The sequence below is a fragment of the Gymnoscopelus braueri genome, assembly GCF_963280865.1.
Source record: "Gymnoscopelus braueri genome assembly, chromosome: 1".
Taxonomy (NCBI): Eukaryota; Metazoa; Chordata; class Actinopteri; order Myctophiformes; family Myctophidae; genus Gymnoscopelus; species Gymnoscopelus braueri.
This window is the reverse complement of record NC_137603.1, coordinates 23,863,058-23,935,146: the sequence shown is the minus strand read 5'-3', so window position 1 is coordinate 23,935,146 and position 72,089 is coordinate 23,863,058. Positions and strand designations below refer to the sequence as shown.

General features: G+C 41.4%; 3 protein-coding genes across 4 annotated transcripts; 2 read left to right on the top strand and 1 right to left on the bottom strand.

Annotated features, from left to right (window-relative positions):
- Positions 1-334: 334 nt before the first annotated feature.
- Positions 335-9,270, top strand: tmed3 (transmembrane p24 trafficking protein 3). 2 transcript variants are annotated; one of them, XR_013933648.1, is made up of 4 exons: positions 335-601; positions 2,409-2,654; positions 7,025-7,764; positions 7,870-9,270. XR_013933648.1 is itself a non-coding variant. In XM_080436299.1 (3 exons), the coding sequence occupies exons 1-3, from the start codon at positions 464-466 to the stop codon at positions 7,256-7,258; spliced, it is 618 nt and encodes a 205-aa protein (XP_080292425.1). In that variant the 5' UTR covers positions 335-463; the 3' UTR covers positions 7,259-9,270. The 2 variants fall into 2 exon arrangements, 1 of the variants encoding a protein (XP_080292425.1); XM_080436299.1 differs by having other exon boundaries at positions 7,025-9,270.
- Positions 9,271-11,810: 2,540 nt separating this feature from the next.
- On the top strand, positions 11,811-21,626 carry LOC308086501 (isocitrate dehydrogenase [NADP], mitochondrial). The gene is made up of 11 exons (XM_080430055.1): positions 11,811-11,978; positions 14,423-14,514; positions 14,812-14,977; positions 15,342-15,502; positions 15,606-15,749; positions 17,033-17,169; positions 17,991-18,142; positions 19,369-19,481; positions 19,610-19,707; positions 19,807-19,899; positions 21,345-21,626. The coding sequence occupies exons 1-11, from the start codon at positions 11,819-11,821 to the stop codon at positions 21,427-21,429; spliced, it is 1,401 nt and encodes a 466-aa protein (XP_080286181.1). The 5' UTR covers positions 11,811-11,818; the 3' UTR covers positions 21,430-21,626.
- Positions 21,627-27,510: 5,884 nt separating this feature from the next.
- On the bottom strand, positions 27,511-54,999 carry LOC308088042 (uncharacterized protein). The gene is made up of 6 exons (XM_080432380.1): positions 54,932-54,999; positions 50,989-51,901; positions 50,159-50,880; positions 42,290-42,481; positions 33,261-33,432; positions 27,511-31,151 (listed from the first exon to the last, which is right to left on the bottom strand). The coding sequence occupies exons 1-6, from the start codon at positions 54,977-54,979 to the stop codon at positions 30,970-30,972; spliced, it is 2,229 nt and encodes a 742-aa protein (XP_080288506.1). The 5' UTR covers positions 54,980-54,999; the 3' UTR covers positions 27,511-30,969.
- Positions 55,000-72,089: the final 17,090 nt, after the last annotated feature.

Below are 72,089 nucleotides of genomic sequence, written 5' to 3'. Positions count from 1 at the left end.
GTTTATTCTAAACTGGTGCCAATTCACTTTCACGTTTCGCACATCCAGTCTAGAACGGATACGGAAACAACCCCACTTCTATGCATGTAAATGTGAGTCAACATGGCCGGATACAGTAGGGCGGGCTTTAGACCGGATGTGGGTACTGAACAGTAAATAGTTACTTTCCCACAGGGGTAGTAACTAACACCGGATTTATACTTCGTCGTATGACGGAGGCCGCGCGCTGAAAATAGCTTGATCTACAAGCTCACAAGGCGTCGCGGACTTGACGCCTTGTGAGCTTGTAGATCAGCTATCTTTCAGCGCGCGGCCTCCAGTCGTACGACGTAGTATAAACAATGACACATATAATAACGGTGACGTGTATCCAGATGTCATCCTAGAAACATCACGCAGGAGATAAAGTTGAAGTTGTTTGTTTTTTATTTATTTATTTGTTTGTTTGTTTATTTGCATCATCATGCGTGTCACGGTCGTGCTGTGTTGTTTGATCGCGTGCGCGTGGTGCACGGAGCTGACGTTTGAGTTGAACGACAACGACAAGCAGTGTTTCTACGAGGAGATGGACAGCCAAGTCAAGTTTGACATCGACTTTCAAGTAAACTTCTAAAACATCTAGGCTGCTTCATAAAAAAAAGTAGCAACACTGAAATGTAGAAATACTCTGTTACGAGTAGAAGTCCAGAATTCAAAAATGTAGTATTGGTATCAAAATGTACTTAAAGTACCAAAAGTAGAAAGTGCTCCATTATGCAGAATGTCCCATTTCACATGTTTTCAAATGTTTAAAATGTATATAAATCTTTTGAAAATAGCGTTTTATTTTCAGATGGCCAAAATGTGGTGAAGTGGGTATAATGTATCTTTTGTAATAATAATCAAAATCTACAAAGTAACTACTAAAGTTTTCAAATTGTATTGGAGTAAAAGTACAACATTTTCCTCTGAGATGTAGTGGAGTAGATCAAAGTAAAAGTACTGAAAATTGGAAATACTTCAGTAAAGTAAAATATACCATACCTCATAATTGTACGTATTAAGTACAGTACTTGAGTATGTACTTAGTTACTTTACACCGCTGGAATACAAAAGACAAAATATATTTACAATACTACCAAAATATATTTACAATACTACCAAGGTAAAAGTAGACTAGCCTAACTCATTATGCAGAATGACCCATTTCACAATCACACACTGGTTTATAATTATTAAATGCATTAAGTGTTCATCGCTTTAATCATTCAATTAAAATCTTTACCAGTTACAATTAAGTTTAATGTTTTGCTGGTGACTATTTTAATTATGTGCTGCTTCAGCTTAACCTAGTTATATAAATAATAGATAAAAGTAGGCTACCTCAGAACTGTACAAACAGTGCTTGAGTAAAATGTACTTTATATTACTTTCCCTCCACTGTTAAGTTATATTAATAACATACTGTAAAATGTGTTAATTTAATCCTCTCCTGAGTGTATAGGCTACATCAGGGGTCTTCAACGTTTTCAGGCCAAGGACCCCTTAGCTGAGAGAGAGATGAAGCAGGGACCCCCACTGCATATTGTATAACATTATGTTGCAAATTAAAAAAATCATAGATTTCTTAGACGGCTTCATAGACTTGTTTGACAGCAGTGTATTGGATTAATGTGTATTTTCAGACATTTAACCACTTGAACCGTCAATACTTAGTCTGCTCCTTTTTCCCCCTCTACACCAAACCTCTTTCCCAAAAATAGCTGATCTACAAGCTCACAACGCCTCGCAGTGCAAGGCGTTGTGAGCTTGTAGATCTGCTATGCTTGGCTAATGTTCCACACAGAATAGGTATGCTAGGGTTGAAGTGGTTAATGTAAAAAACATGATCCTATCACACAAGCATTTGGCGGCCCCCCCTGTAGTAACTCTGAGGACCCCCTAGGGGTCCCGGACCCCCTGTTGAAGGCCCCTGGGCTACATGATAAAATGTAAGGCTTGTTAAATAGCAGATCTACAAGCTCACAACGCGTAGCAAAGCGACGCGTTGTGAGCTTGTAGATCGGCTATTTTCAAACATTGTAGTACTTTTACTTTTGGTACTTTAAGTACATTTTTATACCAATACTTTTGTACTTTTTCTCAAGTACATTTAGAATTCCGGACCTTTACTTGTAACAGAGTACTTCTACATTGCAGTATTGATACTTTTACTCAAGTAAAACATTTGAGTACTTTTTCCACCACTGCTCTTATAGAGTATCATTGCTATGGACTCTATATAGCAATGATAGTCTATGAGTATGCTCTTATAGAGTGTAGTTTTCAGGAAAGGGAAGAAGAATATAGAGAAGAAATAACAGGGAAAACGGGTCAGATATTCAAATATCAGTAGAGTGAAATGTCCGTCTCTGACTTTGTGTTGTCAGGTCATTGCCGGGGGCAACTACGACGTGGACTGTTTTGTGACGGACCCTCTGAACAACGCTCTCTACCAGGAGAGAAAGAAACAGTACGACAGCTTCAGCCACACCACCACCATGAAGGGAGTCTACAAGGTCTGCTTCAGCAACGAGTTCTCCACCTTTTCACATAAAACCGTCTACCTGGACTTCAGAGCCGGGGACGAGAGACCCCTCCTCCCCGACCTGAACCGAGCAACGGCACTCACCCAGGTAATAATGATATGGCCCATTTTTACCAGAGCTGGACCTCGTGTCACCAGGCTTTAAGTTTCCACACGGCGAAAAGCCTGGTTTTTATTCCGAAATGACTAGTGTGATCCAGTCACAAATTCTCCAGCTAATATCCGTATGGATTTGTGTGATGCAATGTTATTGTTCCTCCTGCTGATCTCAATCAAGAGTCATAGTTGTGGTCTATACTGGCCAGTTGATTGGCCAGTTGATTGGTCAACTTGTTAAAAAGGCCTTTTTTTTTAACACATAAGGGTCCATTTGTACACTCTCAGAGTTACAGACCCGTAAGAGTCCATTTGGACCCCTGGTGGTCTGTGGACCCGTCGTTGAGAACCATGAACTATATAATGCTGTCATTTTCCATATATATATTGAAGACACTTTATAAATATAGTATAGTATAGTATAAGTGTCTCTGCTATAGTATATACTTGTGTTTTTCTACAGCTACATGGCTATTCCTGATTGCACATTTATATGCCTCACGCGCATATATATATATATATATATGTATATATATATATATATATAGGCATATGTATATAGGCATATACATATATATACCATTTTCTACCTGCCCTTATCATGCTATGTGGATACTGCTGTAGACTTCTTCTTTTTATTATTCTTATCTCAGTTTTTCTTTTTTATTATTGCTATTGTAGTTGTTATTGTAGCACAGTACTACTTTGTTGACCGCACACAATTGCGTTTGGCTTCTTGTACTTGTATGAGTAGTAGTGACAAATAAAGCTTTCTTGATTCTTATTGATTCTTGATGAACATGAAATTGTGGTGATACCCACCCCTACCACTGGAGGTCACCATACCACCACAAGCTGGTGGTAGCAAGGATTACTTCCATTTAGGGTTAAGAGTTTCCTCTCAACAAAAACGTTATTAATAACTTAAGTCCTATGTGGTCAGACAACGTGTCACACTATTATCACTGGCTTCCCTGTTTTGTACATATTATTATGATTATTATTGGTTATTAACGAGTCTGAATGAAGCTTCTAGGTGAAAGTATGTTGTAGCTAGAGCAGGGGTTCTCAAACTTTTTGGGCCCAGGTACCCCTTGGAGGGGAGACATTTTTCCACGTACCCCCTCATCCTCGCAGCACTGATAAGCATATACTTACAACCACATGTGTACATTTAGATGCCATTGGAACTATTTGTATTAAAAAAACGTTTCAATCAAAATCATTCAGACCCATGACCCATAGTTATAAACAGAAACCACTACTACTATATGAATCATGTGCCAATAGTCATTTTATTCAAATTACTTTTGTGAAAAAAAAAAACAGCACACTGTTCAAGTAACTGATAAATAAATATCTAATACATCTAATATGTATACAGTGATGTTGTTAGGTTTTCAATTAAATTAGTCCCGGGACTCACTGGTGGTCACTTGAATGAGTCCCACTAATCTTAGATTAGATGTTGGCCTATTTGACAGTGCAAAAGCATGATTGCCTCTGATGCCTATAACATTAACGAGTGTCAACGAGCGTCAGCTGGAAACAGACACACCTGCCCTCTGCAGTGCTCTAATTTGAAATTTATTTTCAGTCATTTCTCTGCAAAAGCCCTTGAATATGATTAAGGATTACTGTGATTATGGTAAACTCGCATTTCATATCGCACACACCATACAGTTAGAACTTGTGCAACTTTCACTAGCCCCCCCCCATAAAAATAATCCAAAAAAAATTTTAATCAACAAATAATTTTAATCAAAAAATATTATATATATTTTTTTAATCTGTGAATTATTTTGCGGACCCCCTGGCTATGCGGGGGTCCGCGGACCCCACTTTGAGAACCATGGAGCTAGAGCATGCCAACGTTTTGAGGAGAGAAACATGAAGAATAATTATTACATAACATAATTACATAACTGGGTCGACTGAAGAGATCGAGCCCAATTCAACATGAGTGTGCTCAACAGCAAGTCCACAGATTAAATCAAATCAAATTTATTTGTAAAGCACTATTAAAACAAATGTCATTGACCCAAGTGCTGCACAGATTTCAACAATGAAACATACAATTCAGAGGCTCAAATAATGCGACAGCAAAGGTGTGTTCACTGTTCACCCCTGAGCCTCATTTAGGGTTTTGTGGACTATATAAGAAATAAAGAAATGTATCATACAAAAAAACCCGCTTCTTGAATGTTCGATTGACCTACATGAGCCAGACTAAGTCAGTTAATTTTCTAAATATTGGTTTTGATAACCCAGAGTTGCCCAGTCCTACTTGAGCCTTGATAGAAGATTCTATGGAGGGAGCAGACCATAGACATATAAAGGTAGACGCCTCATTCGGCTCTGAAGCGTCTGTATCTCGGGCGCGCTTCCTGCTTCTGCAGGGCTGCCGTGTGCGTCACACACGCGGAAGTTCGGTAGGCCAATCAGAGGCAGGTGGGGGCGGGTCATTTTGTAACCCAGCTTTTAACCCTTTAAGAGGCAGCAGCTGTGCGCAGCATCTAGTTAGTTGGAACTTGGCAAACTCCACACTCTATTTGTGAAATTCAAATAAGACATGGTCGCTTCGTGTGGAAAATGATTAGCCCGTATACAAGCGTCACGTGAACCATGGCTAGAAAATGATATGCTTCTGGTATTATTTTATCTTTATTGCCATTATGATATTCTGCTCTGTGACTTTGGAATGATATTCTTTTGGCTGTCTTGGAGTATTTGTGTTATATGTTATACTTTCAGTGCCATTAAAATATGGAACACAGACTTTTCATTTATAGTTGCTGTTTTTGGAAGAGAAAATTCTCAAATGAACAATTATTTCAGTCTTTCAAAGTTGATAGCTCTGTTCTGACCTGAATAGCTAACATGAAGGATGTTAGATAAAGGCAATTCTGCAATGTGGCCAGCATATTTCATGTAGTCTGTCAGTGAATGGAGACAAAAATATTTTGTGACTATTACTGTTACTTGAAAGTATTTTGGTATGAAAATATGCAATTTAGATGTAACCAAATATAGGCCTACGCCTACTGGATCCATAACTCCATGTCTCGCATTTGTGACAAACTTTACCGCTTGAAAATAGGTTGAAAATTCAGGGAGTTGTGATGATTTTAATTGTGGAGAGACCGTCTGCTTCAATGGACGTAAATGCATTAGAACAGTGGTTTTCAACCTTTTTCATATCAAGGTGACAAGGTCCATTATTTATTCAGCATTTGAGTCACGGACCACCGTTTGATAAGCTTTAGCCTCTCACACCCAAAACTTAGAATGTTATCATTCGATTAGATGTTGTCAAAATAACAATTATTTACGTTCTCTAATTGTGTACTTGTTTAGTAAGTAATGTAGATGTTTAACAATTTGACTCTTCTTGACAGTGTGAAATGTTATACTCAAGATTTAAAGATCTATATAAGGGTCCATTTGGTTATCAACTCTCCATCATTTAGCTGGGTACCACCTGGAACCCCCTCAAGGACCACTGGTGGTTCCCGGACCACTGGTTGAGAACCATTGCATGACAAGTCCCGGAAAAGACGCACTGTGATTGGCCAGTAGTCAACGCGCTGTGAGCGCTGTGATTGGCCAGTAGTCACTTTGAGTGGCAGGTGCAGCCGTGCAGGGCGGAAGAGCCGTGTGTATTGCGATACAAGTCGCCCCAATGAACTGCAGAGGCCAATGAGGTATCTAGGTTTCTAATATCTATGGAGCAGACAGCCTGGGAGGGGAATAATGTGACAGCAGAGGTGTGGTCACCCCTGAGCCTGAGTGTAGCTTTGGGGACAGTTGGTAGCTCCAAGTCACCTGACCTGAGGTACCTGGATGTAGTGGGCAAGTAGGGCTGGGCAATTAATAAAAAATATATCAAAACTGACATTTAGAAGAGATAACCGACCTACTCTTGTTCATGCATTGTAGGTTAATTGAATTATCGAGAAGTAGTTTTTTAAATATAATTATATTTATTTTTATTTATTTTAACTATCAAATAGTAATCTTTTAACTATCAATTAGATTCTTTTTCTTATTTTTGACTAAATTAATTAGTCTGGGTCATGACCACTTAAGTCCACTTAAACCTGAATTATACTTTGTTGTACAATGGCTTGATCGTGATATTTATTTGACGTCATATCGCCCAGCCCTGTATGAAAGGTCAAAAGGTCAGCAATATAGGAGGGGGCCAGCCCATTTAGGGCTTTTTGTATGAACAGGAGAATGTTCAAATTGATTCTAAATCATTCTGGCAGCCAGTGGCGAGACACCAGGATAGGGGTAATTTGGATGCTTTTTTTTTTTACAAACCTCAAAACTTTAAACCCATGCTTCTCCCTCTTTCAGATGGAGTCGTCGTGCCTCTCCATCCACGAGATCCTGAAGGTGGTGGCAGACTCCCAGACGTGGTACCGGCTGAGGGAAGCCCACGACCGCATCCGGGCGGAGGACCTCCATGACCACGTGGCGTACTGGTCCATCGGCGAGACCATCCTGCTGTTCGTCGTCAGTATCGGACAGGTCCTGATGCTGCGGAGCTTCTTCACCGACCAGAAAGGCACCGTTCCGGTCAGCACATAGTCAGAGTGGGCCCATGTTATTTTCAACACACTGGCGAGTGTAAATGGAGACGGCACACATCCTGTGTTTACACAATCACATCCAGATTAATACTTGGTTGTGTACCGTGAATAGCCGATGTACGAGCTCAAAACGCGTCATGCTGCGACATGTTTTGAGGTTTTAGATCAGCTATTTTTGACGCACTTACTACAACAGCGTGCAACAAAGTATAAATCAAGCCTTACTTTTCAGCACCAATTGTCCCAAATAGGTTTAAAGGGGAATTTAAACTCTGATTTAATTTCCAGTTCAGGTTCAAAACTACAACATATTAAAACACAGCAGGCTAGAAAGCAACACAGCTACCGCTAATCAAATTGATAATGATGCGTGTGTTACATTTAGGTGTGTCCATGCCATTAGTATTCCAATGTGCAAGCATAGACAGTATTGATCAGTGTTGTCAATGCACATTGACACACCTAAATCAAACACACCCATTATTCATTTGATTAGCTACAGCTGTGTTGCTTCCATCACTGTGTACTATAAGGACAGTTTTATCCAGCCCACCATGTTTTACCCTGCTTTGTTTTCAACCTGAACTGGAAAACTAAATGCAAAATCAGCCTAAGGTTTCATCCACCTCTAACGGCCAAATTATGCTTTACAACAAGTTTATTAAGGTGTCTATATCCATACATTTTTCCAGAGTTATACGACACATTTTTGTCATTTTGACAAAATATACTAAAATGAATGTTACACACTACACAGTATGACTTTAGCATACTCTGCCATACACTTTGATTAAAACAACCTTTTATTCTTTACAATAAGTCCCGGATTGTATCTTTAAACACGTGCTGTAATTGTAAAGTCACGCCAAATGTTTTCCCACTCTGCTACACTCATGGATGTGCTGTAGATTAGACGGTTGTCTCCCTACCCCACAGAGATAGAATATATATTTATGACAAATACTTGAGAAAAGCCTTTTCAATCGACACATCTGTCTGGTCACAAACCAGGCTTTTCCTTTTGTAATTGTTTTCTTGCTGATTTCTCGTCTCGGAGGTCAAGTTGCTGAAGTCCGTTCCGCAGTGGTTCTCAACCTGTGGGCCGAGGACCGGGAGGGTAAAGCAAGTGGGCCCCCAAATAATTGGCAAAACATAACGGCATTAAAAAGTGATAAGAGCTTAAAGTATACTATGTTGGTTCCATTGATCCAAGGTGGAACCCAATCAATTGATTGATCATTAAAAACATGCTCTGAAAGTGCTCTGAAAGTGCTTTCAATAGTGGGCCTTGATCCAGAAAAGGTTGGGAACCACTGAAGAAGTAGTGGCATTAGAATCATTACAGTGAAAGTGGCACATGAGTAGCAACCAAAAGGCCAAGTTTTATTCATCTTTTTTATATTGTATTTAAAGTTTGTTACTGCTATTCTGTGTGAAATATACTCAAGTCTATGGAGCATTGTGCTACGTGTGCAACGGTTAATCGGTATGATTGGTTGAATCGGAAAAATTATTATTGATTTGAATAAAAATGATCGATTTGCTAAAATAGCGGATCTACAAGCTCACGACGATGCAACGCGTTGTGAGCTTGTAGTTCAGCTAATTTCACTATTTTGCATGACACCATTGTACGACAAAGTATAATCAGACTAATAGATGAAGTTGATAATAAAAAATCTATTCCGATTATTTCATGTTGAGATAAAAAAAAAATAATGGATTGAAACATTCATGGATAAAAGAAGATATTTGCAGGCCTACTCCCACGCATGCTCTAGCCCTCGCTCACACATGAATTGATAGGATTATTTCTTACTTTTTCTGCATTCCAAAATGTAAGTTGAATGTTTACTGCTCTTGCTGTCCTGTTACATGTCAACACGGTCTGGTTGTTGATCAGTTTGTTTACCTGTACATGTAATGATAATGTAATGTAATGTAATGATAATGTCCATGTAATGTAATAGTATGTCCATGATGTTTCATAAAGGGAAGTGTTGGATGGCGTCTCTGTCTTGAATAGTTTGTCATTACATTGACCAGTGTGTGGGTCTCATCTCATGCTTCATAGTTAGTTTTCCTTTTTGTTTTTGCCTTCTGAATTTACACGACTGCTGACCAGTGGTGGAAAGTAACTTGGTACATATATCCAAGTATTCTGCTTGAGTACAAATGTATGACTTTACTTGAGTATTACATTTTTTTGATACAATTATTTGACAGCTTTAATTACTTTGCAGATATAGCTTATTAATACAAAACATTAGATGATGAATTATGTATTATTATAGGTTAATCTGCCCAGCAGCACAAGCTGCAAAATGTAAGTGATGAACACATTAATGCATTACTAATTACATTCCAATAATATGACTGTGAAATGAATCATTCTGCATAATAATGAATACTTTCACATTTCATTTGATGCCAATATATTATTAGATTACACAAGTAACATTTTGAATACTATTATTACTTGTGTGACAGTGTATTTTGTATTACTGGTACTTTTACATACAGGTGCTGTAAAAAAGGGTTAAGAGTTTAAGTGTTAAATAGCTTTATATTCCGATGATAATCATTGCTATAGATTGTTCAGGAACAGGTGTCCCTCCAGAAAATACATTTTCAGGTTGTTGAAATGAAATTGGTTAATATTTCATCCAACCAGAGAAAACTCATACAGGATACATGCAGGATAAACAAGTTCAATTACTTTCTGCTACTTTTTGCCACATGTCTAACCTCATGTATAGCCTACAGCAGTGTATATCAACCCTGGCAAACGTCCCAATTTTGGGCCGGGGCTACTGCTGAGGTGTGCCGCGCCGTTTGAAGGAGGTTTGAAAAAGAATCTTTTTTTTTTTTTACAATAATAATAATGAGGCACGCAAACAGCCCCGAGGTGAAAAGGGTGACAACATGCTGTTTTTTTTCGGGTCAGGTGTCACACTATTGCCCTATTTGGATTCAAAACGGCTAGTGGAAGCTGAAAAGCTACAAGTTTGCATGTCTGAATAATGCAAAAACAGAAATATTTGTTTGCATTTGCTTTTTTTCTCCCCCATATATTTTCATTTTAAAAAAGTGCGTATCGTATCGAAATCGTATCGAAGTTGTGTGCCCAATATCGTATCGTATCGTTTCGTGAAATGTGAAAATCGGCACACCATAGTGTGTATAGATATACCGTATATATATATATAATTATATATACCGTATATCTAGGTGTGCCCTGGGATTTTTTGGCTATGCCAGGTGTGCCTTGGCACAAAAAAGGTTGATAGACACTGGCCTACAGTAGGCCTACATAGCCTACCTGCTGCTATGTGGACCTATCATGCATTGCCGCGTTTTGCACCTTATGTAACCCCCATACATATACATATCTGCTGTTTTTTATACTTTGTCCTGCAGGTCTATATATATGTAAATATCTTTGTTGTTTCTTTTTCTGGTTTTTTTCTCCTTGCTCTCACTCTCTCTGCACCCCCCCCCCCCTTTCTTTCTTTCCCGAAACTGATTAGATCGAGCTTCCACAAAAATGAATTTCACTCACTACTTTACACCTGTAAACTGTGATGTGACAATAAAACTGATTGTGATTCTGAAGTGATGAAACACAAAAATTGAACAGACAAAATTGGAACTGGAACACTTCAAATCAAACTGACTCTGAGGCTAATAAGTTGCTTCTCTCTCCTGATTGGATTAAATTAACCCAACTGAAAATACATTTTCTAGAGCTGGAGAGACAGGTTACTGAACAAACACTATAGCATAGGTACAGTAATAGCAACGATTCTACTCACCGAAAAGGCTATAGGTTTAACTTAAAGGAGTAGTTCACCCAAAAAATTACTTATTTTCTAGCAATTACACACCCCATGAAGCCTTGAATTCATGGAGATTTTCAATGTTTTTGTCCCATTCCTGAGCCAATAATTTGATGACAGTGTCATCATCGGTCAATAGGAGACTCAGTAGCCTATCAAAGAGTATGGTCATCGAATTAGGATATTGGTTTAGGAATGTGACAGAAACAAAAACAAAATCAAAAACAAAATTCAAGGCTTCATGGGGTGTGTAATTGATAGAAAATATTTTTTTTTTGGGTGAACTAGCCTACTCCTTTAAACATTTCCCCCCCCTCCTTTAAAAAAACAACAACCTCTTAATTAGCTTAAGTAAATGATTTTGATTAGCAGATATTCTCCCACCACCATATATTGCCTTGCTGTGGACCTGGTTTTGTCACTGACCTACATTAGCCCACGTCTCTGAGATGCAAAAGAGAGACATGTGGATCGTGGGAAACACGGACCAGATCATAACCGTGTCCTCAAATAACTCCTGCACTCGGCTACACGCAAGCTCGCGTGCACGCTATCGTCTACGCTCATTCTATTGGCTAGAACCGCAGCGCTTGTTTCCCCGTTCACTTTCCAAGCTGACGTGGGTTGAATTCCGAGCGCCGCTCTCTCTCTCCTCTCCTCATTGATCTCACTGATCAGCCGTCCATTCATAAATCTGACTGATTGATCAGCCGTTCATCATGGCGGGTTACATCAGAGCTCTCACGTCCGTCTCCAGGACGGCTGTTACCGTTGCTGCGCTGTCTGAGAAGACCCCCGCTGCTGCTGTCGTCGGGGTGGTCTTCAGCCATCATCAGCATCTTCATCATCAAAGTCTCCTACTGCAGCAGAATAGACACTGTAAGTCTATCCAAACTCATCATCATCATCTCCACCTGACGTTATTACCGTCGCATATAAATTTGCTCCTTTCTCATTGTGCGTTATTAATGGTGATCTGACAATGCAACCGTAGCGGTGGCAGAATGAGCGCTCCATTATGTAATCTATCATAACAACAAGATATAATAACAATGTAATAACTGGTATATGCGATCATCATGGCTGTAAGAGAGACACTCTCGATCCACGACGTATGTGTGTGGAATCTGTGGTTGATGATGCACTGTCCTCTAAAGAGACCGCCCCCCCCCCACACACACCGTGGATCACCTCACACGACCCCGGGTTGCTTGTGGAAGATCACCGTTGCTATATCCTCGGATCAAGACTATTATAGACGTATTTTTTTCAATACATTTATTACCATATCTGTACAAATGTCAGGTTGAAGGGTATAGGCTTATTATAATCCCTAGACAAAATAGTAAGAGTGAGAGTAGCCTAATTCGCAGAGCTATTATTGGCATGTGACAGGCTGTAGCCCCCCAGCCAAGTATGGAGCAAGGGGCAGGTAATATAATGCCTGTTATCCAAATAATATTGCTATATAGCCTATACCCAAGGTCAGAATGCCTGCACATTAATGCTGCCTGCATGGTGCCACGTGATAACAACAATAATGTTAAAACAGTTGCAGACAATAAGATTACAACGTTTTTTTTTAAAGTTGCCTCCAGTGACACAAATGAGTTCAAATTCCGACCCTTGGTTGTAATTACCCTTTGGCCTATGGGAAGCAGGTTTATGGTGTTTTATTATACACATAACAAGCAAGCACACCATGGATGCATGGTCTTCACTCTCCCTAAATATGGCTGGCTGGGCTGCACCCTCAGCTTACCTCCTTATACTTCCCTAAACAGTGGTTCTCAACCTTTTCAGGCCACAAACCCCAAAATAAACATAATTATTTGAACTGTGGACCCCCCTCCCTGATAAGCACTTGGAATTGTAGGAGTTGAGGCATTACATCGGTTCCACAGATACATTTTGTGTCTACAAGCTCACAACGCAAGTACTGTAGATCGTCTATTTCCATATCTTTTGCCTTTTCCCTCCTCCTAGCTGGCTCCCAAACTGTGAAATGACCTCCCTCTCTGTCAGAACTGCAGACTCACTCTGCATCCTCCACCACAGTCTGAAACATAATCTCTTCAGTCTCTATCACACCCCCTAGCATTCATTTATTGTTATCCGTTTTCGATAGATAGTTATGGTATGTATTTTGTTATTTAGATACGGTAGACATGTACAATTTGCCTTTTCACAAAGGTTAAGAATGTTATTTAGATAGTTTAGAGTCTATCTAAATATCTAAATAAAGAAAATCTGTCTAAACTTTAGACAGATGCTAGATTTAATAGTAACTGGTGGAAAGTAACTAAATACTTTTACTCAAATACTGCTGGTAACTGGTGGAAAGTAACTAAACACTTTTACTCAAATACTGCACTTAAATACAATGTTAGGTACTTTTTTGTTTTTATTATCGCTAGGAAAATAATTGATAGTTGCATTGATGATCTTTTCCCAGTGATTGGCAGAGCAGATCTGTCACCATCATGACATTGTAGTTGACAATTAATTGTCGTACAAATAATTGCTTTTAGGCTTTGTAAACAGAAATTGATATGTCAAATATCTTAAATATACAAAGAAATGACTGACAATGACCTCTAATAATCAAAATAAATGGCCAATGTACTATGGCCTAAATAGGACATATTTAATCAATTCATATTTTAATAGTGGAAATAGCCAATCTACCAGCTCACAAATTGAACTTTAGATTTGCTATTACCGCTGTTTGAAAATGTATGAAAATGTTTGAACAGATTGATTAGATGAATGGAACCGATACACACGATTGGGCAAATAAACGTGATTATCTCAAATATTTGCGATTAAGCGATTATGTAATAATTGTGACAAGCCTATTGGCAGCCCACTTCCATGGCCCACAAAGAGGCCTTGTTGGTTCTCAATGCACTTGTCACCAAGTCCCTGCTTGATCCCCTCCAAGAGTTCAAAACTTTTACTCCCTAGCCGAGTGGATCAGATATAAATTTTGGGTGTTAGATATATTATTTGATAAATCAAACTTGATACAATGTTTGGTGAGATAATTCTATTATCTCATGTTGGATTTCAAAGTGATCCCAATCCAGTGTTTTGGGTTTGAACTACCCCTAAAAAAGAAAATAATAATAATAAAAATGATCCAATCTTGGGCCCTGGGTCACGGCCAGTTTAGTCTCCAAAGGGGGTCTTGTGGGGTGTCATGGGACTCAGCTCGGGGCCACTCATCGACCCATTTCCATTCTTTAAAATGATAAAAGTGTCTCACCTGGTAAGAGCACATACCACATACATAAGGCTATAAATTGTTAAATCTTTTGCAGATGCCACAAAGCGCATCAAGGTGGCTCAGCCAGTGGTGGAGATGGACGGAGATGAGATGACCCGCATCATATGGGAGTTCATCAAAGAGAAGGTAGTTCATTACTCTAATTAATTAATTAATTATTGTCACTGGTATGTGTCACGTGTAGGGGGAAAACATCCCACACAAAAATATGGAGATACAAGCTTTCTGCCAGGACAGCGATGATATATAACTATGAACCACTTAAGCAATTCAGAGCTTGTAGGACTACTATTTTGTAGATCTGCTATTTACAGAAATCTTTGAAAATGTTTGACAATTTTTGAAAATGTACATGAAGTAGGCCTACATACACACAAGATACCACCAAACACACACATATGTACTGGTTTTGTATTTGAACAGCTCATCCTGTCCAACGTTGATGTGGAGTTGAAGTATTTTGACCTGGGTCTGCCGTACAGAGACCAGACAGATGACCAGGTCACCATCGACTCTGCACTGGCCACCAAGAAATACAACGTGGCTGTGAAGTGTGCCACCATCACACCTGACGAGGACAGAGTGGAGGGTATCACCTTTAAATGACTAAATCTTCATAAAGCTTAATAAATTAACAAAGCTTCATTTATGGTCCACTGCATTACGGTGCTGCGTACTAAAAATCTGTTCTTTTTGGCAAGTGACACCACTGTACTACGGACATTGAATTGTATGAATTAGGCTTGAGGTGCCTTTCACAGCTACTCTGCATCCCTTGTAATATCCTACACACACACACACACACACACACACACACACACACACACACACACACACACACACACACACACATAAAGACGCACATATCGTTGCTGTCGGGTAGAAACCTCGTATGTCCAAAACCGTTACTTTTCAGGAAATGGAAAAAGCAATGATATATCATATATCCTCAGAGTTCAAGTTGAAGAAGATGTGGAAAAGTCCTAACGGAACCATCAGAAACATCCTGGGCGGCACCGTGTTCCGCGAGCCAATCACCTGCAAGAACATTCCCCGTCTCGTCCCTGGTTGGACGCAGCCTATAACTATTGGCAGACATGCCTTCGGAGATCAGGTAGGCACGTGAAATAGATGTTGTTTTCTCTAATGTTTTCCAAAAACGTATAGGAATGATTTGTTTTAAAGAAGCGTCTTTGTTCATCTGTCCACCATCACAGTACCGGGCCACAGACTTCGTTGTCAGCCAGCCCGGCAAGTTCAAGATGATTTTCAGCCCGTCTGACGGAAGCAAAGCCACAGAGTGGGAGGTGTACGACTTCCCCGCTGGAGGCTGTGGGATGGGCATGTACAACACAGATGAGGTGAGAACCACAGTGAAAGGCTTCAAGTATATCACTGTGTAATATGTTTTGGTTAATACAGTAGTTCTATGTTCCCATAGCAATCATTGCTGTAGCATAGTGTTTGTTCAGACAATGTGTTTGTTCAATTTGTACCAATTTCATCCAATCAGTAGAGAGAACCCATACAGGACACATGATAAACCAGTGAAATTGACAGTGATGATACAAAACAATTAGCTGACAAAATTGGAACTGTAACACCAGCTGACAAATGTTGGTTTGTTAAAGAGCTGTAGATCTGCTATTTTTGGTGTAGACAGCATCGTACGACTAAGTAAAAGTCACGCTTCAGGCATGTGAGTTATTCAGTAACTCACGATTCGTTTTCTCTCCAGTCTGCTGTGCGCTGAGAAAGGTGTTGTGGTAAATTATGATATGAAAGCGCAGGGAGAGGTGTGCATAAGATTAAGTCATTCTTACATTTCTCCGTTTTATCAAGTGATTACAATAATGTAAACACACAAAGGAAAAAACAAGTTAAAACATTTCCTTTATTCATGCTAATGTTTTTGCCAGACCCAGGGGGTCGGCCTACAGGAGGCTTTGTCTGTCGGTCGGTCGGTCGGTCGGTCTGTCGTTCTGTCCCTCTTTTCCTCCCCAGCCATTCAGGATTCAGATTTCAACCACCAGGGGCAACAGAGCAGTAACATGGCTTTTTTTGTAGTTGATTGCATTAAATTCATTTAAAACTTATTGCTGTTGTCCGCTGGATTACTTTTAGGCAATTTTGTTGTTCTACATAACTTATTTCAGAGGTTTATTACTACACAAGCAGCATAGTAAATTACCTAAACTTATGAAATGCTGGATTCAAAGCCCTTCTGCCCATATTCTGTGCAATGACTGACAAGGGACAGGTGAATGTAATCTGACTGGAAGGTTTGCTGGTCTAGCCTATACACAAATGTACAACCAAATACCCCTATACACAAAATGCTACACACACACAACATGCCTACAATTATTTATACTTTTAACTTATAAAGTGGTTTGTAGGTGTGTTGCCTACTAGGAATTTGTTCCTTCTGGGTCTGGCAGAACCAGGTCTCCTGGTCTTGTTAGTATTGATCAATTCAAAGTGACTGAAAGAATAACAAGTTAAAGGAAGACAAAATTTGCCTCAACTTCACTTGATTTACCTCAACATGAAATGACATGACACGTTGACATGACATGACATGACACAATTGGCTTCTTCCGTTCTAAGTAAACATTACATGTGTGTGGTTGTGTTCCAACAGTCCATCAGTGGGTTCGCTCACAGCTGCTTCCAGTATGCCATCCAGAAACGCTGGCCTCTCTACTTGAGCACCAAGAACACCATCCTGAAGGCTTACGATGGACGCTTTAAAGACATCTTTGAGGACATCTTCCAGAAGTAAGATGCTGGACACGTCACACATCCGCTTCATATGCGTTGTAACCAACACAAGCTGAGACTTCAGACGTGTCAATTTCCCATGCTGTCATGTGGGGTTGTGGGCAGTGCTGGTCAGTAGTTAATTTGTATGTTGGAGTGCTGGCTCACTGACAGAAAAATGGCTGCCAATTGGTGTCAACCATGGGGCGTCTTTCCTATTGGTTGATACCCGGTCAAAGTTCACCAATATTGAACTCCAAGTTCACACACGTACTTCACACCATAGATATAGAAACCTAGATACAACATTGGCCGCTGCAGTTTGTTGGAGCGACCTGCATCGCGGCCGCCATTTTAGAGGGGGCACGCTGCCACTCAAAGTGACTACTGGCCAATCACAGCGCGTCTAACTGACTAGTTGCTGCGTGGCTGCCTCTTAAAAGGTTAAGGGCTGGGTTACGAAAAGACCCGCCCCCACCTGCCTCTGATTGGCCTACCGAACGTCCCCTTCTGTGACGCACGCAACGAGACGCTCCACCCCTTTGTTCCCATTATAATCGAAGTGAAAGGGGAAGCTGATGCCGAGACGTCTATAGCGCATGTGTGACCGTGCCTTAATACATACAATGGGATACTAGTTTGTACTGGGATTTTATTGTTTTATCGCCACAGATATTATATTGTGTTCATCACTGTTGGAAATGATCAATGCATCATCACAAAAGGGGCACTGTCTCTCCAATTTTACTAGTGGAGTTAATTTGATGTCTGTCTCGACCCCATGTGTCTTTACTATCTACAGGTGGCAAATACTTGTATTATTGTCATGTGTTCCACAGGAACTACAAGCCACAGTTTGACAAGCTGAAGATCTGGTATGAACACAGACTCATTGATGACATGGTGGCCCAGGTGTTGAAGTCTTCAGGAGCCTTCGTCTGGGCCTGCAAGAACTATGATGGAGATGTGCAGTCTGATATTCTGGCTCAGGGTGAGGATGCTTTCACCTGATTTATAGTTCATCGTAAGACATGTCCCAGGCTGAAAATGGCTGATCTACAAGCTCATTACGTGTCACTCACGATGCAACGCAATAGCCAAATCCCAATACTCAAACTTTCCCCCTTGCGTCCTCCACTCGCATCGTTTCTTCGCACCTTAGCCCCGCCTCCGAGCGAGGAGACAATTAGGAGAGGCAAGGACGGAGGAATCTATCGGGTACGCTTTAAGGAATGGGAGCGCTCCTCGCTCAGTCAGCATAATTTTGAAGCGACAGAAATTACTTGTCAAACAGCTGGATCGCTGGACCACTCCAGGGCCCGGAGGGTTGCCATGTGGAGGAGGAGAATTTATACTGTACGTCACACTTGATGTATCCTCCCTGATCCTCGCTCCAAGTGGATTGGGGAGCCTCCTCTCTCCTCATTCTCGGCTCCTCCGAAAGCAAATTAAGCTTAGGAACGTGAACGATTCCCCCCCCCCCCCCGGAGGTCGGAGAACGGAGTAGGTGAGGAGGCAAAAATGTGAGTTCATGAGTGAGTGGGGTTTGGCAATTGCGAGCTTGTAGAGCAAGACACCTAAGGAATTGTGTCATTAATTATGAATGTTGACAATACAATGTTTTAAAATCTGCTCAGTCTTTAAGTGCTACATTGAGTTCATTTTTTAAACTTGTACAGAAGTAATGTTCAATGTTTTATTACTGATCAAAGTCCATGTTGTAGTTACTTGTGATTAAAGTGCACACATAAAGGTGCTACCCCCTACACGTGACACACACACACACACACACACACACACACACACACACACACACACACACACACACACACACACACACACACACACACACACACACACACACACACACACACACACACACACACACACACACACACACACACACACACACACACACACACACACACACACAGTACATACTATATCCTGTATATGTACAGTATGTACAGTGTATATACAGTCTAAATAATATAGTCTATATATATATATATATATATACATACATACATACAGTATATGGTTCTTCCCTGTAGTCTTTGGTGCTTCTTATGGTGCTTCCCTGTCTTCTATGGTGCTTCCTATGGTGCCTCCCTCTCATCTATGGTGCTTCCCTGTCTTCTATGGTGTTTCATGTTTGTACCTGTACATACGATTTAGTGTGTATTTTGTTTCTGTAAATGGCGTGCATGTCTGTAGGTTTTGGCTCCCTGGGTCTCATGACATCAGTGCTGGTTTGTCCCGATGGCAAAACCATCGAGGCAGAGGCTGCCCACGGCACGGTGACCAGACACTATCGCGAACACCAGAAGGTACACTGCTACACATTGGGCCACTAGGGTTGGTGGTTAACGAGACCTTAGATATGTCTCACCAAGACAAAATTACATTTTGCACTGGCACTCATAATAATAATTCTTTATTTTTCTCTGTATTCTAGGGCAGACCCACCAGTACTAATCCCATCGCCAGCATCTTTGCGTGGACCAGGGGTCTGGAGCACAGAGGCAAACTGGATGGAAACCCTGATCTGATTAAGTAATACAATGATAATTGAAGGGATAATTAAGTGTTTTTTATCTTCTATCTAGTTTATCTTTCTATCTGCTACAATAATTAATATTCCATGTCCTGCAGGTTCGCTCAGACATTGGAGCAGGTGTGTGTGCAGACGGTGGAGAGCGGTGTGATGACTAAAGATCTGGCAGGGTGCATCCACGGCTTGGCCAAGTGAGTTTCTAGACTTTTGTTAACACGACACTTACTGTATGTACCAGTTGTTCTCAAACACTTTCATGTCAATGACCCCCACATTGAGATGTATTTGGCAGCAGACTCCCATCTGAAATGATCTGATCTTTAAATTCAGATATTTTTAAATAGCCAAAGTAAAAATGTGAGAACCACTGTAATATATCAACTGGTTGTACCAGATTACAGCACGTATGCGTCTGCAAGAAAGATTATCTTCTTGTGTTGACACAGTTGATATTTGAATGAGTTTTCCTGAAATGTGGAATAATCTTTAAGAGTACATTTTGCTGAATGTTTGCCCCAGAATAGGGACACTAGTGTTCAAGTGGTTAAAAGAAGTGTAAGTGATATTTATTATTCGTTAAAATAAGTGTTAAATAGATATTCTGAGTAACAGGGGTCTACCCGTCTCTCCAGCTCTTTCAGGTCAAGATAAAAATGTTTTCACAATCAGGAGAGAGAACTAAAAGTTATAGCATAAACAAGTAAAATGGGATGTGATGACACAAGAAATTAGCAGATGAAATTGGAACTGGAACAAAAGCTGAAAATGATCTCTCCTGATTGGATAAAATTGAAAATATCCCAAACTGAAAATATGTTTCCCTTTATTAAGAGCTGGAGAGACACGGAGCCCTGTTACTAAACTCTCGCTCTAACTACTGTATGCAATGATTACTATCGGAATATAGACTTTATTTTTAAGAGATATATAAATATACTGTATATATAGCAACTTCATACTAAAAATTCATAATATTCTAATTAATTCTAAATACAAATGAGGCCATATAGGGAAATGTAGGAACTGTTATTTGTTTGGTCGCTCCCAGACAACCTTCAACGATGTCTTCCCATAAAGAAATATAGAACGTGATTGCACATTAGTTAGTAGTGATGTGCGGGTCGGGTTTTTTCATGACCCGCCCCGCCCCAACCCGCGACGGAACGCGACCCGCCTCAACCCGCCCCGCGAACCCATATATAAATCTATGGCTCAACCCGCCCCGCGACCCGCGGTGGGAATATATATATATATTATATAGCACTCTTTTAAGTACCCAAAGTCCCTTTAAATGTCTACAGTAGCACAACATTGTCATGGGCTGAATAAACAAGCATGTTGGTCAAAATAGGGTTTTTTTTTTTTTTTTTCGTGGAGAGCGGCTGACCCGCTCACCCTCAGCCCGCATAATTGCCTCTGAAATCCTGACTCGACCCACCCGCGCCGCGGGTTGACCCGCGGGTCCCGCGGGTTACGGGTCGACCCGCTCATCACTATTAGTTAGTCTTTAATCTCTCAAGAACAGATTCTGCTCAGATAGTACAAACAGCAGAGGGCGCTGTTTTTCCTTCTCATTTGGTTCTGGGTTCCCAGATTGGTTAGTCTTTGACACTAATAAACTGCTCTGACATTGCAGCTGCAAGCTGAATGAACATTACGTCAACACTGCAGACTTCCTGGATGCTATCAAGACCAACCTGGACAAAGCTCTGGGCAAGTGAGGAACCAGTTCACAGTTTAGATTCAATCATCATATCATACTGTAGACACCAATAACTATCACTCTAACTACTCATCATGTTGCACATCGCCCATACACGGTGCAGATACAAGTCAGTAGTTTTTATTTCCATTTTTAGTGTTCTAGTTTGTATGAAGGTTTTTACATGGATAGAATTAAACCACTGTTGGGCAGAAACCTTGAATCTCCATTTTGTTCTTATTTGTATTTATTTTATTATCTTCTTTTTATTATCTTTTTTTTTTTTTTTTTTACGGTTGCCAATGGTACCTCACTGCCTGTATTAATAATGTATTAATTCATATAAAAGTGATGTTTAATATTAAGTTAAGGAAGTGGCAAGTAATCTTGCCCATTTCGCTGAAGTCAATTTCAGTAAGAAATAATGTGTATACAATCAATGATGCTATATAAAGCAATGCTGTTTTGCAGATAACAAATAATTAAATCTAACCAATAATCCATAATAATGCAATAATTACCGTTGTTCCTTCAACTATGTAGTGATTCATATGCACAGAAACATATGAACCACAAAATAATACGAAGCCAAGACCCTTCATAAGCTTTAGATAATCAATAGTTCTATACTTAAAGAGCGAGGTTTTTTGTATTGTAATTTAAGAATTGTGCACAGCAGCGATTCCCAACCTGTCGGCTGCGGCCCACCGGTGGGCCGTGAGGATATTGCAAGTGGGCCACCAAACAATTGGCAAAACACGAAGATTTGATTGATAATATAACAAAAACAAAAAATTATAAAAGTAATTTCCATCGTAATACCAATAAACAGGTACACGTTATTGCCATTGATTCAAGCTTGAACACAATCAATTGATTGATCATTAGAAGAAATAAACATGCTCTGAACAGAAAAGGTTGGGAACCGCTGGTGTACAGGGTTGATAACTTTTGTATGGCCTGTTGTCTCTGACATTTTGCTTAAAACTGTAATTGATACATTTCATATTGTGAATTGTGCAATATTGTGTGAAATATCTTGGAAACAAGACCGCAAGGACTTTTTTGGTGTTATCCTTTTAGCAAGTGTTTGACTGTAGGCCTATGTTGCTGTTTGCATTTCTGTCTAAATCAATCAATGCACACATCAATCATCTATGATGTGGGCAAATTTAATAAAGTCAAAGATACCTACTTGTCAAAAGATTGTACTGTTTTGCAATAGTCCCATGGGTGCTTCCCACTCTTGAGTACATACTGTGCTGTATGTAACTAAGACATAAAAATAAAGATCTTGTATGGGTGCTCCACTCGAAATGCATTGATTTCATGTCATATACAGGTGCTATGTTAATAAGGTAGACATTGGCTGCATGCTACATACTAATCATCAGTATGCTATTGCTAACATATTGTATACAATAGTATATTTCATTTCAGACATACAAATGAGACCACATATTAGGAAAGTACCCCATCTTGTGACAGAGCAGAGGTACTACAATTACATGTTCCTGTTGTTAAATGTTGTTTATTGTCTCCACCAGGCCAGACAGCCGAAGGCCGGATACTATCTGTACCCATATCTCTGAGTCTGTAGTCATGCAATCTGGGAACCCAGAGCCAGTGAGAATGAAAAACAGCGCCCTCTGCTGTTTGTACTATCTCTCACTGGCTCTGGGACAATGGTGACGTAGCACCCGTGCGCAAAGGAAACCGGGGGGTTTGGTCTGCCTTCAGCTTTCACTTCCGGTGGTGCCACTATGTTTTCATTCCCACTAACAATATTTCTACACGGAACACTAACACCACTTCTCCCAGAGATCATGGATCGTTTTGGTTATAAGCCCACTTGTTTCTATGATGAAAGAGTAAGTTAAAATGTGAATATCTTTCCATGGTTTTGTCTGCTCCGCGGACGCTATTGTTAAATTAGTTTGGGTTTGTTTCGAGGGGGAAAGATCGACGGACACGTGAATCCCGCCCACTACATTTGATTGGGTAAAGCGCGGCCTGCTTCCTGATCTGAAGGCACGCCCACTTGTAGCCCAGTGCGTACATGTTATGACGAGCCTTCACGACAGATTCCAACGCAGAGCAGAATCTGTTCTTGAGAGATTAGTAGTCATGTGATCAAGATGTATCCGTCAGATTATTCGGATTCCTTTCCGATTGACTACGATTGGTTTTAAAAAGTTGAGGGAGGGGCCTGTTTTCACGAAACGCCACAACGAACGTAGTAGGCCAAGAAAAAACATCCACCTAATTTTCTTTCAAATCACTCTGTGATAGCGCGCATGAAGCAGATTTCTGCAAAACACGCAGCAGCCGATTGCTGTGAAACTTTGCACACACACTCAGAGTAGTAGTAGGCCAAGGAAGAACTGCCACCCCACATCGTCTTCATGGTGGCACTACAACAGCCCACGCATTCAGTATCATGTCAGTTGTTGCGTTCCAGTTCAAACATGTTGTGGTCCACTTCAAAGATGTATCCACTTAAAAAAAATTGTGTTCATGTCGCGTTCCACTTAAAAATGTTGCGTTCCACTTCAAAAACTGTTGCATTCCAGTTTAAAGCTGTATCGTTCCATGAAAAAAAAATATGCATGTTATGTTCCACTTCAAAGAAGATGTATTGTTTAAATCCTCTTGAGCTAAGTATTTAATTGACACAAACTTTTTTCACTCTACTGTATCAGGCTAAAAAACTATCAGGCTAAGCTAAAATATCCTTCACATCACATCTACCATGCTTCCATAGCATGATAGAAGGTCCCTAGTTTGAATCGTCTAATTTGAACATTTTCACATCTTAATCCTATCCAGGCTAAGGAAGTACAAGTTTGTCTCACAAACTTCTTCCAAGTCTCAGTGCTGCATAAGGTGGTGTCCTAGAAACGCAAAGTCCCTGGTTCAAGTCCACCTTTTGAATCATCTGTTTTTTTTGGCGGATTTTGTTAGTTTCTTTTTGGTTTTTGGTTACTTTATTTCGGTTTTAGGGTTAGGGTTAGGTCAGGGACCGGGTTATTGTTAGTTCTTATTTTTGCCTGATTTTACTGATTTATTATCAAAAAAAATATTATTTTAACATTTATTTTTATTATTCTAAATGACTTAGGGGGGTCCAATCTGAAGTAAGGGGGGGGGGGATCCCCCCCATCCCCCCGGGATTTCCGCGACTATTAGAGTAAGTATAGTCACAAGAATCATCTGTACCTATAGCATGGGAGAAAAGTCAGTGCTTTGTTAACAGAAGAATGATTCAAATACAACAATGTTTTTCAAGTTTGTATCTGGCTCTAATCTTGAATTGAAAAGCGTGCATAAGAACTGAAGTGTGAACCACTGTGGGACAGTGGTATGGTACATGCCACACACACGCATGAAATAACAGATCTACAAGCTCACAACATGTGTTCGTGTTGTGATTTCATAGTTCTCTAAATCCTATGGAGCCAAGTATTTAATTGTCACAAATATCTTCAATGCCTCTGTGGTGCAGGCGATGAATCACTGTTTCATAAACTCAAGGTTGTTGGTATCAGGCTAAGTATTACATTATAAACAGTTAGGAACATGAATGCATGTTTTCTCTGCATGTTCTCCACCAGGCCGAAGGTGTGGCCGAGACTATGTCTTCGCCCCTGTCCGTCCATCCTTGTGTCCGTGTTTCCGTCCATCCGTCCGTCTAACTGTGGCCAGCTAATCTCCGGCACCGTTAGACCGATCGGCATGAAACTGTCCACGCACACTCCCTGAAGGCCAGAACAGAACCTCTGCCCCAAATTGGCCTGTTATAATGCCACCAGTAGGCCGATTTTTGCAGAACTTTGCTGGCCTACAATAAGCTACCTGGCCTAGCGGAGACCTGTGCTCTGAGGAGCACATTTTTCTAGTTAGACATATTGTCGGTTTAAACAAAATGACTACATTCTACATGTGTCTAATGAAGCAAGGTAGGTGAGCAGGTATGGTTGCTGTCCGCCATGTCAATTCTGGTAGATGTTGTTGTCACAGCTACTGCATTATAGTGGGACATTCAGCAGCGTAGAATCCAGTCCACTGTTGCATGCCTAACCCTAACCTCGTGTCACCAGGCTTTCCACCACGGACGAAAGCCCATGCTGGGCAAGACCTAAGTTGGTTGAGTGTCTAAACAGAAGTATCGGAATTTGGCGGAAGTACCGCCCAAGGAAATTATGTTGACGCTTTACAAATCTGTTCACATTCTCTGTGAATGAAACAAGTGTTGTGATTGGTCGAAAAATATAGTTCATGGGGCAAATACGTACGACAGAAGTTAAAGGTAAACATTCACACCTGGACTGAATCCAAAATAATTGGACTCTGAGCTGGGTGTGACTGCACACTTGTTATGTATTGATCTAATACAGGTTACGTACCATAAGCAGGACGTCTCTCCACAATTCAAATTGTTACAAATGTCAGACATGTTATAATAACTACAGGCTCCACTTGCGGCTTGCCAGAAAGGCCCGCCTTTAAGGTCTCACCGTGGGTTGTTGCGCTTCTTCCTCACGGAAGACACAGGCTTCCATACTGCTCCCGGGTGCTGTCTACATTCCGGCTGTCAACTGTCTCTCCGGTGGTCACCAGACTGTTCCTGGTTGTCACGTAGTCTATTCCTATGAGCCACTATAAATAAAAATGTTCCTTACCAACCTACAAGTGTAAAAGAAGAACAAATGTTACGCTGTGCATATATTACAGTACAGTACAATATAGTACAGTACACATTATCAGTTGCAGACCAAAGGCTCTGCAGTGGCCATGAAGCCTCTCTTGTGATTTCATATTTGACCACCAGATGGCAACATTGTTATAAGACACTGGCAAAAAGCTTACATAGTTCAACTTAGATCAGATGGATTCATGAATATAATAAACTGTTGATGTGTAAAATGTAGTTTTATTATTATTAGTAGTAGTACAATTTGTAAAGTAAGTTTAGGTTTTAAACTTCAAAATGTTCTGATATAGTATCAGACTTGCATTCATACTCTACCATACAGACTGGTTACAATAACGTTTTTTTTCCCCATTTATTTCCAGATTATAGCTTTATGCTCCATTTTATACTTCATTGGTGGTGTCGCTGATGAAAAAAGCTCATGTGTTGTGTTGCACCGTAGATTGGCTATTTTTGCAGGTTTAAAGTGGTTAAGTGCCCAAAGCAGCAGGGTAAGTGTGTATGTGTATGTCAGTAGAAATACTTTTTGGTTGAAACTGAAAATGATCTTGAATATGATCCAAGTCCTCCATCTAAAATCCCAGCCAAAGAAACTTTTGTACGTCAATAAATAAAGCTTCCAAGAGCCAATGAATATTGCAGAGGCCGTGGCTTTTCACAAAAAAGGTAAATAACACGAATGCTTTCTCATAAAACCACAAAACCTTGTATGCTTATCAGCTGATAGGCAGAGGCTTGACCTCCATTATTGACCTATGAAAACAAAATGGGGGTGCAAGATAGCTAATTCAACATTTGAGGCCTAATGGCCATGCCAGTTTCTTTCTCAAACTCCTTGCAGTGGTATTAAGGCAAGCTTATATGGTCACCGATTGACCGCATTCTGTGGCTATGGCCTATTGCCCACATTGCTTGGCCACCGCTGCTTCTTGCAGATATTTTTTGCAGTTGTTTTCAACTGCAGAGAAGACTAGAGCAAAGAGCAGTGATTCCCAAACTTTTCTGGATCAGGGCAGGGGGCCCACTTGAAATTCTCGAAAGCGTTTGCGGCCCACCCATCTGACCACTTAAAACGGCGAATTAGTCAAACTGTTAGCTCCTGATGAAGACCTGAGAGGTCGACATGTGTTGGACTTCCTTTTTTAGTCTGCAGTCTGTTCACCTGGGGAAACAAGGCAGTTCAGAACCGTTTCTTTTAGTGAAAATAGCTGATCTACAATGTGACGCGTTGTGAGCTTGTAGATCTGCCATTTTCACTACTTTTGTTTTGACACGCTTGTATGATGAAGTTGTGCATTCATTTACAAAAAAAAACATAAAAATGAAATATGGAGCAACGATAACGACTATATTTATATTTGGACAAATTGAAAACACAAATTCTCCTTCCTTTAAACTAGAGATCCTTTATTAAATAAATCATGGTCAATATCCATGAGGTCTCAGTTTGATATTCCTCATTCCAAAAAGAAAACAAAAGAACAGAGCTAGTAGACCATTCCTGTGGTATTAGTGTGCATATCAACGCTGTCTGTCTGTCTGTCCTGCATGGCAGGACAGGGGGAGGTGACTGACTGGCTTCCCCAAAAAACACAACTACAGTATGAGCAGCATCAGCACGGGGGTCCATCCACTGTCAATTCAACACACAAGTCACAGGGTTTGGAACCGACAACCTCCCTGTGATGAGAGCTTTTCACAATTCTTCAGAATTAAACACTTAAATGTCACGTCACCCATTTTCAACCTTATCTTCATATAAGTGGTCAGATGACAACATTTCTCAGTCTCAGAGGAGGGCTATGGACAGTTCAGAAACCTGCCTACCAATGACATCATCGACGGGGATTCCAAGCTAATACAAACTACAGCTTTTGTTCTTCCTGGAAAGTTAGCATGCTGAAATAGAAGCCACTGTTCTTGCAATAATAATAATAATAATAATAATGATAATAATAATAAAAAGCTTGAAATGACCAAACCTGCGTACCGATGATGTCATTGGTAGGAAGGTTTCTAAACTGTCCACAGCCCTCTGGCCCCTTTTCCACCAAAATAACTTTGGTTATAGAACTGGTTCCGCTCTAGATTCTTGGAACCTTGGTGCCTTTCAGGGAACCGGCCGCAAACTGGCCCGCGTTTCCACCAGTTTTAAGCAGAACCATTGTAATTGGGGGCAAGAATATGTATTTTTTTTTAGGGTTCTGAACCAACTCATTTTCAGCGGAAACACTCAAAATTAGGCGGGGAAAAAGAACGGAACCGGTTCAACCCTGGTGGAAAAGGGGAGTGAGTAGACAGAAATGGCGGCATCTTATACTGAGCATTAGTGAGAACTAATTAAGGTTGAAAATAGGTGAAGTGCTCCTTTAAGCTTGACACCACCATACAGCAAAAAAAGATGAGCTGTAGATGGGCTATATTCTCACAATTTGGAAAATTATTGAATTATTCATGAATTAATATTCATTTCCCAGGGGAAAGGGTGCAATTCTTTTGGATGACACACACCATTGCACACCTGAAATTATGCTTTGATTATTGTAACAAAATATCAATATATTGAATATCAATCTTCATGTTATATCAATGCATTTTTTAGACATCAAATTCTAGCTCACCACACTTTCTGTTCCACAAAAAGTGAAAGTGTGCACATTTTTGGGATGACGCACACCACTGCACACCAAATCTGATGCGTTTTTGTCACCCGTCAAACGATAAAGAAGAACGCACCAGACTTTGTGTGCTAAGGCTGAAGCGGAATTGAACGTGAATTGAACCCGGCGCTGATTTTAACAGAGTGCTGAACCTACAAACGACAAGAACATATGGCTGATCCTCCGTACGAACAGCTCGCAAACAGCGACCTATCCATCTCACTGAAACAGCCGTTATAAAAACCTACTGAAGAGGCAGATCTGTCTGTGTTCAATAATATCGTTGTCATTAACCACTTAAACCCTATATACTTAGTTGACCGGGGTCCCCCATGGTTCTGTACTAGATCCTCTAGTGTTTCCCTCAACAACGAAATGACTTCGCCAAAAATAGCCGATCTGCAAGCTCATGTCGCGTAGCAACACGTTGTGAGCTCACAGATCATCTATATTCGCCAAATGTTCGCCTCAGAATAGGGACGCTAGGGTTCATGTGGTTTTTAATTGAGAGTTTGTCCATCGCCTCCTCTTTGAGGAGACCAAGTTCCTCTCGGTTACTTGCAGAAAACAGCCTTCGCAGGAAAAGAAAACAAAAAACTAAACGCCAGGTTTTCGATGAAAAGTGCATTGTACTTAACTGTTCTCACTCGGTAATTATTCAAAACTACAGTAGTGTATTTGTACTACAGGGGATAGATTGTTAATGTAAAGGTAAACCACGTGAAACTAAAATAAAAAAATATTAACCACTTAGCCTTGGACCAAGACTGACAAAGATTATTATTAAAACATTTTTTATGATACTGACATTTTGTACGTTTGTCAGTCCAAATATCCACTGGGCAGCCTTGTTTAAACTTAACTTCTCCTGTACAAATTCTAAATATAAAGTGCTTTCCCTAAAGCCATGGATGTTACCCGCCTCATCGTAATATTCCATGTTTAATCCTGTTTGTGCCTGAATATCACTGTATTCCTCAATGAGTGTAGTGGTGCTATTGCAGCAGGTGAAAGCCGGTATTACACTCAATGGAAACGAGGGAATACAGAGACATTCGGGCACAGACGGGATTAAAGCACCTCTTTATTGAACAATATGGAATATTATGGAACACAAAGGGCCCGATGCGACGGGTAACATATGTGGCTTTAGGTTAAGCACTTAATAATTGGAATTTGTACATGCATGGAAGACAACGGGCACCACCTCCAGTGGATATTTGGAGTTGTTGTTCCATCAGTGTCAGACTTGGTCAAAGAAAGGCTATTTATGTAAAAGGTAAACCACGTGAAACAAAAACAAAAAAAGTTGGGTAAACAGTAAACACACTGAACTCTGCGTAATCGTTGTACAGTGAGGAGGGCTTTACATGTCGGTGACGTGGTTTTCTAGTGCCACATGACATTGAACTGTAGCAACTTTGGTAGTAAGGGACCCCTGGGTAGAAAATGGATTGCAATGTACTCCGCACGCACACACAAAGCACATAGCAAAAACAGATTCCTTCGTATTCAAGATGGGGTAGGAGACAAGTATCTACTATTAGGAATTGTTAAGTAAGAGCATTCAAACCAATGAATGACCAAATGAGTATGTTGTGACTACGTATCAAATGCTGGATATACAGAGTAAATAGCTGAGACGGTGGAGGCCCAGTTGCAAACTGGCTGGCACTTTTAAGTAAAAAATATAAGGGCATACCATTTTTTTCTTTTGTGAATGAATGAAATGGTAAACAAAATGTCAAGCACATCAAATGTAACTGCGATGGCTCCGTGACTGACACTTTTTCGTTTATTTTTTTTCTCTTTTAAATAACCGATACACACGACATACAGATTTGTCCGTCAGAAACGTTTTTCTTTTTTTGTCGGAGTCTAATACCGGTGGAGTAATAAATCCAAAAAATGAGCTCCCGTCCAGACCACTAAAGGTCTCTGTGTCTCTGTTATCAAACAACAGAGCTGAAACAACGTCTCCTTTTGAAGTGCGTCTCCTCCTTCTCTCTCTCCCCCGTGAAGAGTTCTAGCAGTTCTGGGCTCTTGGGAGGAGGTCAAAACAAAGAAACGATAAATGCATCCCAGTGTCTCTCTCCCAAAGCCTGGACAGCACCTCCAGCAGGGTGGGTGGGGGTAGGGGGGAGGTCTTCAGAAGAACCACGTTCCTCTGAAGGAGCTTCAGTCCTCATGGTGTAGTGTAGGTGTTTGTGTCCTTCCCAAAGTTGTAGTACTCCTCCATGTCCTCTATGTTGGCTGTGGTCAGCTTAGTGAGGTTCTGGGAGCCACTATTGTCCATGTTGTCTGGTGAGGTGAAGTTGAAATTTTGACCTTCATATTCTCCCTGATTTTCCAGTTCTGGAAGCGCTGCTAGGGCAAAAAACAACAAAGACATAAAAGTAGTTGTTATTTAACACTTGAACGGTCTTTTTTTATAACAAATACAGCCAATACTGCAGCTATGTAGTAATTAAAGGGGGTGTACACTAGGTGAATTTTAATTCAAATAGTGTTAAATAACCCTATATTAGAGTTCTCAACCGGCCTGAAAATGAAGACCCTGCCTGAACCGGACCAGAATTGAGAGAGAGAGAGAGAGAGAGAGAGAGAGAGAGAGAGAGAGAGAGAGAGAGAGAGAGAAAGAGACGGTGACATGGTCACATTTAATCAACTTCTAGTACGTTTATTTGTGAGGAGTGTGGCTCTGCGTAGTGGACACACGTACGTACGTACGTACGTATGCACGCACACACGTACGTATGCATGCACGCACTCACACAAAAATCATCCATGAATCCTGGATGGATGATATAAAAACGACTCACCAGTCACTAGCCTACTGCAACGGACAATCATAAAAGGTCAGTAATTCCACACAGTGCATGGTTTTCACGTAGTAAAAAAGTTAATTTGAATGAGCCCACAACTTATAATCCATTCATTCGTCGGTGCGTCTTGCACAACAAGCATCAACAAGGAGATTCACTAACTAGTTCCTGGAGCTGGCAGCGGGATTTCAGAATAAAACTCACAATGATATGACTAGTCAACGCAGATTTTATTTTGGAGTTCATCTACTTGGAAGTCAGCCCACAGCGTCGCTCTTCTTACTGGCAGTCGGCAAAGAACAAAACACACACAAAAAAACAAACATTCCTCCCTTCTGTTCTCGCTATCCCTCTTTAGCACAACCAAGGGTGCACACTTGTTTGTTATAGCTTGTAGATCTGCTATATGGCCCTGATCGACCAATTAGCATACATTGTCGAGTCGGGTTGTTTCCGGGCTGAAACACTCTATAGTAATGACTACTCTCAAAATGGCTGGGTGGTATTGAGTCATTTGCTGCATGTCACACCCCTCCTCTCTCTCTCTGTTTCCTGGCTATCTCCACTGACACTATCAATAAAGGCTCAGAAGAAGTAAAAAAAACAATTGAAATGAAATCCAAATTCAGGCTGTAGTCCTAGTTGACCTGCATATACTGTACGGTTGTTGAAAAAATCTTTCCAAATCTTTCCAAATGATCAATGCTTGAAAGAGGCATCGTTAAACAACCCTAGCGGTAATGTACTTTTTTTGTTGTCTCTACATGTAGATGCCAGAGCCAAAAAGTATTAGCCTTATGTTTACTGGAACATGAATTCATTGTAAAATCAATGCAGCATCACTGAGGCACCTCCACGGTCCATGTAACCATCAGCGCTGCGACATGCCTCATTTACTTTATGGTCGTAGACACTACAAGACATTTAACAAGAACATAACAGGGGAGACGGCAAAATGTGAATGTTTATTATAATAAATACCCACAATTCTGCAAAAGATAACCTGGCATAGAGTGCAACTGCTGGCATGTGCCCTTGTGATATTGTCTGTCTGCATGTCTGTGGAGACAAATACTAAAGCCTGATTTAGTGTGGGGTCACACAAGCGCAACTGAAGGAGAGTAGCCAACTCATGCCGAAGTGTCAAACCGCCACGTGATGCGATGGCATGGGACGTGACGGTACGAGGTGCGACAGATCGTACGAGACGGCACGAGCTGCAACCGCACTTGACGTGCCAACATGTAATGTACCAGTGTGCTGAAACCGGAAGCTAAACCCCCCCCCCCCCCGCCCTCCTTCACTCGTGTAGAATAGAAGTGAACGGGATGCAATTGTTTCCAGTTGTGAATGTGTGACCATACCCTTACACTAAGTTGCACACCAGAGTTGCACACTGGACATATACTGTAGTTGATTTACAAGCTCATAATGTGTGGAATTGCGCAACCAAAAGTTAAATCAGGCATAAAGGGCCGTCCACACCAAGCACTATGACTATCGTCGTTATAGTTGTGATGTGGACTCTGTCACTTGAGTTAGAACTATTTTTAAATCAATATATTTATATGTATTGTTGTAGTGCTTGGTGTGGACAGCCCTTAACAGTAGACAAGCACACAAACAAGCAGAGGAGAGCAGCAGGTCTCACCTTGTCCGTCAGGCGAGACTTCCATTCCATGTTTGACCTTCATGTGTCGGCTGAGGTTCCCCTTCAGGTTGAACTTACTGGTGCAGTAGGGACACTTGAAGGGTTTACTGCCAGCGTGGAGGTGCATGTGACCCAGGAGGTTGTACATTCTGTTGAAAGACTTGCCGCATACCTGGAAAAAAACAGACGTGGATACATACTGTGACACACATACTCACTGCACACAGCACCTTCAAACACCTAGAATACTACGGCCAATGTATGACCAATGTACATATTGTGCTATACATACTTTCTTTTAACCCATTGAGACCTGAAGCCGATTCTACATGTCTCCTAAATCCCAACAGTATTCTGAAAAACCTATGTTTCTATATCAGTGGTTCTCAATCTTTTTCATGTCAAGGACCCCCAAAATTATATGTATTTGGCCGCGGACCCCCATCAAAATATCTTGTTCCAGGGACCCCCCAGAAGCAAAGATTTGAGTTAAAAATGTTCGCCTTAAAAATATATATATTCAAAGATTTGCACACATTTTCACGATTTTTCAAAAATAGCAGAACTACAAGCTGCTATGAGCTTGTAGATCTGCTATTTTTGAATAGCCTAAAGTGTAAAATAATGCTTTTTAGCTCAAATCTAAAAATGACACAGTTCCAGGTCTTAATGGGTTAATTATCATTATTTAGGGAAGCCAATTATTTGTATCAGTTCTTTTCTCCCCATTTAGTCGTTGTGCCAATGACGTCCTCCCCACACATTTCTGTGTTGCCACTGCTGTTGTACCCTACCGGCTCACCTGCCAGTGAGGAGGCCCCCACTGGGAGGATATAGAGCCTCCATCCTACTCCTCCTGGGGAACATTCCCCGCTGACTGGCTCCACCCCAGCCCATTGGGAGTTGCCAGCGCAGCGACAAAAGGTCACCCTCCCGCGACCAATTGTGTTTGTATAGACGCTCATACAAGCTGGATGCACCACAGTGGATTCCAAACCCCTAGTCTCTCTGTGGTGGTGGACAGGTACTTTACCCCTGCACCACCTGAGCACCCTATACAGTAAATACAGTCCTTTCTTAACACATTGATTGCCAAGATCGAGTTAACTCGTTTTTTTTATTTTATTTTTTTTATTTGACCCAAAGACCAAGGAGATATGATTAGTCGAAGATCTAGACTCCTATCCACTTCCTTGTTAACTTAAAACTTAAAAATTTTGTATCTCAGCTCCTGAGTACTTTTTTTTTTTTCAATGAAAAATCTCTGGCAATAAACTGCAAACAATCTGAAATAACTCTGGCAATCAATGTGTTAACCACATGAACCCTAGTGTCCCTATTCCGGGCATGTCATAAAAATGTAGATTCGCTTAAAATAGCCGATCTACAAGCTTACAACGCGCTGCATTGTAATGGGTTTTGAGGGTGTACTGTAGATCGGCTATTTTCTGCGAAGACATTTCATGTACAGGGTCCCCACACATTTTTAGCAATGAATTTCCAAAACTTTTCCAAAACTTTTCCAGAATATTTAGCCCAATTTCCAGGCCTACATAAAAATCATTCAGCGCAATAATGTCTCTTACTAATATGTACAATGCCCAAAGATAGGCAGTGTAGCAAAAATAAAGCATAGAATATAGAATGGTACAATTCCATTCCACATTTCGTGCAAAATTAGGGCATGCACTCACTGCAATACAAGACTCATTATGGCATCCGTATGACTTTTTTTTTAAATAATATTGCCTTGCATTTGCCCCATTTATGAAATTTAAAAGTAATGCAAGGATGCAAGGATATTTTAAATTACACTTTTGTTGTAGGTTTTCCTATGTTTTTCCTATTAAGTTTTCAACAAGAGGATACTGTCAGACACAAGGAGGGATGAACATAATTATGTAAAACCAGCCAGCTCTACTCGGGTCCTCTTCTCGCTTTACCCAGTCTTTAAACTTTTCATTTGTAAGCCACAAATTATTAAACAAACATTTCCCTGGCATTGTGGATCATACTACTAGTTCAACCGATATATTTTAACTGCGTTCGTTTACGCTTCACCGACTATTCACATGTTGCTCGCAATTGTTTGTTGGGACAGCAAACACACAAATTATAGGCTACAATGTCATTAGGAAAGACAGAACTCTTTGTGGAGGAGGGGTATGCATTTATGTGAGATCTGACATCATTTTCAATGTGTACCCAAAATTGGAGAACAACTCCACGGAATCGGTCTGGATAAAAATCACCTATCCTCACGCTAAACCCCTGATAATTGGCGCAATCTACAGGCCCCCAGGTCAAAATGAGTTTTATGATTTATTAGAGGAGCACATGGCAATCATTGGAAATTCAGAATTGATTTTGATTGGCGACTACAATACGGATGTACTCCGGAAAGACGCCGCCATATTTAAATCTTTCAAAAAATTCTGTGACATGCATAGCCTCACCCAAATGATAAAAAATATCACAAGGGTAGGCCCCACTTCTCAGACCATCATTGACCTCATTTTGACATCAGACCAGTCGAGGATTCCTTTAAGTGGAGTCATTGAGTGCAGTCTAAGCGACCATAACATCATTTTCTGCACGCGTAAGCTTCACAGATCTGTAGTTGATTGTCATAGCACGATCAGCTGCAGAGCTGTGAAAACGTACTCATCAGAAGCTCTCACAACAGCTCTTGAGAAAGTGGATTGGTCAAATGTACTCGGTGGCTCCTCGGCTGAGGAGTCTTGGACTGGTTTCAAAACTGCTTTTGTGTCTGTTATTGATAGCCTAGCGCCCAAGAAGGTGGTGAGAGTCAGAGCCCGTACACAACCCTGGATGAATGGAGACATCCTAAATGCAATCAAACTCAGAAACAAAATGTACTCTGAGTTCAGGAAATGCAAAGATGTGCAACTACTTGAAAGATGCAGAAATCAACGAAATGTAGTAAACAAATTGGTCAAAACTGCCAAAAAGAATTTCTTAAATGAAAGTATTGAGGCAAACAAAAGCCACCCACAAAAGCTGTGGGAAGCGCTACAGAAATTGGGCTGCAACAACAAAATTCAAACCAAAGCTACAAACATCTGCATTATTTCAAGTGGCGTGCTCATTACCGACAAGCAAGCGGTAGCAAACTGTTTTAACAGCTTTTTTACCACCATTGCAACCCAGTTGGTAAGCAAACTTCCTCAGCATTCAGGTTTGTACGGCTCTGACCACATCCATGCTCACTATGTTAAACTAGGGGCTAAAAAAGACTCCTTTTCATTCAAACCAGTAAATGCTGATGATGTGCAGAAAAAACTACTCGCCCTCCAGCCAAACAAGGCCACCGGCCTTGACAATATCCCCACCAGATTCCTCAGAGACGCAGCTACTGCTATTGCCCCCATAGTAGCCCAAATCACAAACCTATCCATCAGCCAGTGTCACGTCCCACAGGATTTCAAGTTGGCAAGAGTAATCCCTCTGCATAAAAAAGGAAGCAAATTAGAACCTGGCAACTATAGGCCTGTTTCCATCCTTTGTTCCATCTCAAAGGTTGTAGAGCGATTAATTCAAGAACAAATCAACAGCTACCTCAGCGAGCATAAACTGTTGTTTGAATTCCAATCGGGCTTCAGAACCTCCCATTCCACTGACACATGCCTACTGTATCTGACCGACTACATCAAACGTGAGGTAGACGCGGGCAAATACTGCGGCATGGTCATGTTGGACCTCCAAAAAGCGTTCGACACTGTAAACCACTCAATTTTACTTGATAAGCTGAGGGCGATTGGTTTTGACTGCACATCACTAAACTGGATGAGATCTTACCTGGAGGGAAGAGAACAAGTGGTTGACATCAACGGAACCATGTCCTCATCCCTCCCGGTGAGCTGTGGGGTTCCTCAGGGCAGCATTCTAGGGCCGTTACTGTTTCTTCTATACATTAACGACATGAGTGCTGCCTGTAACTGCAAATTGTTCCTGTTCGCTGATGACTCGGCACTCCTGATCTCGGGAGAGGACAAGTTGCAAGTTGAGGAGGCGCTCAGCTCCGAACTCTCAAAAATCCGTACTTGGCTTACCGATAACAAACTGTCACTACACCTTGGGAAAACTGAATCCATTCTCTTTGGGACCAAACATTCCCTCAGACAGATGGATGTAAATGATTTCAAGGTCAATGTCGATGACACAATTATCTCTAGCAAAGAAGAGATTACCTATTTGGGTTGTGTACTTGACAAATACCTGACAGGTGATAGCATGGCTACAAAGGTGGTCAAAAGAGTAAACCAGAGAACCAAATTTATGGGCAGAGTTTCCTCTTTTGTCAACCCTCAGGCCCTCAGGACCCTCTCTGGGGCCCTGATTCAACCACTTTTTGACTATGCTTGCACCTCCTGGTACTCCAACACCTCAGTGTCACTGAAGACTAAGCTTCAAACCTCCCAAAACAAACTGATTCGGCTACTCCTCGGATTGGGGCCCATGACCCACCTTTCTCCCACCCATTTTGCCAGCCTAGGCTGGCTCAGGGTGGAAGACAGGGTTAAACAACTAAAAATGGGACTGGCCTTCAAAATTGTAAATGCAAATTTGCCCGATATGCCCCCAATTCCCGCATATCTGAGTAAATACCTCCAAAAGGTTAGCGACACCCACAGTCACAATACCAGAGGGAGCGTTAACAACAATTTGGTACCACCCACCCATAAATCAAACATGGGCAAATTCTCCTTCTACAGCACTGCCACCCAGGATTGGAATAGTCTAACTCCATCCCTCAAAAAATGCAGTTCGCTGGGCTCATTTAAAAGAGCCTTAAAAAATCACCTTTCAGGAGGCCAAAGGTGGAGGTAGTACCATTTTCCCGTTAGACAGCAGACCCCCCCCCCTGTTCTTGTACATATATTTTTCCCCTCTTTTTTATTTTTTTTGTTGTACATAGTGTTATATATTGTTTTTGGCTGTTTATTTTGTAATGATATTTGAACTGTGGTGCCACTATATATGCCTATGAATTAAATACCAAGGCCCTCATTGGAAACAAGTCCGCAAGGACTTTTATGAACGGACCTGTTAGACAAAGTATTTTAAATGTAACTGTGCTGTTTTACATTTTTTGCCTAATAAAATATTCAAAAAACAACCTGCACAAGTTGCCAGGTTAGTGTCACGTGACAAACAAACAGCTCTACAAGCTAACTACTCATCACGCTGCAGCACGTTGTGAGCTTATAGCTCTGTTCTTTTTATCACGTGACACCAACCTGGCACCCTATGCAGTGCAACCTAACAATTGAGACATACATTAGGCTGCCATCACACAGCCCGTTCGGTGAAAAACTACTTATGTTACATATTTCGTGTAATGTTATACATGTTTATGAAAATGTTTTGTGTTAACAAAATCAATAGCCAAAAACAATGCATAGCCAAATATTTTTTCAGGACCCTTGATAAATTCCAGGACCTTTGATCAATTCCAAACCTTTTCCAGTACTGGATTTTTTAAATTTTTATTTCAAAATATTTCCAGGAATTTCATGACCGTGGGGACCCTGCATGTAGAGCCTAGTACAGACATCGTATTATTAATGCTGCTATTCTGTTATTTCTTTGTTACAGTTCATTATTTCTGCTATTCTTCACTAAATCTTGTTCTTGTTTATAGAGGATATGCGTGTGACATCATCATCAAACCCGGAAGTTATGCAGGAATGCCTACTGAGTGTCAAAAAAATACTTTCTGGCCTTGACAGCCCATGCATCCAAACAGAAAAGTCATATCTGATTGCATTAAACAACATTAAACAATGTTAAACTCACTTTGCATGTTGCTTTGCCACTCGCTTTGCCACTCGATGTGCCATTCACTTTAAGCATGCGCATATCCTCTATTATAGCTACAACAAGAATTTCACTCTCATGTACTGTATACAAGAGTCATTTTGTCTTTGTCTTTGTACAGTATATAAGACTAGACTAACAATAAAATACATCTTGAATCCGGATATGCAGGCACAGGAAAGTGTATAAAAATAATCTGTCATAGACTTTGATGATTCACAACTCCATGTGTTAGGTTTTGGTTCCAGTCAGGACGCTGGACTCCAGACTAACTCATGTACGGTACTAGGGAATGTGTTACAGTATATGCATCCTTTTCTGCTGGGTTTATCTTCTTCACATGGGGCAGTCTCTTGTGCCGCGAATTTGCACACCGGGGGAATCGGTAATATACTGTAGAGCACCTGCATGTTGCGATAAAATATACTTGGCGCCATCGATAACGTGTTGCAAGAGAAAGTCTGACTTCCATCCCTAGTGGCTAATGGACTGTAAAATTCATCAGAACATCTTTACAAGCTAAATCATAACGTTCATTTCTAATCCTGAAAGTAATTCTATTTTCTTAAGTCTCTGTCTAAGAAGTCTTCCTTAATATTTATGCAGCGAGCGAGTCTTTTTCTGCCAGTTCTCCAAATTCTGAAAGTAGACATAAAAGTTACCAATGCCAAACATTAGTTGTGTGAGGTGTCACATCTGGTAGCCAATGCCAGAGCTTGTTCCATCAGCACATTTTATTATTCCTCATCCTGTGGCCTTGATGAATAACTTTGCAGAGTGTAATTAAGTTTAATTGCACCAAATGGAAGAATCAGATCAACAGGGTTGTGATTTTCAATCATCTCAAGTGCTAATGGCATCTTTGCAACTAATTTCGCACACACACACACGCACGCAAATCAGTAAACAGAAAACACATATATCACCTGGGGGATATAATTAGATTTGTTTTAAATTTCAACTTCATTCTAGTTTTATAAAGCAAAGGACAGAGAAAGCTGAGGGGCGATATTATGAAGAGGAACAAAGTGGGCGGACGGACAGGTAGACAGATAGATAAGATATCTAGATCAGTGGTTCTCAAACTTTTTTATTTCAAGGACCCCCATAACTCTGAGTTACAGAGCTGTAACGGTAAATTTGGAACGCCCTCAAGGAACCCTGAGGATCCCTGGACCCCACTTTGAGAACCACTGATATAGATAGATGTCTCTACAAGAATGTCTTGCACGCAATGCAGGAGGCCACGGAAGTAACTCCCTGAATTTGTTTTTACATAATGTTTTGTATTTTCTGAAATATTTTCCTTTTTAAAACATAAATTTTTATGGAAGTCAAGGCGGTGAAATTGGGCTGAAACCTTGTCCAAACATGGACATGACCAACGTCATAGACGGATGACATCATAGACTGGACACATGACGTCCCAGATTCACTTGGAAGCCACACCGTTAACACCCTGTCCTGTTTTAAGTCCAATTGATTCCACTCAGTTTGAACAACAAAAGCTGTTAGATTGTCCTCAGTCTTTATTTCCGTGCTTTTCAAAGTGGGGCCCAGTGACCCCCAGGGATCCTTGAGGTGGCTTCCGAGCAAACTAGGCAACATTTTAGCCATTTAAGCCCTATTTTATACTTTCAGAAATATTCAAAAATAATGCAAATAGCAGCTCTACAAGCTTGTAGACCTGATTTGACCCTTTGAAAGTGCGCAGGAGAGAACGGCCAACGTCTTTGTGGCATTCGTCTTTATGATGAATGCCCCAAAGAAGAAACTGATGTTGTTCTCCAATTGACATCGACTTCTCCTTCTGGCATAGTAACTTTGTATGGGCAGTCAAATTGAAGTAGTCTCACAGTAAAAGAACATACTTTTAGGAATTTTAATTGACAATTTAACATTCCAATGTCATATTGAAAACTTGGTAAAGAAGCTAAAGGATTTTATTTTTGAAATAAATTGTGCTTTTTCCTTTGACGCCAAGAGAAAATTGGTTGAGGCTACATTCCTTCCCTTTTTGGACTATGGTGATCTGATTTACATGCATGCCACTCACTGCCAAATGCTTGCAGTGGTTAGATACGGTGTATCACAGTGCTCTAAGGTTTGTCACAGGCTGCTAGTCTCTCACTCACCATTGTACCTTGTATGCCAGGGTTGGGTGGGATATTCCAGTAACTACAGTTTATGTTCAAGTGACTCCCTGTTACTTACTGTCCATAAAGCTCGAACTGAACTTGCCAAACGAGCCTTCATGTGCACTGCCCTTGCAGCTTGAAATCACTTGCAGACAGATCTGAAGCTTGAGGACTTGATCACGCTTAGGACTTTTTTTTATGCGTCTAGTGGTGCTATTATTTTTCTTATTTTTCTTGCGTTGTTACTCTGTTCCACTCTTATTTTAAATGTTTTAAACGTGTAAATGTTTGTATGTTTTTGTACTGCTGCTACCCTAAACAGGGCTCCCTCGTAAACGAGATCTTATATCTCATTGGGACTTCACCTGAATAAATAAAGGTCAAATAAAATACTAAAAAGATCAAAAGAAGTGGCCCCGCACACTGTCTTCATTTAAACAAATATTTATTGAAGAAATAACGTTTCGGTCAACTGACCTTCATCAGGTGCCACAGCTACCTGATGAGGGTCAGTTGACCGAAACGTTATTTCTTCAATAAATATCTGTGTAAGTGAAGACACACATGAAAATGTATGAGAAGCACTAGTCTAGTTGAGCGAAGCGTTTGGACACAGACTGCGTCTACTAAGCTGCAGGGTTATTATAGTTAACTAAAACTAACAAAATAACAAAAACTAGAATTGACAAAGCATTTTAGTTAACTGGAATAAAGTTGTGAGCTTGTAGATCTGCTAGTTTAGCTATTTTCCTGACCTTTTTGAATCTCACTCCTGACAAACACTCCATTTTAGAATTAAAAACTGAAACGAACACTAAAACTAATAAAAACTCAAATAAAATTAAGCCTTTTCAAAAAATAAAAAATACAAGCAAACCCGCTTTAAAAACAAATTACTTTTTTACCCCCTTTTCTCGACAATTTAGTCGTTATGCGAGCACCACCCAAGTTTTAATGAAAACCGAATTCAAACAAATCAAAAACAAAAAATCTAAACTAAATAGACTGCTTTGCTAAGCGGTTAGCTAGCATCTTAACGTTGACCCTCACCTTGCATTTGAAGGGTTTGACGGGCAGGTGGACGATCATGTGTGTCTTGAGGGTCTGCTTCTGGATGAAGCTCTTAAAACACACGTGACACTGGAAGGGACGGATGCTGTTGTGGATCAGCATGTGTCTCTTCAGGTTGGCCGACAGCGTGAACTCTCTGGAACACACGTCACACTTGTGGCCTTTCATCCCCTGTGGAGCACAAAAACAAAAACATGACGTTGAGTGAGTGGGTTACAGGTCATGTTAAATGTGTTGTAAGTGGTTAAAAGTGTAAATAGCTATATTCCCATAGCAATCTTTGAGACAATATGAGTGTTTGTTCAGTAACAGGGGTAACAGAATATACATTTTACTAATTTTGTCCGCTCAGAAAAGAAAACTCATATAGGATACAGGATAAACAAGTGATACTGAAGTGATGAAACAAACAAAATAAATGAGCTGACAACATTTTAACTGGAACACTATAAAATTGAAAATGATAAATGGGTACTCTCCACTCTTCCACTGAGACTTTTAAACCCTGTTGTCAGGTAGGACACCTACTGGTTGACAAGTAGTACTGCCTGAAGCTCAGAAGCGCAATATCTCTAATCTATTTTACAGACTGAAGCTTTAATTTAGTCCCTTGGCCAAAAAAAAAACAGATCTACTGGACAAGCTAACAATGTACAGCTTTTGCGATACATTGTTAGCTTGTAGATCTGTTTGTTTAGGCCAAATGACATCATTGTTCTGCGGAGGTCAACATAACTGTTAAAATGTGAACGTTCTTCTAGGGCTGCAATAGTTAATAGAACTTATCGATTTAATCATATATAATCATATATATATATATATATATATATGATCAAATATATATATATATATATATATATATATATATATATATATATATATATATATATATATATATATATATATATATATATACACACACACACACACACGTGTATATATATATATAAATAAATAAATAAAAGGCCTGGTTTAATAAATTAATTGATTTTGGGGAAAAGATTTGTCTATTTAAATTTTCAAAAATACTGAAAATAGCTGATCTGAGATTGGCTTGTAAATCAGCTTTCTTCTGTATTTTTTTCACAACACCGTAGTACGGCGAAATATGAAATGGGGCTTAAGTCTGTCGATTTAGGCTATTATATTGTTTTAAAACAATTAGAACAGTGGTTCTCAAGGTGAGGTCCAGGGACCCCCAGAGGTATTTGAGGGGGTTCCAGGGGGTCCCGACAAAATTAGTTAAGATAGCATCATAATCCGTTAAACCACTTTAACCCTATCTACATCGGGTAGCCTACTTGAAAATAGCCGATCTGCTACAGTATTTTCAAAACATCTTGGAAAAAGTAACAAGTAGACCTGGACAAGTATTGTACAACATTTTAACAACACAAATCTTGTATGGGGGTCCCCTGGCACAAAATATGGGGACCAGCAGCCAAATAAATATAAATTTGGAGGTCCTTGACATGACAAAGTTTGAGAAGCACTGGTCTGGAACAGTTTGCCATGTGTGCCAAAGGAGTTTTGATACCGTTGTCATAGAAACGGGCGTTGGGCCAGTGCACAAGACCAACAATGTCTTCCAGTCTATTGACGGGTGTTTAACCCATTAAGACCTGAGGCCGATTATAGTCTAGAAATGCCTTCTACATGAGTAGTTCTCACACAAAAATAGCAGATGTACAAGCTCGCACCACGGCACAAAGTGACGTGCTGTGAGCTTGCAAATCTGCTATTTTTGAATAGCCAATGCAAAAATCTAAAATGACAGAGATGCTTTCCCGGTTTTAATGGGTTAAAGAGCCAGCTGACAAATGTTCATGCACACAGAATTAAAATATCCACATACTGACGTATTCCCTCGTTTATATGACCATATTAAAAATAACATGGCAGCCATTTTAGGTACTACGCCTTTCTCTTCTGAGTTACAGACCTGTTACAGGCCTTTCTCTTCTACAAATCCTCATCTACTGCACACTAATTGCATCCTCTACGATTATATTTACAGGGTCCAAATGGACTTCTAAACTAAGTATTCTAGTGTTTTAGGTCGTATTTGGTTTATGAACCCATTAAAGTACAACATTGATTTCACCTAAAAGGACCATTTGGTCTTCATGTGCTGCTACCTTTACTTGGTGTTCAGTGCCAAATATCTAGTAAGCTCTATTTGGAAGCTACGCCAATTAAAACAGTGTTAGTGAGCTATATGAGTGGGAATATGACTTATAGGTCACTTTGACAGACAGGTTTTGTATACAGCCAGAAGAGGCTGTCAGACTGCTATCCCACACACTGTCTGCACTACACAGGTCTGTTCCTGCATCAGCCAGCAGAGGGAGCAGTGAATGGATGCTACAAAGGAGAATGTTCTCAGCCTGCTGACTGCTGTACAACTCTTTATGATTCATGATTTATGATGTTTAACCACATTCAACCTGGCATGCCTATTTTGGGAAAGTCATTATAGGCTGTTAATAGTAATAATAGTAATATAATAAATAAAATAAATGTTTGCGCATTGTCAAAATGTTTCAGAAATATCAATCTACAAGACGCGACACCTTGGGATCTTGTAGATCTGATATTTCTGCCATTTATCATACTACAAATTCTATATGGCTTAAGGGGTTAGCTGGTTCACGCATTTCCCACATAAAAACTGCTTAAACTAATTCTATCAGATACAGCAAGACATCTACAGGTACCTACTGTATACCTTTATATCTACCGTATTATATACATTTATATATCTTTAAGTAGGAGTTTGAATCCTTTCTCAGATTTGCCTTTTTTTTTGGCAAATGAGGGTTATCTCATTAACTCATTCACTGCCTAGAACGACTAAAACGACTTTTGTCCTTTAAGCCCCCACTGCCAAGAACGACTAAAACGACTTTTAAATTTTTCAAAAAAATGTTCTTATTTATTTATTTAATTTTTAACCTAAAGACCAAGGAGATATGATTTGTTGAAGATCTAGACTCCAATCCACTTCCTTGTTAACTTAAAACTTAAACATTTTGTATCTTGGCTCCTGAGTACTTTCTTTTTCTATTCAAAATCTCTGGCAGTTTGTCAAACGCAAAAATAAAAAAGTTCTGGCAGTGAATGAGTTAACTGAATCTGAGAACTGAGTATCTCAGTAATCTGAGTATGTATTCATATCTGTATGTACATGTATCTGTAGTATGGCTGTAAACATCTCTTATGGGGGTCCCTGCCGTATCTTTTCAAATGGGGTTCCGCAGGCTAATATGTGTTAATTTGGGGGTCCTTGACATGAAAAGGTTTAAGAACCACTGCTATACACAAGTGCATATTCATATCTGTATTGTACCTGTATCTGTACGCGTTGGAAACCCTTTCAGAATGACCTCAACATTCTAAATGAGGACTTCAGAGTTAAATGATATCAAAAGAATGACAACTTTGAATGCAGCTGCTTCCGAGTGACCTTTAACAAGATGATACTAGTGATTACCTATCAAATGTCCACTGTGACTGTGTGTGTGTGTGTGTGTGTGTGTGTGTGTGTGTGTTCCTGACATAGGCCTCATTTGGGGACAAATATTAAACATGAAGCCACTTGATTGGGGTCAGCATGTCAACTTGTGGACAAAATGGGTGTCCCCAATTAGATCTCAGTGAAGTTTCATAAGGTTATGTGGTACGTCAATGCAATGTCCCCAAAGGTTTACAAAACCAGTGTGTAAGTGCATGTGTGTATGCTTGTGTGTGTGTGTGTGTGTGTGTGTGTGTGTGTGTGTGTGTGTGTGTGTGTGTGTGTGTGTGTGTGTATGTACTGTATGTTGAACAGACTGGGGCACTGCGCTGTTACTAAAGTGTCTTAAAATGAAGGCTATGACTAGGTTATATGACAAATATATTATTCATGAGACTTTTCATTTTTTATCATGAAACCTTGTGAAAATGCAGGACTGAAAAGCAGCAGTCAACCCTAATCTAATTCTCATGTCTTGTTCTTGTCTGTCTCGTGTGGAGTTCTGACCGGGATAAGAGAAGGCCCAAGCAAAAAAAGAAAAAACGAAAGTCTGACTTCATGTTGAAATTCTAACATTCTAGTTTTAGAAGATTTTACAGTTAATGAAATTGCACAGCTCTGCAGCAAAGAAGATCAATTATCCTTCTGCAAGATTTGGTGTTTGGGATTTTCTTTGTTATCTCCAAACATCCTATTTGTCACACATCCTATTTGTCAAGCATTTTAGGTCCTTGCTGACTTAAGTCCAAGAAATCCAAAAATGTTTTATTTTTAATCAAGGATTCAATTTGCCCTTGAAGAGAAGTCAGGTTACTGTATCTCTACAGTAATCTGTTATCTTAACCACTTGAACCCTGGCGGCCCTACTCTCAGGGGTAAATATTCAGTGATATTGGCAGATCTACAAGCTCACGTGTCACGGTGTGACATGTTTTGATTTAGTGTAGATTGAAATAAGGAGCGGGGCAAGGGAGCTGGGGGACTCCGGTCAACTAATTATATACAGTAGGGTTTAAGTGTTTAACTAAAGCCTATCAAAAATCCTACAAACACAAGTCATGACTCTCTTGATGATATCATCAATAGGAGACACTATACCCAGGGAGTGATTCTGCATGAATTTGGCCAAATTCTGCAGCTACTAAATATCCTGATTTGGATGCAAAAGCTCACACACATTTTTGAAGTATGTTAAGTCTGTCTCCAAATCATTGTCAATGGAGTGCCGCCAAGTTGTGTCTTAATGAAATCACATCAGATTAGAGGCTGGGTTCTGAGGGAGGACATTGTTCACTGTGACAAATGGTGACTCAACGGACTGAGATCAAAGTGTATAGTATATAATCAGGTTATTGTGTTCCGTTTCACATTAATAATGTTAGCATGTTATTAATTATTATTGTCATTAGCTTTAATATCTCATCTTAATGCCTTGTAAGACATCTCGTCTCCAGTACGGGGCTGAACGCTGTGGAGTTTTCCACTCAGAACATAAGGATCCAACAGGGCGACGCAACCCAAAAATAGCAGATCTACAAGCTCACAACGTGTCACGCTGTGACATGCTGTGAGCTTGTAGATCTGCTATTTTTCAGCACACAGCTAAGGCTTTAACGAATACTTCACCCCTGAAATGACTTTTTTTATTTGTTATTATCCATTACTCCCACCACAAAGCTTTGAATACATCGGAGTGTGTTTGTTTGTGTCGCATTCCTTTATGGTGAAAGATGAATCCTGGACCCCTATTTTGAAGAAAATAGGGGGCCAAGAATTACAACAGCAAAACAATGTAAAAATTCTGTTTGTAAACTCCAAAACAATTCTCACTGCATGTGGTCTTGTATCCAGTCCGTGTCCTCAGTACTTAAAGGGTTCATTTGTTTGTTAAAATAAGTGTTAAATAGCTCTATATTCTGATCATAATTTCTAAAGAGAGTTTATTCAGTAACAGGGGTTTCCCCATCACTCAGGAGAAAGAGCTCACACACAGGATACATGATAAACAAGTGAACTGGTACACTATAAATTATCTCTTCTGGATGAAAGTGATGTCCCACCTGAAAATGTATTTTCTGTGTATTAAAGAGCTGGAGAGACGGGGAGACTCTCTATAACAATAATTACTCTAAGAATCATCATCTGTTTTTACGTCTGGAGACTCCTGTCTCCCGTCCAGGACAGGCTTCAGACACGCCTCCTGGAGAAGACTTGGCTCAGATTTGAACCCATTTGATTTGTCATTAGGGACCCGTTGTGACCGCATGCCCTTGCTGACATCGACACAGAGTAGGGATCGAACCCACAACCTTCCGCATGAAAGGCGTATGCTCTACCCGCTACACCAGGGCCAATAATTACTATCAGAATATAGAGCTTTAACTTTATAAAAACCTTTTAATAGTAAAGTTTGACATAACATGCAGTGTTTTGGAAGTACTGAAGATATGACTGGATACATGCCACTTGGATCATACTGTGAGAGTTGTGTGAGAGTTTATAAACAGATTTTGAAACAGATTTTGCTGTTGGGGATGGAACCCTAGGCTGATTCTGTGGTTTGTTTTCCAGTTCAGGCTAAAAACTACAGAAGGTTAACATGGCTGGCTGCACAGGGCACAGTCACAAATAAGCTTCATATGCGTCGTAAGACTCGTAAACCAACGGAAGCTGAGACTTCAGACGTGTCAGTTTCCCATGTTGCCTTGGGGTTTGTGGACAGCAAAGGCAAGACTGCCAATTTTCTGGCGTGTAGTTTGTTTTACTTTACGTTGGAGCAGTTTGACTCACTGAGCGAAATGGCTGCTAAGTGGGGTCAATGCCGGCAATTCTTTCCTATTGGTTGGCACCCGGTCAAAGTTCACCAATGTTTAACTCCACGACTCACATGCGTTAAGACTTCACACGCTTCAAAGCCGTCAGCGCGCCACAATGGGATGCTGACGCTTCTGACGTGTATGAAGCACATGTGTGATCAACACAGCTGTAGCTCATAAATTAATAATGAGTGTGTTACATTTAAGTGTGTTAAATGTGCACTGACACACCTGTTGACTACCGTGGCTCTGGGCAAACCTTAATCTAACACAACCATTATTAAGTTCATTAGCTGCAACTGTGTTGCTTACTAGCCTGCCATGTCTGCTGTAGTTTTTTAACCTGATCTGGAAAACAACAAAATCAGCCTAGAGTTTCATGGTCCTTTAATCCTGGCCCCCTATTTTCTTCAATTCATCAAGTACAGTATATTCTCTTTGGATTCTTCATTCACCGTGAAGGAATGCGACACAAACAAAAACAATATCCATGATGTCAAAGCTTCACGGGGTGAGTGATTGATTGAGTCATTTTGGGGGTTAAGTATTCCTTTAAAGGAGCACTTCACCGATTTTCAACCATATCTTCATATAATTGGTCCTCACTAAAGCTCATTATTGAGGGCCATTCACACTAAGCACGATGATTATAATTATTTTGGTGTGGACTCTGCCATCCACTTGATATTTAAAGCTATATCTTTATAGTTTAAGTGCTTGGTGTGAGTGAACGGCCCTTAAGATTGCACCATTTCTGTCTACTCGCTCTGTGTCTCAGAGGTGGGTTGTGGACAGTTCAGTCACCTTACTTTAATCCCCAATCATCGATGGGGATTCCAAGCTAATAGAAACTACAGACTTTCTCTTACTGGAAAGTTAGCACACTGAAATCGACCCATTGCACTTACACCAAAACCTTTTTTTTAAAGTTTGAAATCACCAGAAATGACCACTGATGACGTCACTGGAGGAAACCGATGATGTCATTATAGGCAGGTTTCTGAACTGTCCACAGCCCACCTCTTGAGACACAGATTGAGTAGACAGAAATGGTGCCATCTTACAATGAGCATTAGTCAGGACCAATTATATGAAGATAGATTGAAAATGGGTGAAGTGCTCCTGAAAGGACGCAGCGTGGAGGATGGATGGCTGCCAGGGTAGAGGTTGCTCTTACCTGCCTGCTTCACTCACAGCTCAGAGGGTGAAGGACAGAAGATGAACTGAGGACAGAGAATGTGTCACAGCCTCCTCTGGCGTCCCCGACAAATGCCTCGCTTTTTTAACATCTGTCTCTCGCTCTCCACTAATGACTCATTCTGTCTTTTGTTTGTTTTGTTTTTACACGACAAAAGAAGAAGAAAAAAAAACCTAAAAAAAGGATGTGAAATTAGACATTGATATTTACAGTTTACGGTACGGTAACGGTACAGTGTGTTTCTGTGACTACGGCAGTCTGGGTGGAGTCTGGATGGTGGGAGCGGTAGGCGAGGCGTCCGGGTTCGGCGGGGACAGTACCTTATGGGTGAGCGAGTGCTGCCGCAGGTGGTGCAGCTGAACGAATTCCAGGCCGCACTGGGAGCAGGTGTACGGCCGCGGCGTCTGGTGCTTCAGCAGGTGGTTCTGCAGCTGGCTGCGGTAGGCGAACGACTTGTTGCACTCGGTGCACTGGAAGGTGTGCGGTCCCTGGTGGCTGGTCTGGTGCCGCTTCAGGTGGGCGTACGTGGGGAACTCCATGCCGCACTGCGAGCACACGTGGCAGCGGCCGCGCTCGTGCTTGGCCTCGTGCGCCCGCAGCTCGCTGGGGTAGGCGAAGCCGCGGCGGCAGAAGCGGCAGCTGTAGGGCTTGACGTCGGTGTGCTGCAGCATGTGGCGCTTCAGGTGGCTGGTCTGCGTGAAGCCCTTCTTGCACACGGTGCACTTGTGGGGCCGCGTGCCCTGGTGGGTGAGCAGGTGGGTCTGCAGGTGGCTGGGCTGCTTGAACAGCTTGCCACAGTGCGGGCAGGCGTGCGGCTTGATGCCGTTGTGGCCCAGGATGTGCGTGACCAGGTTGTACTTGGACGTGTACGACTTGTCGCACATGCGGCACTTCCAGCGCTTCAGGCCGTCTCCCACGTCCACGCAGTACGACTCGTCGATCTGGATGTTGATGTCCAGGCGGTCGACGCGCCGCCCGCCGTGCCGCCGCGGGGGCTGGTGGTGCTGGGGGTGCGGCTGATGAGGCCCGCCTCCCCCTCCTCCTCCTCCCGCCACTGCCCCACCTCCCCCTCCGGCCACTGCCCCTCCTCCCCCTCCTCCCGCCCCTCCTCCTCCTCCTCCTCCTCCTCCTCCTCCCCCTCCCCCGCTACCCTCGGCCCACATCATGCCCTGTCCGCTGTCTTCGTACTCTCCGCCCATCCCCATCTCCCCGGAGTCGTAGCCTCCAACCTCGCTGGTCTGGAAGTAGCTGCTGATTGCCTCCTCCTGCTGGCTGGAGGCCTTCATCATGCCCGGGTGCTGTTGCCCCACCACCTCCTCCTCATCCTCCCTGCCCCCGCCCCCCCCGCGCCCCCCGTGGCCGCTACCCCCCATGCCACGCTGCTGCTGCGCCTGCACCCCGCCGCCCCCTCTGTGGCTCGGGTCTCCTCCTCCTCCTCCTCCGCCCCGGTGGCCCACCTGGGAGGGGGGAGGGGGGTGTCCGTGGGCATTGGCCTGCTGCTGCTGATTGGACGTGTCCCGGTCGCACTCGGAGCAGCTCTTGCTGGAGCCTCGCAGGGCGGTGGAGTCTACCGGGACCAAGCCCCCTCTGGTGGCCAAGGTGTTCAGCATGTGGACGCACGACGTCAGGCCAGGATTGACGCCTTCGCCTTTAACGTGCGACGAGGACCCGTCGCCCCCGTGGCGGTCCGGGTGGACCACCATCTTGACGTCGGGGTGCGGCGGGGGACCCTGCTGCCACCGGCGCTGGCTGCAACTGGGCTGCATCTGTCCTCCGTCCTCGCCCAGGTTGTCGCCCAGGTAGTCTCCGTTGGCTCCGATGAGCTGGTCGGCGTACTCGTAGTCGACTCCGTCTACTGGTGGCGCGGGGGACTCTTTGGGCTCGCCGGTGTAGAATCCGTTGGGTGCGATGGTGGCGCCAAACACCTCATTCTGGGAGATAAGACCTAGCACGGCGGCCTGGGCCAAGGACAGCACGACCACGGGATCTGTCTGTGTGCCTGCGTCCACCAGCCTGGCCATTACCTTGGGCTCACATCTACCCAGGCGCCGGCTCGCCTCCTCCTGCAACGCAAAGCACAAGACAAACACTCAACAGTTAATCAACCAAATCAATTTATCAATCAATTTAATCCATAATGAAAAATTATTAATAATCAATGATGAAATCAAATACATTTTGGGGAATTCATGCAGGTGTGTTGGACTTTACTATCATTTTACCAATCAAATACAATTGCATAAATGGACCATGAAGTCCAATACGGCTGCAACAGTCAGGCCTTAACAAATCTGAACCCCAAATATATTAAGGCTGCAGCTATCAATTATTTACTTAGCAATTATTCTATCAATTACCTTTTCATTTTTTTCATTTATTTTTATAGATCAACAAATCAACACAAAAATAATCTAATATAGATTTTTTATAATTGACTAAATTGATTAGTCTTAAACATGTAAGCCGTATTTTACACTTAGTTGTAAAACAGTGTTGTGCGTGAATAGCGAAGAAAAAAGCATGTACTGTACAACACAGTGAACCCCCATTCATACTTTGCCGTACGATGCGGTTGCAAGCCTACGATACGCCTACTGCGTTGAAAACAAATCATATCAACGTCTCAATACAAAGGACCACACTAAAGTTGTTGCATCCATTCTGCAACGCTGTTATTTAAAAAGTGGCTGAGTTGTTGCCACCTAGTTTTAGCCCATTCATTGAATCTAGAATTCTAGATGTCACCAGATGTATTGGTAGGCGGAGATCTCTGATCGTATGCGAGACTACTCTACAGATATCAGGAGTTCTGCCAATAACATTTACGATATAGAAAAAATAAGTCCGTCTTTGTTGACAATCTGTTTTATGGATCGCAAATCTGCACGTTTGGAAGAACATAATAAGCTACACCCACAAAAAACACTATCCGGACAATTATGTCAAGAAACGTCCAAGTGTAAATGTGACATCTTCTGGTGGATGGAGCATTAGGGCCCTTTGAAGTGAAGTGCATTGTCCTCCAATAGGAATGTGCCCTTCATCTTTTCTAATCCAATAGGGATCACGTTGTTGAGCTCATTGTCCAATCATAGTGTGTGTCTGTGCCAGTTGTCGAGAGACAGTGAGAGAGAGACAGTGAGAGAGAGAGAGAGAGAGTGGGACAATGAGACAGAGAGTGATGTCTAATTTATGCCCGCCGTACGGCAGTATCGTTGGAGAAAAAGGCCAATCTACAGCCACGGGACACCGTTGTACGACAAAGCATAAAGCAGGCTTGAGACAAATCTAGAGAGACAGAGAGGGGAGGAGGAGGTCAGTGGTTCAGGTGATGTCTGTCCTAACCAACCTCCCTGGCCTCACATCTGACCATGGAGAACAGACTTCCTAATCCACAGTCACTCAGTAGGTATGGGCAATGTGTGTTGTGTGTATGTTTGAGTGCGAGTCTGTGTGTGTGTGTGTGTGTGTGTGTGTGTGTGTCAGAGTTTTGTGTCAATGAATTTGATGGCTTTATCTCTCCCTCTCTCACACACACACACACACACACACACACACACACACACACACACACACACACACACACACACACACACACACACACACACACACACACACACACACACACACACACACACACACACACACACACACACACACACACACCCCCACACACACACACACACACACACACACACACACACACACACACGTGTGGGAAAAATAAAAATGAATGAGATTAAGAAATGAAAAGAGAATTGAAAAGCTCAGAGAGAGAGAGAGAGAGAGAGAGAGAGAGAGAGAGAGAGAGAGAGAACAGAGAAAAAAAGAAGAGAAAGCAGAGAGAGAGAGAGAGACAGAGCTTAGGGGTAGGTAGAGAGAGAGAGAGAGAGAGAGAGAGAGAGAGAGAGAGAGAGAGAGAATCAGCAAGAGCAAGCAAGACAGACTAGTGGAGGGGAGGGGGAGAGAGGGAAAAAAGAAAAAAAAGAAAGAGGTAGAGGAGAGATAAGGAGAAGAAGAGGAAGGGAGGGGGAGAGAGAGGGAGGCTGTGAGAGAGAAAGAGAGAAAGACACTGGAGAGGCAGAGAGAGAGAGAGAGAGGGAGGGAGGGAGGGCAGAGTGAAAGAGTGAGAGGGTGAGTGAGTGAGAGAGGAGAGGGAGGGGTAGAGCAAGGCAGTGAGCAAAAGAGAGCAAGAGAAAGAGAAGGGAGGGGGAGAGAGAGAGAGACAGACAGACAGAAAGAGAGAGAGAGAATGAGACAGACAGACAGACAGACAGACAGACAGACAGAGGAGTAGGAGAGAGAGAAAGAGAGAATGAGAGAAGGGAGGGGGAGAGAGAGAAAGAGAAACAGAGAGCAGGGAGGGGGAGAGAAAGAGAAACAGAGAAAGAGAAGGGAGGGAGAGAGAGAGAGAGAGAAGGGAGGGGAGAGAGAGAGAGGAGGGAGGGGGAGAGAGAGAGAGAGAGAAGGGAGGGGGAGAGAGAGAGAGAGAGAGAGAAGGGAGGGGGAGAGAGAGAGAGAGAAGGGAGGGGGGAGAGAGAGAGACAGAGAGAAGGGAGGGGGAGAGAGAGAGAGAGAGAGAGAGAGAGAGAGAGAAGGGAGGGGGAGAGAGAGAAGGGAGGGAGGGAGAGAGAGAGAGAGAGAAGCAGTGAGCAAAAGCAAAGAGAGAAGGAAACAGACAGACATACAGAAAATGACAAAATGAGAGCCAGACAAAACGAGAGATAAAGAAGTGATGAAGTGAACGAGCGAGGGAACAGCAACGCAGAGGAGTTGAGGACGTCTTTGAGAGCTGCTTGGGGGGGGGGGGGGGACAACGAGTTAACATCAACACCACAACATCACTTTACTCTTTAAAAACAAACAAACACTAATTACACAAACAACCTCTCGTTCTTTAACCTCAAACTTTGTCACCAGAGGAGGAAGACAACGATCTGGGTTACTGTCGCCTCCTCATACAGTACCTGTCTGTCAGCTAGTCAAAGGCCAATCAATCACCAGTACTGACCCCCCCCCCTCCCCCCCACGCCCTCACCTGACCACCCGTCTAGCCCGCCTCAACCCCCCTCCCTCCCTCCCCCTTAACTCACCCCGTTCCTCTTGCTGTGATGGTGTTTCAGGTGTTTCAGGGACCTCATTCTTTAGCGTTGAAGTGCACTGAGTGAGGACAGCGTCTGTTCCTCCACTCCTATTTATATACTGTGAGGAGGGAGAGGAGGCGGGCCCTGCGGCTGGCTCCACCCCCTTCACCACACAGTGACAGCAGCATGCTCGGGCGCGCACACACACACACTCATGATACACATCCACACACACACTGCTTTACTTTCCACTACAAGTACGTCTTAAAAAAAATAGATCATGTATCACTGATACGGACGGCTGCTTGATAGCTGACTGATAGATTAAGTAACCTCAAAGTCGCACACGGTCACACACACACACACACACGCACACGCACAAAAACAGAAATGAAGTAAACATAATTTCAGTCTGTGAAATTATAGCTCTAAGAACTAAGAAGCAGCTTTTATATCTCTATTCATTCAGCCTTTCTTCTCTTCTCTTTCTGCCTTTGTTTCTCTCTGCCTGTCTCCCCATTTCTATCTTTGGTTCCCTGTCTGTCTGTCTGTCTGTCTGTCTCGCTCTCTCTCCCTCTCATTTATCAAGTGGGGTTTATGAGAACAGAAAAGTATTGGGAGATTGTTCCGTGCACAGACTTTGATACAAGTATGTGATAGGAGAGAGAGAGAGAGAGAGAGAGAGAGAGAGAGATGGAAGGTGACTGACAAGGAGAAGAGCGAATGAAAGAGAGAGAAGATGGAGAGAGACAGAGGAGGGGGGGAGGGAATGGAAGAAAAGAACACTAAAAAAAGATAAGGGAGGGGTGGATGAGAGAGAGAGAGAGAGAGAGAGAGAGAGAGAGAGAGGAGACAGAAAGAAAGAGAGAAGGAGAGGGGGGGATGGGAAGAATAGAACAGAATGCGGTAAAACTAATAAGAAAGGTTAAGAGAAGATACAGTGGAGATGAAAGTTGAAAGAGCCTGAATTGTACTTCAGCGTATGATGGTGTTGCGAGCTTTTAGATCTGCTAGCCTATGTTCGTCGTGCGACACTGTCGTATGATAGAGTTTATAATAAGTATAAGTTATATTTGATATCAATAAGTTACTGTGACGCATCATATATTTCAGCGAATCACTCTAAGGTAGACAAACGATAATCACCTCTCCACTGAACCAAGGGTTTGATTGACACCAAGGAACCATCCATATTGGCTTACAAACATCTTGCATCATGTTGCCGATCAGCCGCTAGTGAAACAGTGCTGGAGCAGCGAGCAGGTTGAGGTACTAGCTATGGACATGTGTAGACGCTGCACAGGAGCGAGCGAAGAACCAGTTCATATCCTAAAATAAAAGTCGTTGAAACTAATCAATAATGGAGGCTCAACAGGAAAGTTGGAAACTTTGTTAAGAACGATTGTGAATGAATGGGAAAATGAATTGCGCTTCCAACAGTGTGTCATATACATGAAACTGCTGCCGATTTTGGTGGTCAATAGACTGAAAGAACGAGCCCAATCGATGGTCTTGAAGGGGGGATCCAAACCCAGCCGCCCGGATTCCTGCGGCGCTTCCTATTGCTTCACCAATCTATTTCCCCGCCTCCCCTCCCCTCTGCCCCCCCCCCCCGGCCTGTGTACGGAACACGCTGACGTCACCAACTTTAGAGCGACGCCCCTCTGCACTCTGATTGGTTAGGAGATAACAAGGCTTAGAGACCGCCGTTCCTGCATGGCTCTCCCAGGCTTTTTTTCTTTTGTAACAAAAATGGGTTTTTGTTACAAAATGGGTTTCCGAGGCTAGGTGGTCAATGACGGCACTTGACTGAATGACTATCATTACTACCATTTTGTCCTTTTGAACATTATAACGTGACTCAGAATGGATGGCTAATAAATGTGGTATAATGGACCTCCCTAGGCAACTGATAGAGTGGTGACTGTTCATGTCAATTTTTAGGTTCTGGGTTGCTATGTGCAGTCCAACCTGCTGTATTACCTCCAGAAGACTTCTCACAAATCCTTGTTATCCCTCATGAATTCCAAATATAAACAAACACATTTGTATTCGTTTACTATGGTAATCTGACCATTATTAGCAGCTGCAATCCATTCGTTCTATGACTATTGTTGTCTCCATCTGCCAATTACACCTGTAATTACAACGATGTCTGAACTACAATAAAGATGGTGGAGCATCTACTGTCCAATCCGGGTGTGCCGTCTGCTTCAAGAAACTTGCCACTGCACATGTACTAGTTATATTGTATTTGTTACATGTGTCAGTAGAGTGACTGTGGAAGAGTGTCAGAGAGAGTGGGTCTGTGAGTGTGTGTGTGTGGTACTTCTAGGCGCCGCCTATCCGCTGATTGCTGGGTGCCAATAGAGCATCGCAGTTCCCGCCCACTTCCTGGTTTTTCGTGGTGCCGGAAGGAACAACTCAATGCATTTTTCCCATTGACATTTCCAAAAATATTTATATCTATTAATTTAAGCCTTGAATCAAGCCATCATGACATGACATGAATCATGACCATAAAACGTTTTTTTTCTGTGATTTTTTTTATTTTATATTTAATTATATGATATACTATATTTAATAAATACCCTTTGTTTTGCCGTTTTCAAAAAAGAATAATCACAGAATCAAACGTTTTATGGTCATGATTCATGTCATGTCATGATGGCTTGATTCGAGGCTTAAATTAATAGATAAAAATATTTTTGAAAATGTCAAAATGGGAAAAATGCATTGAGTTGTTCCTTCCGGCACCACGAAAAACCAGGAAGTGGGCGGGAACTGCGATGCTCTATAGTCAGCCCTCCCCATGATTGGTTGGGGTTTTCTACTTAAGGGCACCAAACACCTGAGGACTTCGGCAGAACTTGTAGTAGTGCTGTCCCCTGCACGCTTGCCATGCTCTTGTGTCGTTTGTTTGTACCACTTATCATTTATGTTTCAGTGCTCCTTCATTAAACTTACTAGTGTAAGCCTTTCTGAAGGTATGTAGTCACTGGTAATGGTTTGTCAAACTAATATTGGTGTACGGACGCCAGATTTTTGTAAAAGTCACTTTTGAGTAGATTAGCTTAGAGAAGGTAAGTAAGGATTAGCATTTTGTTGTAACTTGTATTTCATGTTGGTTAGGTTAGATAGTGTTTAAAACTTGAGATTAGGTTTCGATTGATTTTGTTTATTTATTGATTTGCTCCGTATATATTTTTTTTGTCATTTATTCATCATTTAATACTTTAAGTCACATATTAATAATAAAAACTGGGTTTCACACTCCAACTTTGTCGCAATCCATCTTTCCCCTAGACAGGATTGTAACTGTATTATATACGCTACCACAGATTAACTATCTATGGTATATCTACCATATAGATTTATTAAAATAACCTTTTATCTAGATTTGTATTTAAATAATACTAATAATAAACTAATAACTAATAATAAATAATATCCCGGATTGCAGTTCAAAAGGCTTCTGAAATCCAGATTATAATTATTTTGACTCGGGGTGTGAAACGGAGAAGCTAGCTGGATTCAGTAGAAGGACTCAGTCCAAGAATGGACATGAAGTTATTCTGTGAGGATGTTGAAATCAGGAATTCACCAGGGAAGGATCTTTGCTAGAGCTGATCTCATGTAAGAAAATAGTTGGAACTTAGTACTTAAATCATTTGGAATATGTGGCTGGCTAGAGTCCTTTGCTTTAAAAAAAAAAGGGCCTTCTCAAAGTGAATTAAGCTTGCTTAAATTGTCTGACACAGTCGACTGAGCCCTGAGTCGACTGTGGCTGTGCAATGAAGGCATCCAGGGTTACCACTTACCAGAAGGTATTTGTAAAGAAACATTCTCTACATAAGCAGTGCCAGGAATTTGATTATGACAGTTCTGTTCATACAAAAGTTGGACATAATGAACGGAGACAACTATTTGCTTTATATAGTTAATATACTTTATAGTACAAATCAACATACTTTAGTGCTATAACTTTATAACTAACAAATAAAGTTAGACCTTAATTATTTTTTTATACTAAACATTGACAACGAAATACACTGAATACCAAATATAATGATTACCAAATGCACTGACTACCAATTAATTGACTACCAAATACATTACCTTCCAAACTATGAATGGGTTCTGAAGCCTGGTTTATACTCAGTTGCGCTCTGGGGTTGCACACCGAAAATGTCAGATCTACAATGTGACGCACCTGTTGCGGTGCAACACATTGTGAGCTTGTAGATCCGCTATTTCCAATGTGAGACACTGGCAAGCAACTAATGTATAATAAAAGTATAATACATATAATAGAATAAATCAGGACAGGCATAATGGGCAATAGACAGAAGCCAAAATAAGTTGAGCTGGGCTGCTGGCCAACACGTGCTGTCCCTGGTCAGATGACAGCCTCAACAGTAGGAACTTAGTTTTGTCTCAGTTGACATACAACAAGAGATGAGAACAGTCACATTTTCACTTCCTAAACATTCCAGCGGTCAGAGAGATGTTTGAAGGGGTGTTTCACTTTTAAACACTTCTGCTGTCATTATAACGCCTACTTTGGCCAGTTTTTAAGCTGCTTGATTCAATGTTTAGATATTTGATCAGAAATGTCCCCCTCCTAAATTATATAAACCCATTGTAACTCCAAACTCCATTTTAACCATGTTAGACTCACAGAAAACAGACGTCCCTGGTTCTGGTATTGACCTTCTAATGCATGAGGGGGCCATGTTTTTTCAATTAATTTGATCATTTATTTTATTTATCCATTTTATTTACAAAAAAAGTAATTAAAAAAAAGAAAAGCGTAATTTAAAAATTGCTATAAGTAGGAATGCACTTGCAGGGTCAAATCGCTCGATACCTGGATATTGCAATACAAGTTTCCAGGGTTTGCCTTACACCTGTTATACAATAACTGTGATTCTGGGAGCAGATGCAGACTTATAAAAACAGTGCATTCTTATTACCTGATTTATTAGGCCTAGTGATGCAACAACAACTTAAATGTAAAGATGGCGATCAATGCGTCACCTGCAATACAATGAACAGAACCAGCACATAAACCAAGGGCTGCATGCAACTATCGATTATTTTCTTAACGAATACTTTAAATTAAATACTGTGATATATATATATATATATATATATATATATATATATATATATATATATATATCAGTGTCATGCAGAAAATAGCCAATATCATGCGTTGTCAGCTTGTAGATCTGCTATTTTTATTATTTTTTAGAAGGTTTTTGAAACTTTTTGCCCAAAATAAGGATAAATTATTATCTTTTAATATTATTTAATTAACTTAAGGGACACAGGTAGACAAGACAGAAACAGACATCTCCATATATGGGCATTAAAGGGACACAGACAAATGGGTACAATGGGTACTCTGACAAAGCCCCCAAATACTATGACTCCGAAATATTGTCCGGATCGGCAGTGCGACTTTTATTATGAATCGATTAAATCAATTAGTTCCATTAACTGTTGCACCCCTACATGAACAGCACAGCAATCACCTGCTACAGCCAAGCAACTGGACCAGCATGCAGCCTGCACTGTCATCACAAAACACACCTTTCTGGTTTCTAGGTGTTTCTACCCAGAGTACCATACAACTCCAGGGGTATAGCTAGACTAAAGCCTGATCGTGCTTGGGTGGTGCAGTGGCAAATCCACCACGGTTCATCCGGCTTTGTCAAGCGTCTCTAAACGAACACAATTGGCAGTGTTTGGAAGAGGGAAGCCGGGTGTGGGGAGGGTGATATTTGTCACTGCAAGTACTCCTACGGGCTGAGGGTGGCACCTGTCAACAGGGAGTGTTGGGCGGGGCGGGGGCAGTAGGACAGTGGGGGATCCTCACTGGCAGGTGAGCCAGTAGGATACAACAGCAGTGACAACACACAGAAATGTGTGTGGGGAGGAATTAATTGGCTAAATTGGAGAAAAGGGGGTACAAATAATTATACTTTCGTCTAAGGATGGTGTCGCTCACCGAAAAGCTCTACAAGCTCATGAGTCACGATGACAAGCAATTTTATTTTGGTATCATACTGGTGTATCAACTGAATTCACAAACTTAAGTAACTTATACTGTATCAAACTGTATAAGCCAGTTTCTTACTGGCTTATACAGTTAGAGAGTTAGAGAAATCGATAGAGAAAAGCTACAGTAGTAGCTTGTGCCTCCCCTCCCCAAGTAAAAGTTAAATATTTCCAAAAGTAGAACATACTTTGCGAGCAAAAAATGAGTTCAATAAAATGTTCATGTCAATTATTTTTCTCCCCCAAAAAGTGTCCCTAAAGGAGCTTTACCCTTTTCTTTGCTCTATCTTTGCCCTCATTTAGTATTCCATGTCCTATGAATTATGCATACTTTTGATCTTCCAGAATTTGGGTAATCCAGACAATCCACACCAAACGTACCGCAATGGAAAGTACAAGGCCAGTTGACTGGACACACAGTCCAAGTCCAGTAAGAAAAGCCCTTAAAGGGGAATACCACTCATTTTCAACATTGAACTATGTCTTTAATACACCTTAGAGCTGTTTAATACACCTTCTATGTTGCCTACAACTGGATAATTCATTCAGGTCATGTGATCAGTGACATACGCACGGTGTACTTTTGGCTGAGGGGGCGGAGCCAAAGACATAAAGACATAGTTCAAAGTTGAAAATGAGTGGTACTCCCCTTTAACACATTGACAGCCAGAGGTTAATCTCATAATGTACTCACCAGTGCCAACGTTTTATTGTTGTTTTTTGTTTTTTTCACGTCGCCATAGACCTCGTTAAAATCCTTAAGATTGATCTGTGCACTGTTTGTAAACATCGCGGACATCTCCCTGCGTCTACCAGTCCAAACCAAGTGTCAAACGGGGCATCCATGTTTGAGTTAGAACGGTTTATGTTAAACAGTGATCAGCGAGGAGAAAAACTACAATCGAAGAAAATGGCGTCTCAGTGTGCGCTTTAGAATGGGAGCCGGCGTGATCGTCAAAACCGGATCCCAAATAATTCTGTTTCCGGTGGTGTTACAATGAAATGTGCCGTACTAGAAAATTGAAAAAAGTTTGTTTTTTCTAAAAAAAGGAAAAAGCACCACAGCCCGTAGGCTACGGGATCGGCGCTTTACCGTTGGATTTAACGGCCCGTAGAACTACGGGCCCGGCGGTCAATGTGTTAATGCTGCATTTACTGAGGCTCTGAGTGGATTTCAGTGTGTGACGTTGCACCTGGTCCGAGTTGCGACTAGACCTGCTGTTAGACATTTCAGTGAGCGGCGCGCTAGTCTGAAAACCAGATTTCAGTTGTAAAAATCTAAATTAATGTATTGGGAGATATGCAGAGAAAACTACCAGGAGTTTCACAGGTAAGCTTAAAAAAAGACATTAAAGTCGTACTGTGCAACATTCATTCTAGTAGTCTTTTTGACGACACCTCTGGTAGCTCAGTTGTCGTTAGGGCGTAGAACTGCAATTCCCAGCATTCAGTTGGAAACAAAAACCACGAGTTACTGCCAAGACCAAAATAGCAAGACATGCCATCTCCGGTTTACTTCCTGTATCTGCGTGAAGTGGGCGGACGCCTTTTTAGGAGACCGGAAGCAGGTTGGAGTCTATTAATTCTAATGGAAGAGTGAACGTGAACACAGCTTCTGAACCATTATTTGTCTCCATTGTCACTGAACTAAATATTGGACCCGATCGTCACAAGCCACACAATATTCCTAAGATTTTCATACTAAAATGTATTTTTTCAGAGAGAAATCAGGAGAAAATCTACTTTATTATCAACCTTTCTCTGTCCCAGCAACACACTCACACAGGATCTAGCACCAGTAAACAAGTTTGCAAGATTTGCCGTCAAGACTCTGGCGCCCATTTAGGAGACTATTTGTAGGATTTGTGTACCATGTCGCCTCTAGTGGCTCCAATCGGGAGGGTGCATCTTCCTAAATTAACCATCTTTGGTTACTGCTTCTAAACCAATGCTGCAGAGTCCTAGCTCTAAGGATATTTTGGAAAGCAACAACAGTGTTGTCAGAAACAGTATACTTAAAAACAAAAAAAAGAAATACATAAACACTTACAACTAAAAATGTCATTTAGAGAGGTTGTCAAAAACACATTTACTGGTATATTGTAAATATATCAGTGTTTAATTGGCAAAGTTACACAGTATGACGTTAAATGAATGATAGGGATTTGACTGTGTGTAAAAGGAGGAGCCACTGTCAGTGACCCTGCCAGGTGAGGCTGTCACCTCGTTCATCTAGTTTACATTCCTGAACGTGACACTTGTCATTTGTGGCTGTTTCTACCAATGTACTGTAGCCACTTGTTGAATATAGGTTCAATTGACACAAACCGACTAAATACTTACTAAATACTTACTACCGTAGGGAGACTAGAACATAATTTGGGGTGATATTGGCACCAATGGTGAAGATAGCAAGCTATTATTGAAGGTATGTCGTTTTTTATTGTCTAGTAATAAATATCCCAACTCCCTCCCAAATATGTTTACTCTTATTTGTTTGCCTTTGATAAGAAAAGGTGTTTTTGGTTGTTGTTTTTTTAACAAAGTTTATATCATGAAAGGCACGGGGGAGCACAGTGAACAACAGAATAGAGAGAACATGGAGGAAAGAGAGAGAGAGAGAGAGAGAGAGAGAGAGAGAGAGAGAGAGAGAGAGAGAAATGGCAGAGGAGAGGACAAAATGGGGGCGTCATGGAGGAAGCAGAGAGAGAGAGAGAAGAGAGAACGGGAGGGAGAGAGAGAGAGAGAGAGAGAGAGAACAGATGATTGCATGGAATGAAAGAGGGATTGAAAGGGGGAGGAGGGGAGGAGATAAAGAGAACACAGGAGGGAGGGGGAGTGAGTGAGCGAGTGAGGGAGCGAGTGAGTGAGTGAGTGAATGAAATGGTGGAGAGTAGAGAGAGAAGGAGAGAGAGAAAATGAGAGGCAGTAGCAGTGGGGGAGGGGTGGACGTTAGAGTGAGAGCGAGGGAGAGAGCGAGAGAGAAAAAAAGAGAAAGAGAGAGCTAGAGAGAGAGAGAGAGAGAGAGAGATGGGGGCAGGGAGCAACGTGAGAGAGAGAGAAAGAGAAGGAGGGAGGGGCAGTGTGCAACGTGAGAGAGAAAGAGAGGGAGGGAGGGAGGGAGGAGAGAGAGAAAACGAGAAAGGGAGGGGAGGGGGAGAGAGAGAGAGAGAGAGAGAGAGAGAGAGAGAGCGAGAGAGAAGCAGAGACAGGAGAGGGAGGGGTAGAGCGAGCTGGAAACCGAGAGCAAGAAAGAAAGAGAGAGAGAGACAGAAAGAGAGAGAGACAGAGAGAGAGCGAGACAGAGAGAGAGGGAGGGGGAGAGAGGGGGGAATGAAAAGAGAGAGAGGAAAGAGGAACAGAGAGAGGGGGAGGGGAAAGAGAGAGAAAAAACAGAGAAAAATAGTCAGAAAGAGAGAGAGAAAACGAGTGCAAGGGAGAGAAGAAAAGAGAGAACAGCACAGTGCACTCTCTCTACTATTTTTTGGTCACACAAACATGGCCGCAGCAAAAACACACACAATGACATTGTTGGTTTTCCCCAGTTGGCAAGTACAAGTTCCCAGTAACGGTGAAATATCCCAGTAACGTTACAATATCCTAGTAACGTCCATCGAAACACACCTTGTCAATCCAGTACAAGCCAATGTGTTATGAAACCCATGACAAGGGACAGCGTTCCAGAATGGCTAGGCCTTGGTGGAAACCACTCACACCCAACTCATGTTAAAAGACATATGTCTTCATGTCTTCAGGAATGAAGGACTGCAACGATCGGTTTTAGAAGATATCTTCTAAAACCGATCGTTGCAGACCTTCATTCCGATTGGCCGAGTCCGGTTGTCAAATACTCAATGAAACACACAGTTGGACCGCATGTATCGGTATCACTGCACCAACGTTTTGTTTAAAATATTCAACGTTACATTCCATTGACGTATTACAGTACGTTTTAACAGCGGGAGACAGTAGGCGACTCTCCGGACGATCTCCGGACAACATCGTCCAAAAGATAAATAAAATCCATGTTTTCAGATCAACATCGTCCCCCCGCCCACTTCGCCTCTTCGCCCAGCTATCGCCAGTAGTTGCCGGCTCTCATAGACGAATAACTCACTTCCGGAGAATACTGTCCTGTATCGCCCGCTGTTAAAACGCGCCGTTACTGTTCGCAATTTCTTTGCGCTCATTTTCGTCCTGTGTACCGGCGAAGCGTAGCGTTCAGCACCTTCCGTGCATTATCACATTTATTTGTGGACAAATGAATCGCGTGGACAACTTTCTGGTATAAATTATTCTTGTTTTAATGGGGATATGCCTCTGATTTTCATGTTTCCATAACTAGTAACTGTTTTAGAAAAGCAATAAGCCACGTGTGGTGATGGTTTACTGTGATTTGAACGGTTGAGATGGTCAGAGGCACTCCGCTCCACGTCAGACCTCATACACCTCTTAGCCGTTGTAAACTCCATGGTAAACCACGGTCCCTGGTGGTTTATTGCTTTAGGTTCAAACTCCAAGGTGATCACGCCCCCTAAAATGTAATATCATGCAGCATGCTTGCCTACAATTCAAATGGATGAGGAGAATATACCAGGTGGTACAAAATGTGCCTTCAGGAGTAGGACTGTCACCTTTATAACGTATTATTATTTTAGCTGACCGCAATCATCTAGCAAAATGTCATATTTTTATAATTATTTCCACGTCTATAACCGTTATGTCCTGTACAGGATGCAAATTCGGGTCTGCCGCATGAGAGACCAAATTTCTATCACTCATCCAAGTGGCAATCCCAGCTTGGCCAGGGAGGGCTTATGAGCTTCAGGCTGTACTACTGTCAAACAGTAGGTCTCCTACCTGACACCAGGGTCTAAAATGTCTCAATGGAAGAGTAGGGAGACCACCTCCAACCAAATGGCTCTATGTTCTGGTAGTTATCATTGCTATAGAATGTTTGTTTAGTAACAGGGGTCTCCTCGTCTGTCCAGCTCTTTAGTAAACAGAAAATATGTTTTCAGCTCAGGATACCAATTTTATCTAATAAGAGAGAACTTATCTAGGAATAGGATACAGGATAAACAGAATTAGCAGACAAAATTGGAACTGGAACGCTATAAAATTTTAGCTGAAATGGGTTCTCTGACATCTCTCTCCTGATTGGATGATATTGGTGAACAACCTGAAAATGTATTTTCTGTTTACTAATTAAGAGCTGGAGAGACAGGGAGACTAGTCAACAAACACACTATAAATTGTTTTAATAAAACAAAAAATTTGCTTTAACCAAAAAGAAGTACACTTACACTACCTTTAAAATAACGTTTAACCTTTAATTAATAATAATTCCCAGATTTAAGCTTAAACCTAGATGACAGACATCCCAATAACTGAGCTCTCCCCTGCTGTCTCACACACACACACACACACACACACACACACACACACACACACACACACACACACACACACACACACACACACACACACACACACACACACACACACACACACACACACACACACACACACACACACACACACACACACGTTTGTAATTACTATACTTGTGAGGACTTCAACGTTGTTGTATTACTATAGGGCATAGCAGTGGCGGCTATTTTGCAGTGCCACAGATATAAACCTATACATTCTTCCCATATTCTTTCCAAACATATTAATTTAATATAAATATCAAATATTTTTTACACAGAATCAAATGTTTTATGGTTGGTTATGATTCACCAGGAGTCTGGATGGCTTGGTTCCAGGCTTAAAATAATTCATATAAATATTCTCTGAAATCTCTATGGGAAAAATTAATGGGTTTTCTATCGGTGGCACCACAAAATGGCCACCACTGCTATGCCCTATACTTGTGAGGACGTCAACATTGTAGGACAGCAATTTTATGAATGTATTTTTTTATTGTAATTTTTAACTCTAACACTACAGCCAAAAACAGCAGACTATTTTTCGGTGTGCAGCGCGCAATTAGAGCTGCCCCCTGAAAACCGACGATTCGAATAATCAGTCGAAGACCCTTCAGTCGACAGAGATTACTTTATTCGAGCAGTAATTTTTTCCCCCCTCTGTTGATTTCTTCCCAATAGCGTCAAGTTAGTTGACGGCAGACAGCTTATTCTAATTGACGACAATGCATCAGACTGTGTGGAGATTGTGCGTACCGTATTACAATTCTGTAGCGATAGCTACTGTAGCCAGCATGATATAATTAACGACTCACCTATGGAGGTCGAAAGAGAGCGCACTTTGTACATTGTGAACACACACACACGAGAGATGGTCCAGTAGTGTTGGGCAGCACTATGAGCACAATTTAAAACTGTTCTCACAATTCATTGTGAGGAAAATTGGCCACACAAATGTCTATTTCTCAAAGTCTATACCTGTGTTGATTAGTCATACAATGGGTAAATAAAAAAGTGTCTCTTACTTTGAAAACTGCCCAGTTTTTAGAAGATATCCGATTTCTATTGAAGCCATCTTGACACTGGTCGAAAGTAAACAAAACAACGGACATGGATTAAACGCAAGATTTAGGCAAAACTTAATATACGATATGAAAACCATGCTCTTGTGACTTTGAGACTTTGAGAGTGCGCTCTCTTTTGACCTCCATAGGTGAGTCGTTAATTATATCATGCTATACAGTACGCACAATCTCCACAGTCTGAGGCGTCAATTAAAATAAGCTGTCTGCCGTCATAATGTATTTGTCTTAAAGGAGTAGTTCACCCCAAAAATTACTTATTTTCTATCAATTACAATGAAGCCTTTTGATTTTTTTGTTTTTGTCGCATTTCTAAGCCAATAATTCGATGACCGGCGGAGTCTCTCTCCTATAAGTCTCCTATTGACCGATGACCCGGTCATCAAATGATTGTCTCAGGAATGCGATAAAAACTAAGAAATCTACATGAATTCAAGGCTTCATGGGATGTGTAATTGATAGAAAATAAGTAATGTTTTGAGTGAACTACTCCTCTAACAGATTTATTGATTTTAAATGCTCCAAAAACATTTATATGGCTCTGTTGCACTTGACTATGTAACATGCTATAAATCAGCACTCACATGCTTGCAATTGTAGCCTACTGTTTTGTCATGAAGAATCGTCGAATATTCGCATTAAAATCCTGAATCTGATTCGACCAATTAAATCCTGAGTCGGCTACGGCTCTAGCATAACGCCACCTCTAACCCCTAAACGCCTTATCCTAACCTGAATCTTTTCCTAATTGTAAGCCTAACTCCCCAAATCTAAAAAAAACTAACAATACGACCATATATCTTGAGGGGAACAGGAACATTTTTCTCACAATGTCTATTTCTCAAAGTCTAGCACACACGCATGCACGCACGCACGCACACACACGCACACGCGCACACACACACACCAGGAGAAATGGTCCAGTGGTGTTGAGCAGATGAGCTCAATTCAAAACTGTTCTCACAATTCTTTCAGACTAAACAAATAAATACTGTATAATCACAATACAATCCTGAGTGTTAAAAGTCATACTGTGAAACATTTGACTATGATCTGTTAGAACTGCGATTCCCAGAGTTCAGTTGGAAACAAACCCATGGAAGTCCCACTCCAAAACTTAATGCTGCAGGGTCCTAGTACATGGGATATTTTGGAAAGCGACCACCACCTTGTCAGAAACGGTATTATTAACTTTAAAATTCATAAATAATTTACATTTCTGGTGCCTACATCATTTTGGCATTCTCAGGTGTCAGGGCAGAAAGTAGAGACAAAAAAAATTGTTTAATAGTGTTTAGAAAAGTTGTCATAAACGCAGTTATGTGGCATGGTTATTGTGGAAAATGTACAAGCCAAATATATTGAAAATAACTTTTGTTTAATTTAAGGGTTAGGGTTACTCTAGGCTTAAACTAAGGATTTTTTACTGTGTAAAGTGGCTCTTCTCGGCTGTCATACAGTAATGGCTAATGAGAACAGGACACCAAATAAATAAACAAACGGTCATAGCGTACACCTCAAGTTTTTCTTTTTTCCCCCCCAACTGAAACCCATTCACACCGGAAATTAATTAAAACAAAATGGACACATTTCATGTTATTGTCCCGTTTGTGCTTTTGACCATATAAGGCTTGGATGCTACAGATGTACAGTATATAGAGCAGTGGTTCTCAAAGTGGGGTCTGGGCTCTGGGGACCCCCAGGGGGTCTAAATCAGACCCCCTGGGGACTAAATCAGTTTAACCACTTTAACCCTATATACTGTACATTGAGTATTTGAAATTAGCCGATCTACAAGCTCACTGAAACATTTGAACAGAAATCTTGTATGAGGGGTCCCTCCCTGGCAGAAAATATCTTCAGATGGGGGTCCGTGGCTAAACACATATCAATTTAGGGGTCCTTGACATGAAAACGTTTGAGAACCACTGATGTAGGAGACACGCTTTTTGCCATGAACATGATATCAAGGCTTCCTTTGTTAAAAGGCTCATGATGCCAAGAGGCTGATTGAAGACAGCCTGGCTGGCTGTGCCGTCTCTGAAGGCTGGTGTGTAGTTTCACACAGTGCAGTCCCCAAGGAAATACAGTATGCCACCAGTGTGCACACTAAAATATCGTCGCTGTCGGGTGGAAACCTTGTGTGTCCAAAACCTGTGTTCACTATGGACCGTAGTTATTATTTAGTCACGCGCTCTTGTTAATACTTTTCATTGGCTCAATATTTGTAAAACTCAGACACACTTTCACACTCAAATAGAGTATAACACAAACATAGCAGAAATAGCCAATCTACAAGCTCACAATGTGTCGCGATGCAATGCGTAGATCGCTATTTTACCTATTTTTGTTTTGCACTCTTTTATGACTGTAAAAAGTTTAAAAGTTGATTTCTGCACGACAGCTAGAATATGCTACAGTAGGTGTGGTGGATAAAGTATTCACTTTTTCCTTTTTTAACTTAAATGTTATTTGAGTAAGAGTACAAAAGTACTGGCCACATAATAAATATACTTACAGCACCACATGTAAAGTACTCATTATGCAGAATGGTCAATTTCACAATCACATTATTGGAAAGTAAATTAATAATGCATGAATGTGTTCATCATGCTTTTAATTACTTTATGTGCTGCTGGGCAGATATCATTATTTATAATTTAATGTATGTTTTGTATTAATAATCTGCATCTGCAAAGTAACTGATTAAGCTGCCAAATAATTGTAGTACAATATTTGCTTCTGAATTGTAGTGAGTAATATATAAAGTATAACAAAAATGGAAATGTTCGAGTAAAGTAAAAGTACCTCACACAAAGTACAGTGCCAGAGTAAATAGTTAATTCAAGTTGAAGTAAAGTTCATTTCCACCGCTGTCGTTAACTTGTAAGATGCAGTGTTGAAGACATCCTTCAGTGGGATAATGCTAAACATGTCGTCATTAATTACAACCACAGAATAAAGACAATATCAGCATTATTCAAGAGAAATATAGACTTCAATACAATTAGGAATTCATCTGAAATATTGATGCATTTTTATTTTGGTGCCAAATTGGTACAGACTCCACTCAGTGGCCAGGGCATTTGGGGGCCAGTCCAAATGCTGCTACTTAAAAAGAGAATTTGTCATGTTGGCTTTAGGCTGTGTGAGGGCTGGGCGATGAGACTTCAAATCAATATCACGACTATTTAAAACTTTTGCTTCAATTATGTTTTGTTTTTTTAAACGATTTTTCTGGCTTTATTTGATAGTATACAGTAGACTGACAGTAAATGGGGAGAGAGAGATGGGTAGGGACATGACACGCAGCAAAGGTCGGGACTCGAACCCGCGACATAAGTGCCCGGACCGCTACTGTGAACATTAGATCTACAAGATCACAACGCATCTTGGTGTGGCGCGTTGAGCTTGTAGATGGGCTTTTATCATATTTTTGGGGAATTAAAAAAAAAAAAAATCTTTTTTAAATTCCCCAAAATGTATTATTGTATTATTTATAATGGATTAAATCGATAAGCTCCATTGACTGTTGCACCACTACATTGCATGCAGGCAGGTATCAACATTGAACAACATAATCAAAATAGCGTCGTTTATTTTTGTGCTAAGCAGTTGCCAAATAAGAAATTCATATCTAATGACGTTAATCATCAAGGTAAAGTTTCATGTTCAGTTTAGGCCTCATCACAGGTTAATGAACACACACACACACACACACACACACACACACACACACACACACACACACACACACACACACACACACACACACACACACACACACACACACACACACACACACACACACACACACACACACACACACACACACACACACACACACACACACACACACACACACACACACACACACACGACCACCATTTTGTTCCAGTTCTTTCTAACATCATGATTTTAAAATACATCACTCCTTTCTCCTCTCCTCCTTTTTCCCATCACTCTTTCCTCATGTTTCCATGGATACGCCCCCCCCCCCCATTCGCTCCCCTTCTCCCTCTCAATGTGTCTCTCCCTCAATCTCTCTCCCCCTGTCTCTCCCTCCTTTCTTTCTCTCCCCCTCCTCTCTTTCTCTCACTCTCTTCCCCTCTGCCTCTCCCCCTCCTCTCTTTCTCTCCCCCCTCCTCCTCCTCTCCCCCTCCTATCCCCTTCCCCCTGTCTTTCTCTCCCTCTTTCTCCCTCTCCCCCTGTCTCCCCCCTCTCCTCTCTCCCTCTCTGTTATCTCCTCTCCTCCAGTCTGATGGTTTTTCTATTCCAGTCCTCCATGGCGGTGGTGTTTTGACAATCAACTTCTCCCCATTATTGAGAGCTTTCTTGAAGCCATCGTATGCAGGGATGTGAACACAACGACTAGGGCTGAGCCATAACACTTCAAATCAATAATCACAATTATTTCAAACTTTTGCCTTGATTATGATTAATGAACAAGGATGAAAATGTGAAATTAGCAGATCTACAAGCTCTACAGCTTGTAGACAGGCTCTACAGCTTGCAGACAAGCTGTAGAGCTTGTAGAAATGCTATGCATAAAATAGGGCTTACGTGATTAAAACCAGGACAAGATAA

Bases quoted from the DNA above. Each gene is read 5' to 3' on its own strand.
- LOC308088042 (XM_080432380.1), bottom strand. From the start codon at position 54,979: ATGAGGTCCCTGAAACACCTGAAACACCATCACAGCAAGAGGAACGGG. The intron at 42,482-50,158 runs GTACTGTCCCCG...TGTGCTCCACAG, and splicing joins AGCACTCGCTCACCCATAAG to GGGATGAAAGGCCACAAGTG. The intron at 31,152-33,260 runs GTGAGACCTGCT...TTTTTGCCCTAG, and splicing joins AGTCTCGCCTGACGGACAAG to CAGCGCTTCCAGAACTGGAA.
- LOC308086501 (XM_080430055.1), top strand. From the start codon at position 11,819: ATGGCGGGTTACATCAGAGCTCTCACGTCCGTCTCCAGGACGGCTGTT. The intron at 11,979-14,422 runs GTAAGTCTATCC...AATCTTTTGCAG, and splicing joins ACTGCAGCAGAATAGACACT to ATGCCACAAAGCGCATCAAG. The intron at 14,978-15,341 runs GTATCACCTTTA...ATATATCCTCAG, and splicing joins TGACGAGGACAGAGTGGAGG to AGTTCAAGTTGAAGAAGATG.
- tmed3 (XM_080436299.1), top strand. From the start codon at position 464: ATGCGTGTCACGGTCGTGCTGTGTTGTTTGATCGCGTGCGCGTGGTGC. The intron at 602-2,408 runs GTAAACTTCTAA...TTGTGTTGTCAG, and splicing joins AGTTTGACATCGACTTTCAA to GTCATTGCCGGGGGCAACTA. The intron at 2,655-7,024 runs GTAATAATGATA...TCCCTCTTTCAG, and splicing joins GAGCAACGGCACTCACCCAG to ATGGAGTCGTCGTGCCTCTC.